This window comes from Barbus barbus, assembly GCF_936440315.1.
Source record: "Barbus barbus genome assembly, chromosome: 41".
NCBI lineage: Eukaryota > Metazoa > Chordata > Actinopteri > Cypriniformes > Cyprinidae > Barbus > Barbus barbus.
The window spans coordinates 25,835,345-25,907,433 of record NC_136719.1 but is presented as its reverse complement, the minus strand read 5'-3'; the positions used below and the strand labels follow the sequence as shown (position 1 = coordinate 25,907,433).

The window sequence follows — 72,089 nt, the reverse complement described above, 5'->3', positions numbered from 1 at the left end:
AAAACAATGTTTTTTACAATTAATGCTTCAATAATGTGCTTTATGAGAGAACATCTAAATAAACTGGTTTCATACAAGTCAAAAATGTCATTTGATCTGCATATCAACCAAACAGATTACATCAAATAACGATTGTGGGTTAGATATTGTAGAAATAGATAACTGAACTTATAATTGCAGGTTCCCACTTTATCCAGTCTATGTTTAAGTATGCCATCCTCTGGCCACCCCATTAATAATTTCCTGGAGTCATCACCGAGTGTGCGAATAGTGGGTTAAGCAAGTTTGTATGGTTCATTGTGTTGCATACTTATTGCACATGTAAGGAGAGAAATGATTTCCTCTTGAATCCAGAACATCAGGAACTCACACAAAACAGATGGCATGCTACAAAACAATAAAACTAATCTGGAAAAGAGATCTCCTAAGAGAGCAAACAACACCACAATCCTTGCTCATTTATGACCCCCTTCTTCAGTTCAGTAAGAATATCTATATACCACATTATCATGTGAACCTGTTGTTTTTCCCCTTCATGTTTGGTATCATTCTAAAGGTATCTGTGCGGTTGGTAAAATGGTCTCAAATTCACAGTAGTCACTTATATTATGAGAAAAATTGAAAACTCTTGAAGAATTGTGTTCTGCTGCTGAGGGATGTGTCTCACTCAGGGCCATGTGTGACCCCGGGTCATGAGAACCTGAAAAACCAAAAGGTCTTTTAGGTTTTTACAAATGATTTGAATATTTCTTTGTTTCTTGACTGGGCATATAAGCGAAGTGACAAAACACTACTTTGGGGAGAGTCTCTGGAGCTTTGCACTACAACTCTCGCTGCTGCGTGTCTCTCTCTGCTCTCAGGTATGCATTTCTTTTTATTTTCAAATGTGTAGTTGTATTAAACATGCTCAAAGAACATGTTTTAGTACACAAATGGTTGTTTGTGTCCTAAATGTGCACATAGTTTATTCTTTAAAACACATGATTGATATTTTTCTAAGATGGCACCGCATATTGCAGCTACAGTGCTTAGCTCTCCAGTGTTTGTACTGTTTTTGCTAGTATTTCCTGTTTTTTGTTTCTCAAACACGATCAGTTTTACCAGGGATGAACTGCTGAACATTCGGCAGAACACACCACAAAATCAGACATTTTGCTGAGCATTGTAGTTGGCGGAGCAGCAGCGCTGGTCAAACGCTTCAGGACGCACAGACGGGGAAGCGAGCTGACACGCTCGTGAAGCTCAGACAGCGCGGATTTTGAATGCCATTGCCTAGCATCCATCTGGCGAATCTCTACTCTTTACCCAACAAAACGGACAAACTTCTTCTGCTCTCCCGGACAAACAAGGATTTTTCAAACTCTGTTGCGCTGTGTTTCACGGAAACCTGGCTAAATGTCATCATTTCTGACAGCGCGTTACATCTACCGGGCTTTCAGCTGTTTAGAGCAGATCACGACGCAGAATCAATGGGGAAATCGCGCGGCAAAGGGACATGCTTTTACATCAATGAAAGGTGGTGTTAACTGTGTTAAAGAAGATATGCTGTCCCGACCTAGAAGCGCTCTTCATTATCTGTAAGCCGTTCTATTCGCCGCAGAAGTTTTGCTCGTTCATTCTTGCAGATGTTTACATTCCTCTCGCACGTGAGCCTGGCTTTACAGAAACTCACCAGCTTCCTGACAGACAGGCAGCAGCTAGTAAAGCTTGGAAAATTCTCATCCAGCACCAGTACGATCAGCACTGGAGCTCCTCAGGGCTGTGTCTTCTCCCCACTGCTCTTCTCCCTCTACACCAACGACTGCACATCTAAAGACCCCTCTGTCAAGCTCCTAAAGTTTGCATATGACACCACACTGATTCGGCCTCATCCAGGACGGTGACGAGTCTGCTTACAGACAGGAGGTTAAGGAGCTGGCTGTCTGGTGCAGTCTTAACAACCTGGAGCTTAACACGCTCAAAACAGTGGAGATGATCGTGGACTTCAGGAGAAACCCCCCTGCTCTCCCCCCACTCACCATCATGAACAGCACTGTGACTGCAGTGGAGTCATTCAGATTCCTGAACCACAATTTCTCAGGACCTGAAGTGGGATATTCACATTGACTCCATTGTTAAAAAGGTCCAACAGAGGTTGTACTTCCTTCACCAGCTGAGGACGTTCAACCTGCCACAGGAGCTGCTGAAACGGTTCTACTCTGCCATCATTGAGTCTGTCCTTTGCACATCAATAACTGTCTGGTTCAGCTCAGCTACTAAAATCTGACCTCAGAAGACTACGGAGAGTAGTCCGGACTGCTGAGCGAATCATTGGTACAACCCTCCCTACTCTCCAAGAACTGTACTTATCCAGAGTGAGCAAAAGGGCTGGCAAAATCACTCTGGACCCCTCACATCCAGCACACTCGCTCTTTGAACTGTTACCGTCTGGTCGACGCTATAGAGTACTGTGCACCAGAACGGCCAGGCACAGGAACAGTTTCTTCCCTCAGGAAATCCATCTCATGAACATTTGACAATAAACGTGGAACACACAACACTATTATACATTATTTATTTAACACCTATACTTATTTACATGTGAGTTTTGCATATATCATACCTGCATATAGATAATTGTCTATATATTGTAATTTTGCTTTTTTGTACAGTGTCTATTTTGTATATTTGTATATTATTCTTTTATTATCTGTGTCCTATTCTGTCACTGCCATTCTGTTGCACTGTGGAGCTTCTGTCACTATAACAAATTCCTTGTATGTGTAAACATACCTGGCAATAAAGCTCATTCTCATTCTCTTTGCTGTAAGTGTTCTTTATACTTTGGTAAAAGGTTGTAGATTCTATGCATTCTAGACCATGTGGCTTGTGTAAAATTAGAATAACTGTAACATTTGAATTATTCAGTAATTTCAAGTTACATGTGTGACTGTTGAGTTTGTTTGTCTCCTACGTGAAGAACTTGGCTGTTTCCCATATAGCTACATAATCCACGTACAGGAGCATAGAATTGCCATGTTGCTACAATGTGATTCACAATTGCATTGTCTTTTCTGAATTGGCTTCTAGATTTTTAATGATATAATTGGCATTAGACATTTTAACCTGACAAATAAAATGTTATATTTGATTTATCCTGAACTCGCCTGAAATCATTATGCTTCACAAGCTTACTTTAACTCTAAAGTTTAACTTAAGTTCTGAAGAAAGGTATCAAACTCATACAACACAATTATACAGTACATTTAATCGAATTACAACCCGAATTCCGGAAATGTTGGGAAGTTTTTTTTTTTTTTTTAATAAAATGAAAACTAAAAGAATTTCAAATCACATGAGCCAATATTTTATTCACATAATACATAATACAATGTTTCAACTGAGAAATGTTACAATTTTATGCACAAAATGAGCTCATTTCAAATTTGATGCCTGCTACAGGTCTCAAAATATTTAGGATGGGGGCATGTTTACCATGGTGTAGCTTCCCCTCTTCTTTTCAAAACAGTTTGAAGACGTCTGGGCATTGAGGTTATGAGTTTTGGTGTTGGAATTTGGTCACATTCTTGCCTGATATAGGTTTCCAGCTGCTGAAGAGTTCTTGGTCAACTTTGACGTATATTTTTTGTTTATTTAATGTGCCAAATGTTCTATTATTTTCTAATATTTTGAGATACTGATTTTTGACTTTCATGAGCTGTAAGCTCTAATCATCAAAATTAAAACAAAAAAACTTTTGAAATGTTTTACTTTTTGAAATAAGTTACAAGAAAAAATGAACTTTTTCATGATATTCTAATTTTTTTAGATGTACCTGTAAACATACACTGGATAAAGTGAGAACCTGCAGTTGCAATTTCAAGGCTCTATTTCTACTTTATCAAACCCACAATCTATTTCTACTCTAACTTCCGCTGACTTGTTTTTGACTTTGATGTTCTCCCATAAAGCACATTATTTAAGCATTAACTGCATTCATTTTCTGCAATTGTATTTTAATTAGCAGTTTTATATCAACTTTTTAATAATATAATTGTGTTTCTACTCTAATCTGTTGGTGAAATATTAACAATTAAAGTTGCCAATACCTTGTTTTCATGACAGATATCATTATAGGTTAAGTAAAAATATATATCATGCACATATTTATATAAATTCTCCTCTCTAGACCTATTTTTCTAGTTAAATCTTTAGTTAATTAACAAGTTAGGTAACACTTTATTGTGATAGTCCACTTTAGACATTCTACTAACAGTAAGTAACTTTGCAACTACATGTTAACTAGCAGTCATTAGAGTATTAGTAGACTGTCTGTTTCATATCTTCAATAACACTTTATTTTGATTTGTCCACAACATACAATATACTGACTATGAGAAACTTTGCAAGTAAATGTCAACTTATTCTACTACCTCTAAACCTAACCCAACAGTCTACTCTGAGAGTTAGTAGACATGTAGTTGCAAATTAATAAGAATTAGTTGACATGTAGTTACAAAGTTGCTTATAGTTAGTAGAATATCTAAAGTGAACTATCAAAATAAAGTGTAACCGCAAGTTTTCAGTGAATAGCTTTCCTGAGGTAAATATGATGCTTACGTGACATTGGTTACAAGCTGTTCTAGGCTGGTGTCTTTTTGATCGCTGATTGAGCGATTTACATGAGATATGGTTCATATTGTACTGTACAAGTTGTTCTGTATCTTCCAACGCCATCTGAAGTTCATTTTTATTTGCTGCTGTAGCTAGTCAAAAGGAAGAGATGATCGAGTCACGCCACAAAAAGAGCAGAAGTTTCATAATAAAATATACAGAATTTGACAGCTGAGGCTTTGCTTCATAACAAATAACAAACTTTATTGCAATTAATATTATTGGATGGTAGGTGTGCTACAAATGTGAAGTTATGTTCATACATCAACAAAAAACAGCATAGACAAAAATATTATTGTAAAATCCATATAAATTAAATCGAGAATCCTGAAAAATTGCCTGTCTAAAAAGGCTTCTAGTTGATTAAACTTTGGGAAGAATATTGCTTTACTTGTTGAGGCACAGAACTAATAACTACAACCCAAATTCCGGAAATGTTGGGACTTTTTTTTTTAAAATTTGAATAAAAAGTAACACTTTACAATAAGTGTCATTTGTTAACATTAGTTAATATATTAACTAACATGAACAAGCAATGAACAATGCATTTATTCACTATATATTAATCGTTGTTAATGTTAGTTAATAAAAATACAGTTTTTCATTGTTTATTCATGTTAGTTTACAGTGCATTAACTAATGTTAACAAACACAACTTGTGATTTAAATAATGCATTAGTAAATGCTGAAATTAACATTAACTAAGATTAATAAATGCTGTAGAAATATTGTTCATTCTTAATTCATGTTTACTCATGTTGTTAACTAATGAACCTTATTGCAAAGTGTTACTGAATAAAATGAAAACTAAAATAATTTCTAATCACATGAGCCAATATTTTATTCACAATGGAACATAGATAACATAATAAAATGTTTAAACTGAGAATATTACCACAAATGAGCTCACTTCAAATTTGATGCCTGCTACAGGTCTCAAAATAGTTGGGACGGGGGCATGTTTACCATGGTGTAACATCTCCTCTTCTTTTCAAAACAGTTTGAAGACGTCTGGGCATCGAGGTTATGAGTTTCTGGAGTTTTGGTGTTGGAATTTGGTCCCATTCTTGCCTGATATAGCTTTCCAGCTGCTGAAGAGTTTGTAGTCATCTTTGATGTATTTTTCGTTTAACAATGTGCCAAATGTTCTCTATAGACCTTTTTCTGAGTAACCGATGAGCGGAGCCATGACGGATTCTAACTTCCGTTTGGGTGCTCTCGTGTTCCGATCTCTATAGAAATCTGTTAAGACGGGGTAAAAAAAAGATAGACTGAATTTAAAGTACGGCGCGACATGATTTTTAACAGAATTTTCATAGTTTTCACATTATATTATCGGCTCGGAAATTATGTAAATGTGACTAGAAACCGGAAATGTAAAGCACCGTTCTAGTCAGGCGAGACTTCCGCATTCAGAAAAAGGTCTATAGGTGAAAGATCTGGATCTTCAAGTTGAGCTTTATTGTCATTCTGCTACATGTGTGGACATATAGTGGAATGCAATGTCGTGTCTCGCAGGACCACGGTGAGTTGGGTGTGTGGGGGGTCAGAGGGGGACAGGGAGATTGGAGGATTCATAGTGCTTTCAGCATTCATAGTTGGAGCATTCATAGTGCTTTCAGCATTCATAGTGCCTTCCAAAACATGCAAGCTGCCCATACCATATGCACTTATGCACCCCCATACCATCAGAGATGCTGGGTTTTGAACTGAACGCTGATAACATGCGGGAAGGTCTCCCTCCTCTTTAGACCGGAGGACACGGTGTCTGTGATTTCCAACAAGAATGTCAAATTTGGACTCGTCTGACCATAGAACATTTTTTCACTTTGAAACAGTCCATTTTAAATGAGCCTTGGCCCACAGGACACGACGGCGCTTCTGGACCATTTTTATATATGGCTTCCTTTTTGCATGATAGAGCTTTAGGATTGATTTTAAAGTACTTTTACTTGTTTATAAGTCACTCAATGGCCCAGGACCTAAATATATTGCTGATATGCTCACTGAATATAAACCGAACAGACCACTCAGATCATTAGGATCGAGTCAGTTAGAAATACCAAGGGTTCACACAAAACAAGGGGAGTCTGCTTTTAGCTATTATGCGGCCCGCAGTTGGAACCAGCTTCCAGAAGAGATCAGATGTGCTAAAACATTAGCCACATTTAAATCAAGACTCAAAACTCATCTGTTTAACTGTGCATTTGTTGAATGAGCACTGTGCTATATATCCGAACTGACTGCAATGAATTTTATGTATAATACTTTTCTTTAAATTCATTTTAAATCAATTTCTATATCATTTTAAATTTCCTTGTTTTTATTATTTTTATTTCCATGTTTTCATTGATTTTTAATGTCTATTTCACTTTCTTTTATGTAAAGCACTTTGAATTACCACTGTGTATGAAATGTGCTATAAACTTGCCTTACCTTGCCTTGCCTTGCCTTTAGTTGGCATCTGCAGATTGCACGGTGGATTGTGTTTACTGACAGTGGTTTCTGGAAGTATTCCTGGGCCCATTTAGTAATGTCAATGACAGAATCATGCCAATGAGTGATGCAGTGTCACCTGAGGGCCCATTCTAGACCATGTGGCTTGTGTAAAATTAGAATAACTGTAACATTTGAATTATTCAGTAATTTCAAGTTACATGTGTGACTGTTGAGTTTGTTTGTCTCCTACGTGAAGCACTTGGCTGTTTCCCATATAGCTACATAATCCACGTACAGGAGCATAGAATTGCCATGTTGCTACAATGTGATTCACAATTGCATTGTCTTTTCTGAATTGGCTTCTAGATTTTTAATTATATAATTGGCATTAGACATTTTAACCTGACAAGTAAAATGTTATATTTGATTTATCCTGAACTCGCCTGAAATCATTATGCTTCACAAGCTTACTTTAACTCTAAAGTTTAACTTAAGTTCTGAAGAAAGGTATCAAACTCGTACAACACAATTATACAGTACATTTAATCGAATTACAACCCGAATTCCGGAAATGTTGGGACATTTTTTTTTTTTTTTGAATAAAATGAAAACTAAAAGAATTTCAAATCACATGAGCCAATATTTTATTCACATAATACATAATACAATGTTTCAACTGAGAAATGTTACAATTTTATGCACAAAATGAGCTCATTTCAAATTTGATGCCTGCTACAGGTCTCAAAATATTTAGGATGGGGGCATGTTTACCATGGTGTAGCATCCCCTCTTCTTTTCAAAACAGTTTGAAGACGTCTGGGCATCGAGGTTATGAGTTTTTGGAGTTTTGGTGTTGGAATTTGGTCACATTCTTGCCTGATATAGGTTTCCAGCTGCTGAAGAGTTCTTGGTCAACTTTGATGTATATTTTTTGTTTATTTAATGTGCCAAATGTTCTATTATTTTCTAATATTTTGAGATACTGATTTTTGACTTTCATGAGCTGTAAGCTCTAATCATCAAAATTAAAACAAAAAAAACTTTTGAAATGTTTTACTTTTTGAAATAAGTTACAAGAAAAAATGACCTTTTTCATGATATTCTAATTTTTTTAGATGTACCTGTAAACATACACTGGATAAAGTGAGAACCTGCAGTTGCAATTTCAAGGCTCTATTTCTACTTTATCAAACCCACAATCTATTTCTACTCTAACTTCCGCTGACTTGTTTTTGACTTTGATGTTCTCCCATAAAGCACATTATTTAAGCATTAACTGCATTCATTTTCTGCAATTGTATTTTAATTAGCAGTTTTATATCAACTTTTTAATAATAGAATTGTGTTTCTACTCTAATCTGTTGGTGAAATATTAACAATTAAAGATGCCAATACCTTGTTTTCATGACAGATTCATTCAATCACGTTAAATAATGAAGACATCATTATAGGTTAAGTAAAAATATATATCATGCACATATCTATATAAATTCTCCTCTCTAGACCTATTTTTCTAGTTAAATCTTTAGTTAATTAACAAGTTAGGTAACACTTTATTGTGATAGTCCAATTTAGACATTCTACTAACAGTAAGTAACTTTGCAACTACATGTTAACTAGCAGTCATTAGAGTATTAGTAGACTGTCTGTTTCATATCTTCAATAACACTTTATTTTGATTTGTCCACAACATACAATATACTGACTATGAGAAACTTTGCAAGTAAATGTCAACTTATTCTACTACCTCTAAACCTAACCCAACAGTCTACTCTGAGAGTTAGTAGACATGTAGTTGCAAATTAATAAGAATTAGTTGACATGTAGTTACAAAGTTGCTTATAGTTAGTAGAATATCTAAAGTGAACTATCAAAATAAAGTATAACCGCAAGTTTTCAGTGAATAGCTTTCCTGAGGTAAATATGATGTTTACGTGACATTGGTTACAAGCTGTTCTAGGCTGGTGTCTTTTTGATCGCTGATTGAGCGATTTACATGAGATATGGTTCATATAGTACTGTACAAGTTGTTCTGTATCTTCCAACGCCATCTGAAGTTCATTTTTATTTGCTGCTGTAACTAGTCAAAAGGAAGAGATGATCGGTTTACTCATAAGTCACGCCACAAAAAGAGCGGAAGTTTCATAATAAAATATACAGAATTTGACAGCTGAGGCTTTGCTTCATAACAAATAACAAACTTTATTGCAATTAATATTATTGGATGGTAGGTGTGCTACAAATGTGAAGTTATGTTCATACATCAACAAAAAACAGCATAGACAAAAATATTATTGTAAAATCCATATAAATTAAATCGAGAATCCTGAAAAATTGCCTGTCTAAAAAGGCTTCTAGTTGATTAAACTTTGGGAAGAATATTGCTTTACTTGTTGAGGCACAGAACTAATAACTACAACCCGAATTCCGGAAATGTTGGGACTTTTTTTTAAATTTGAATAAAAAGTAACACTTTACAATAAGTGTCATTTGTTAACATTAGTTAATATATTAACTAACATGAACAAGCAATGAACAATGCATTTATTCACTATATATTAATCGTTGTTAATGTTAGTTAATAAAAATACAGTTGTTCATTGTTTATTCATGTTAGTTTACAGTGCATTAACTAATGTTAACAAACACAACTTGTGATTTAAATAATGCATTAGTAAATGCTGAAATTAACATTAACTAAGATTAATAAATGCTGTAGAAATATTGTTCATTCTTAATTCATGTTTACTCATGTTGTTAACTAATGAACCTTATTGCAAAGTGTTACGGAATAAAATGAAAACTAAAATAATTTCTAATCACATGAGCGAATATTTGATTCACAATGGAACATAGATAACATAATAAAATGTTTAAACTGAGAATATTACCACAAATGAGCTCACTTCAAATTTGATGCCTGCTACAGGTCTCAAAATAGTTGGGACGGGGGCATGTTTACCATGGTGTAACATCTCCTCTTCTTTTCAAAACAGTTTGAAGACGTCTGGGCATCAAGGTTATGAGTTTCTGGAGTTTTGGTGTTGGAATTTGGTCCCATTCTTGCCTGATATAGCTTTCCAGCTGCTGAAGAGTTTGTAGTCATCTTTGATGTATTTTTCGTTTAACAATGTGCCAAATGTTCTCTATAGACCTTTTTCTGAGTAACTGATGAGCGGAGCCATGACGGATTCTAACTTCCGTTTGGGTGCTCTCGTGATCTCTATAGAAATCTGTTAAGACGGGGTAAAAAAAAGATAGACTGAATTTAAAGTACGGCGCGACATGATTTTTAACAGAATTTTCATAGTTTTCACATTATATTATCGGCTCGGAAATTATGTAAATGTGACTAGAAACCGGAAATGTAAAGCACCGTTCTAGTCAGGCGAGACTTCCGCATTCAGAAAAAGGTCTATAGGTGAAAGATCTGGATCTTCAAGTTGAGCTTTATTGTCATTCTGCTACATGTGTGGACATATAGTGGAATGCAATGTCGTGTCTCGCAGGACCATGGTGAGTTGGGTGTGTGGGGGGGTCAGAGGGGGACAGGGAGATTGGAGCATTCATAGTGCTTTCAGCATTCATAGTTGGAGCATTCATAGTGCTTTCAGCATTCATAGTGCCTTCCAAAACATGCAAGCTGCCCATACCATATGCACTTATGCACCCCCATACCATCAGAGATGCTGGCTTTTGAACTGAACGCTGATAACATGCGGGAAGGTCTCCCTCCTCTTTAGACCGGAGGACACGGTGTCTGTGATTTCCAACAAGAATGTCAAATTTGGACTCGTCTGACCATAGAACATTTTTTCACTTTGAAACAGTCCATTTTAAATGAGCCTTGGCCCACAGGACACGACGGCGCTTCTGGACCATTTTTATATATGGCTTCCTTTTTGCATGATAGAGCTTTAGGATTGATTTTAAAGTACTTTTACTTGTTTATAAGTCACTCAATGGCCCAGGACCTAAATATATTGCTGATATGCTCACTGAATATAAACCGAACAGACCACTCAGATCATTAGGATCGAGTCAGTTAGAAATACCAAGGGTTCACACAAAACAAGGGGAGTCTGCTTTTAGCTATTATGCTGCCTGCAGTTGGAACCAGCTTCCAGAAGAGATCAGATGTGCTAAAACATTAGCCACATTTAAATCAAGACTCAAAACTCATCTGTTTAACTGTGCATTTGTTGAATGAGCACTGTGCTATATGTCCCAACTGACTGCAATGAATTTTATGCATAATAATTTTCTTTAAATTCATTTTAAATCAATTTCTATATCATTTTAAATTTCCTTGTTTTTATTATTTTTATTTCCATGTTTTCATTGATTTTTAATGTCTATTTCACTTTCTTTTATGTAAAGCACTTTGAATTACCACTGTGTATGAAATGTGTTATATACATAAACTTGCCTTACCTTGCCTTGCCTTTAGTTGGCATCTGCAGATTGCACGGTGGATTGTGTTTACTGACAGTGGTTTCTGGAAGTATTCCTGGGCCCATTTAGTAATGTCAATGACAGAATCATGCCAATGAGTGATGCAGTGTCGCCTGAGGGCCCGAAGACCACGGGCATCCAACAAAGGTCTTCGGCCTTGTCCCTTATACACAGAGATTTCTCCAGTTTCTCTGAATCTTTTGATGATGTTATACACTGTAGATGATGAGATTTGCTGACGTTGAGGAACGTTGTTTTTAAAGTATTGCACAATCTTTTTACGCAGTCTTTCATAGATTGGAGAGGCTCTGCTCATCTTTACTTCTGAGAGACTCTGCCTTTCTAAGACATCCCTTTCATAGCTAATCATGTTACAGACCTGATGTCAATTAACTTAATTAGTTGCTAGATATTCTCCCAGCTGAATCTTTTCAAAATTTCTTTCTTCCCTTTGTTGCCCCTGTGCCAACTATTTTGAGACCTGTAGCAGGCATCAAATTTGAAATTAGCTCATTTAGTGGATAAAAGGGTAAAATTTCTCTGTTTAAACATTTGATATGTTCTCTATGTTCTGTTGTGAATAAAATATTGGCTCATGTGATTTAAAAGTCTTTTGGTTTTCATTTTATTCAAATTTAAAAAACGTCCCAACATTTCGGGTTGTAATAATATGTCATTGTGGTTATGGATTTTGAATTACTTAGCTAGTCATGTGCCTCAACAAGTAAAGTCATAACATTATGATATCTTTGCAAATCACTAGCTAATGATTAATTAATGCAGACAACTGGAAGTTGAAATGCATCGACCCATTGTGGTAATTAACACATGAATTTACACTTTTAGTTAGTATAATATGTTCTTATGGAATTAATACACTATGACATAATTCACTAATAACAATTTATTGATTACTTAATCTATGAATCATATAGAATGTTCATTTGTTACTGATGCAGTAATTATTAATAAATGGTTTAGTTCTTCATGAGTTATACATTAAATTATGATTATCTGTGCATTAGTTAAGCATGGATTGATGCATATAAGTGCCACTGTATTGTAGAGTGTTACCAAAAATGCTTATGCCTATGTCACAATAAGAGGTAAATCCAGTCCTGCCGGCTATCGTCACGCGTGTAACGTGTCTCGAGTATTTTTTTTTTATGAAACCTAATTTGCATAAATACATAAACACTCAAACACTCTCCTTAAGGCGGATTATATAATACATGCCCTGTGGATCGGCTCTGCATCAGGTGAGTGTAAATACAGAGCTGATCAGGTACAATGAGTTTCTGCTAATTAGACTGATTTTTTTGTTTTGTTAAGTCATTGATTTTCTTGCTGCATATTATATTTGTCCTGATGTAATAATTTTCTGAGTTCATGTCATCTGACAGCTGAGGGTTTGCTGTTTCAGGTGTGATGGCAGACACGACCGTTCAGATGACCGGATTTACAGATCTGAACAACAGGACACCGGTGTCCACCAGAATGTCCTTCTCATCGGCCAGACGAGGAGCGACCGTGAGCTTCCACAACATCAACTACAGCGTGAAGATGAAGAGTGCCTTCATGTGCAAGAGGAAGGTCACACAGAAGAACATCCTCATCGAGCTCAAGTGAGTCTTCCACTCTTTTGATGATGGTGTGGTGTCAAATCTATTGCTGTTTGATCACATTACTTATGTGTCCCATGGTTTTTCAATAGTAAGGCATTTCATAAATACCATACACTGTAAAAAAAAAAAGAAAAGTTGAGCCAACTTAAAATTTTAAGGCAACCAGCTTCAGCAGATTTTTGAGTTTTCTCAACTTGTAGTTTTAAGTTTATGCAACAAAAAGTTGAGAATCTGCTGAAGCTGGTTGCCTTAAAATTTTAAGTTGGCTCAACTTTTTTTTTTTTTTTTACAGTGTACCACGGTATTTTTATAAGCACCTTGGAGTAGCACATAAATAGCATGGCTTATGAATTTCAGCACACTGAAAATGTTTAAAGTACTGCTGAATTCTAAAAATAATAATTCATGTATTTAAAAATTGTATTTTCATCTCTGTTGCAACAGTTTTGGAAGTGTTTAAAATGACTGTACCCATATGTATAAGTTATTGGTGTTTGATGAGGGGTTTTTGGCTCATGGTCTGCATTTAAAGTCACACCAGAGGTGTTCAGCTGGGTTTCTGCAGACCAGTCAAGTTCTTCCGCACTGACTCAATCAATAATTTTTTTTTGAACCTTTCCTTTTACACAGAGGCACTGTCATGTTAGAATAGAAAAGGGTGTTGTCCAAACTATTTAGAAGAAAATTAGAAGCACACAATTCCTGTTCATTAGAAGTGGGTGTCCCAATACTTCTGTCCATATAGTGTATTTTACAGTAACATTATGATATAGAATATGGTAATCAAAAAGTACCATGGTATATGCGATGCAAATTCTATTCATTTGACATCTGCATTTACATCTGCAAGATGTAATTTTTAGTCATCTGCAATAGGTCTGTAAGTTGTTTCATATCAGATGTCAAATGGACGTCTATAAAATGCCTTTAAGATGTTTATGATTTATGTAAAACTTAAATTTTAAAGATCTTTATCAGATGTTTGTTCCAGATGAAGCAGTCTTTAGCAGACGTCTTGCAGATGTACATGTAATATCTGGGGTGTTATGCAAAACATCACCTGAGCTCATGAATATTATGTCATGTTACATAAGTCTATTATGTAAATGCAGCATGTGAGTGCTATATATAATCAGATGCGAGTTGTTGTTGTTGTATTTCACTGTGGTCAAACTAAACAAAATACAATTTTCTTCCATAACAAAACTGCGTTTCAATTGAGGCTCGTCCAATCAGCATCCCATGTGTGTTTGGTTTTATCTCGTTTTATGTGATTATATGATAATGAAGAAAATGTGGTGATGATAATTATGAAGTAATTCTGTTATTTTCTCTAGTGGTGTCATGAAGCCAGGACTGAATGCCATATTAGGACCAACTGGGAGCGGGAAATCATCGTAAGAGCTGACTGTCTGTCTTTATCTGTCTGTCCATCAGTGTCTTGGTTTTTGTAGGATATAACCAGTAGGCGTGTGTCAAGATCTTGAGCCATAAAATCTTGCAATATAAAAATGTGATGAGATTTCTCATTGTAGTTGTAGGTTGTCCTCTTAGCTCTTGTCTCTGTTTGCACTTTGAATATTGAGAGAGAATTGATTATAGTTGCTGAGGCAGAAGCTCTTAATTCATGTACAGTTCTAAGGTCTGAAGAGACTCATGTGCAATCATAAAGGAGAGAAGCAGTCAGTTGAGTTTATGGGAAAGCCTTTTACGGTGCTGCTATTGTTGTCTTTTACTGCATATGATAATTAATACTCAGAAGTAGGAGCGCCTGCAGGATTTCATCTGACGCAGATTTTTTTTTTTCCGAATGAAGGCATCTCTAGACACGCAAAAAAAGATTTCAACCCAGAAAAGGACAAAAAACTGATCACAGTTTAATAAAAGCATTGTAAGCTACTAATTATTTAATGATATTATTTCCACGGTTATTCAAACAGCGAGTAAATTATACAGAAAGCTAGTAAAGAACATTTACAATCACATTATCACTGACTGTAGTCTAGCGTGAGTTTAAGCACTCTCACAAATAAATAAAAAACTCCCATTATAATCAATGAAGACACTGTCACTTGCATCATATTTCAGTAATAAGCGGTTGTATTCTGACATGAAAGTTGTGTGTTTTTTAAATCAAATGTAAATTCATGTCCCAGTCTCATTTTCTTGGTAAAATAAACAGTACTTACACTTTCAGAAACAGAAAATAATAAAAAATTATTATATTTTTTATTTTTGCATTAACAATGTAATCAATATTATTTATTAAAGGCAAGAAATTAATCTCATAAAGTTAGTGTTTTTAAACATTTTACATTTATTCCAAAATGATAACTCAAGGCAGTAACAATTTAAACACTATTTTTTTAATTATGTGCATCTATTCTTTTTAATAGTTAATTTTTTAACTATTTTTGAATTTTTTGGAACATCAATCATCAAAGCTCAGTAAGTATTGGTCACAGATGGAGATTTACTTTAAATTATATTTGAAGTATTAATTAGCATGCTCTATTATTATAATTATTATTTTCTTATCTCTTACTTTTAATTGCTGCTGGACAATAACCAATAATTTGTATTCTATTATAATTTTCCTATATATTTCCTATTTTTTATGATTGATTTATAGCTATACAAAGTACAAACACTTTTTTTGCTGTTCATCACAAAATAAAGCGATCTACAAATGTACAGGGCCTGCCAGGAAAAGTTATGCTTGTGACGTAAAAATATATTTGTGAATATGTTTTTTATTTGCAAATCTCATTTTATTTCACCAAAAAGAGACAACTGACACAAAATAATGTTTAAATCATGAATGACTGGCATCGCTGGTTCATTTGACAGAAATACAGGATAGATAATAGATAATAACTGCTGATATATTCGCTGGGAAAATGTTTCTCAGGTCACTCAGAGTTTTCATGGTACACACAGCCGTTTACCTGCAGGCACCACTGATTACAAGATGTCACATAATGCACCTGCAAACTATTTTTCCAGGCATGTATGTAGTCATTTCTTGAAAATACTTGTTCTTGTGATCCCAATCTCATGTCTCATCTAGTCTTGTGAATCAAGTGTCTTATCACACACCTAGTAACCAGTGTTAAGGAGCAACTTAACGTTTTAAAAACAGAGCAGCTTTTTCAGCAACAAAAAGTTACATTATAATGTGACAAAACTTTAAAAAAAATATATTCATATATATATATATATATGTGTGTGTGTGTGTGTGTGTGCGTATAGATATACACACACATATATATATATATATATATATATATATATATATATAAGGGGTGTAACGATTCGTCGATATAGATCGATACATCGATACGATGTCTGACGATACGATGCATCGATGCCACACGTAAAATATTGATATCTATAGTATAAAAAGTCACCTTTATTTTGGCACTGTCCACATTTTCATGTAATGTCCGTCTATGCATTACCGCCAACGCGTGCATTCTCGTTCAAACTCACGTATCAGGACTCCATTTAAGGACTACCCGAAGAAACAAGCGAGCATAAAAAACGCTCGGATTGTTGGCGGAACAGTCGAGCGGAGACTGAATTGAGCTCTCTTTCGCTTTTTTTGTGCATGGATGAATTAATACAGACAAAACTACATCAAAATGCGCGCTTTGGCTAATATCCTAGTAAGCACAGTCGGTTAGGCATAGCATATGTCTTAACGTAAACAGTTGAGAAAGAAAAGGCATGTGTATCAGTACAGGTACAGTGGTGTGAAAAAGTGTTGGCCCCCTTCCTGATTTTTTTTTTTATTGCATGTTTGTCACACTTTAATGTTTTAGATCATCAAACAAATTTAAATATTAATCAAAGATAACACAAGTAAACACAACATGCAGTTTTTAAATGAAGGGTTTTTTTTATGAAGGGAAAACAAAATCCAAATCCACATGGCCCTGTGTGAAAAAGTGTTCGCCTCCCCCCCCGTTAAAACATAGCTGTGGTTTATCACACCTGAGTTCAGTTTCTCTAGCTACACCCAGGACTGATTACTGCCACACCTGTTCGCAATCAAGACATCACTTAAATAGGACCTGCCTGACAAAGTGAAGTAGACCAAAAGATCCTCAAAAGCTACACATCATGTTGAGATCCAAAGAAATTCAGGAACAAATGAGAAAGAAAGTAATTGATATCTATCAGTCTGGAAAAGGTTATAAAGCCATTTCTAAAGCTTTGGGACTCCAGTGAACCACAGTGAGAGCCATTATCCACAAATGGAGAAAACATGGAACAGTGGTGAACCTTCCCAGGAGTGGCCGGCCGACCAAAATTACCCCAAGAGCGCAGCGACGACTCGTCCAAGAGGTCACAAAAGACCCCACAACAACATCTAAAGAACTGCAGGCCTCACTTGCCTCAGTTAAGGTCAGTGTTCATGACTCCAGCATAAGAAAGAGACGGGGCAAAAATGGCCTGATGGCAGAGATCCAAGACGAAAACCACTGCTGAGCAAAAAGAACATAAAGGCTCGTCTCAGTTTTGCCAGAAAACATCTTGATGATCCCCGAGACTTTTGGGAAAATACTCTGTGGACTGACGAGACAAAAGCTGAACTTTTTGGAAGGTGTGTGTCCCATTACATCTGGCGTAAAAGTAACACAGCATTTCAGAAAAAGAACATCATAGCAACAGTAAAATATGGTGGTGGTAGTGTGATGGTCTGGGGCTGTTTTGCTGCTTCAGGACCTGGAAGACTTGCTGTGATAAATGGCACCATGAATTCAGCTGTCTACCAAAAAATCCTGAAGGACAATGTCCGGCCATCTGTTGACCTCAAGCTGAAGCGAACTTGGGTTCTGCAGCAGGACAATGATCCAAAACACACCAGCAAATCCACCTCTGAATGGCTGAAGAAAAACAAAATGAAGACTTTGGAGTGGCCTAGTCAAAGTCCTGACCTGAATCCTATTGAGATGCTGTGGCATGACCTTAAAAAGGCGGTTCATGCTCAAACCCTCCAATGTGGCTGAATTACAACAATTCTGCCAAGATGAGTGGGCCAAAATTCCTCCACAGCGCTGTAACAGACTCATTGCAAGTTATCACAAACGCTTGATTGCAGTTGTTGCTGCTAAGGGTGGTCCAACCAGTTATTAGGTTTAGGGGGCAAGCACTTTTTCACACAGGACCATGTGGATTTGGATTGTATTTTCCCTTCATAATAAAAAACTTCATTCAAAAACTGCATGTTGTTTTTACTTGTGTTATCTTTGATTAATATTTAAATTTGTTTGATGATCTGTAACATTAAAGTGTGACAAACATGCAAAAAAAATCAAAATCAGGAAGGGGGCCAACACTTTTTCACACCACTGTATATCTAAAAAAAATTGAATATCGTGAAAAACTGCCTTTCTTTGTAACTTATTTAAAAAAGTGAAACTTTCATAAATATTTTAGATACATTACATGTAAAGTAAGAATTTGTTTTGTTTTAATTTTGATGATTAGAGCTTACAGCTCATGAAAGTCATAAATCAGTATCTCAAATTATTCGAATATTTCCTAAGATCAATCAAAAAAAGGATTTGCAACGCAGAAAAGTTCTAATTCTTTAAAGTATGTTAATTTATGCACTAAATACTTTGTCAGGGCTCCTTTAGCACAAACTCCAGCATCAGTAACCAGGTTTCCATCCAAGGATTTTTTTGCGAAAAAATATTTAGTGCTTTAAAATATTTACGATATAGCTGATGGAAATGCCAATTATCATTAAATTTCTCATGTGTCGACAAAATTTTTTTCCGTTTAACTTTAGCGCATAAATTCCTTATCGATACTTCAAATGTTGCAAAAATTAGTTTGGAAACACTTTTTGTCGAGAAAAGGGGCTTTAACACAAATAAATGTGGAGTCACATGACAGAATTAGCCTATAGGCAGCATTCATGTTCATAGTGTTGCTCACGTTAAAGCACCGGTTCCCTGTAGTTCAAAGTGCATTAAATCATATTCAAATTATTCAATTGTAGCTAAAATTATTTTATACATGGTAAGAAAAAGACGAGTTACCTCTCAAACGTACTTATCTTAATTTGGTGTTAGTAGGCTAGCCTACGTTTACATGATTATTATTATTATTTTTACAGTGCACTGTTCAGTTTAAATAGCCTGTAGTCCGTGCCTTTCAGCTTGACCACCATAACCCTGTGATATTATGCCAAGCATATTTTGTTATAGCATATAAATTTAAATTAATTCATTTTGGCTTGTTAGCTTCTTATATTTTTATTCTTGTTTTGTTCTGAGTTGTTTCTACCATTACATTTAAATTATTTGTTGTGGAGTGAGAGGAAATAAAATATTTTTTTCATGTTTCTTCAATATTTTTGGCTGACTGTATTTTATTATGACATGAACAGGCTGCGTTGTGGAGGCTATGTTTAACTGTGCGTGAGGCTCCGGCGCGATCGCTTGCGGGTTTTTTTTTTTGTTTGTTTTTTTTCCTTGCAAAAGTGAAAACAACTTGCTCTAACCTACTCCTTCATTTGTGGTCATATAAGAGTAAGACATTATTCAAAACTATTCAAAATATTTATTTTATTTGTGTACATTCACAATAAAAAAACAAAACGTACTTTGTGAAATTAAGGAAAACTGCCACTTTCTCAAGAGTGCATCACAAAAATGAACCGAAATTCTGCATATAGGCTGCTAATTGTTGCAGTTTTTTTTTTTTTTCTTTTGTTTTGTTAATTCATTCATTATTTAGAAAAATATATTTTGCATATGGGCCTGTTTCTTTTATATAATAGCTTATGTTTTTCTCCGTTCGCAGAAGCGCTGCAGGTGCGTGAATCCTCACCTTCATGTTGTTTATGCTGCTTTTTGCGTGTATAAAATGAATCCCTGGAAAACAAATTTAGGTATTTGTAATGGGTCAAGCCACCTATCAATTTAAATTTTATCTAATTGTAATTTAACATAATCTTGTCGGTTAACGGTTAATATGACGGTCGGTTAGGAGAAGTAAAATAACCGGAATGAACATTCATATTTCCTATAAACGTTAATCAGAAAAAATGATAATAATACAACTGCAACTGTTTATGATCATTGCTTGATTATCAACAGTGGCCTATCTATCTACAAAGTACACAAAAAAAAAAAAACTCATGACACTTAATAAAAATAATTTTATGTAGGCCTATACAATTTAATATAGGCTTTTTTTTGTTTGTTTCAAATGGATGAAGAACAGCTAGCCTAGCCTATAATTTACGCAATATGATAAATTATGTTTGGAAAAAGCTCAAGAGCAACATTTTTTTGCCATACACCAAAACTTATGCGACAATTAGTGCGTCATGACGTACACCATTTTATCGGTAAAAGGCCAGTTGGATGGAAACTAGACAAACTCTAGACAGCAAATTTTGCAAAGTTTTTTTTTAACACATATCTCTTTGTCGATAACAAAACAGCGCAAAATCTGGATGGAAACTTGATTAGTGAGGAATGGCATGGAAGCGATCAGTCTGTGGCTCTGCTGAGGCACTATTGAGCCTTCAGCTCGTCTGGATTGTTGGATCGACTGTTTCTCATCTTTCTCTTGAAAATATCCCATAGATTCCATATGGGGTTAAGGTCAGGCATGTTGGCTGGCCAATCAAGCACAGTAATATCATGATCAGCAAATCACTTGGAAGTGGTTTTGTCACTGTGGGCAGGTGCTAAAGTCCTGCTGGAAAAGGAAATCAGCATCTCCATAAAGCTTGTCAGCAGATGGAAGCATAAAGTGCTCCAAAATCTCATGGTAGACGGCTGCATTGACTTTGGACTTGATAAAACACAATGGACCAACACCAGCAGACACCACAGCACCCCAAATCATCACTGACTGTGGAAAGTTCAAACAGGACTTCAAACAGCTTGGATTCTGTGCCTCTCCAGACTTCTTCCAGACTCCAGACCTTGATTTCCAAATGAAATGCACAATTTTAATTTATCTGAAAAGAGGACTTTGGACCACTGAGCAACAGTCCAGTTCTTTTTCTATTTAGCCCAGGTAAGGCCGTGTTCACACTTGGCGTCTTTTTCGAAGCTGCCGGCGTCTGTTTTACATTATAATCCTATGGAGTAAACCGTGTTTTCAAAAAAGTCCTGAGCACTTTTTAAAACGCCACCGCCGGCGTCTTTTTCTGCAGCTCAGAGCGTTTTTTCAAGTTGAAAAAATTTCAACTTTTCTGAAAAAAACGCCCTACGTCAAGCGCCTTTTTGACAGCTGACCAATGACAAGCGAGTAGCGAGATCTGTCGTTTCCATAACAACAAGAAGAAAAATGGAGAAGGTGCCGGTAGATAGACTGCTCGTACTAGTTTCGGAGCACAAGGAGCTGTATGATATGAGCACAAAACTCTATCATAATATTGGTTCCTTCCCCGTATAATGTCGTGCACCCACAAACGTCGTTGTGAATCGACATTTTCTTTCCCGTTAACTTCAAAAGCCAATGCAAGAGCCAACTTTTTACTCTTTCTTGACATTTCTGCAGTGCACAGCGCTAGGCTACTGTTACAGCTGTTGCTATGACAACAAAAGACGCTCTCAGCTGCTATTTGTAACAGACGCTGCCAGCTTTGTTTTTCATTAAAAAAACGCTCTTGTCAACTTTTTCTAGTCAAAAAAGACGCCAAGTGTGAACACGGCCTAAGACGCTTCTGACGTTGTCTCTGGTTCAGAATTGGATTGGTAGCCCTTTTCCTGAAGACGTCTGAGCGTGGAGACTCTTGATGCACTGACCCCAGCTTCAGTCCATTCATTGTGAAGCTCTCTCAAGTGTTTGAATCAGCTTTGCTTGACAGTATTCTCAAGCTTGTGGTCATCCCTGTTGCTTGTGCACCGTTTCCTACCGAATTTCTTCCTTCCAGTCAACTTTGCATTTAATATGCTTTGATACAGCACTCTGTGAACAGCCACTCCTTTCAGTAATGACCCTCTGTGACTTACCCTCTTTGTGGGGGGTGTCGATTATTGTCTTCTGGACCGCTGCCAAGTCAGCAGTCTTCCCCATTATTGTGGTTTCAAAGAACAAGAGTGTAGCAATTTATAAGCTCAAAAGGGAATTGTATATAAATAATTACAATTAATTATGATTATTTATATCGGCTGACAGTAATAACTGTAGCAGAATTAAATTGCCATCATCTAATCTGTTCGTCCAGCAAACATTCTGTGTAAGTTCATATCAACTCTAAGAAAGGATATTTTCTTGGCCACAGAAAATACTTTCCTAAATATTAATACATTAGAGCATATAGTAAGGATCAAAAATTGTAAAGGGACATTAATATGCAAGGCAGAATCAGAAACTCAGGTAATATGTGCACACAACTTTTATTAACTAAACACTAACGCAAACTAATCTAACAAACAAACAAACATACAATCACTCATACATGGTGAAAGGGCAAATGAGAGTTGATGGATGAAACCATCAGGAAACCAGAGAATGAAGCTATGATTAACCAATTAACCACCTGAATAAAACCATCAGCACCATTTATAACGGTGTCTATAACTTATACTAAACCTCTGTTTCGTTTAGTTAAATGTTATACTTGCATTGCCTTAGTTATGACGAGTGTCCGGAATGCAGTCTCAGATAAAAGTCTTAATGGTGTCAAGGTTTTGGATTCCCAATCACGTTCTTCCGGGTTGAAGAGTGATGAATTCCAAAGATGTTCTGAGGTAGAAGTGTTCTTTCCAGGTAGAAAGTGAAAAAGAGCTAAGAAAGAGATCTGCTGAGGTTCGAAGAGCTTTGGTTGAATGGAAAGTCAAGGCTGCAAGGCTTAGCGCAAAACTTGAGGGTCCAGAAGAGTTCTAGCTCACATCCTAATTTTCTCCGAATCTAACAGAACCGCAGATTGCCGGGGCATCACCTGATGTGAGAGCTTTATCTGCTATAGAGGTCACACCTCTGGGGAGTCAAAGAGCCTATGGTGACTTGAACTTTTGGAGGGAAAGTTTACGACTCTTTGTCTCCGTGCATGGTAATTTGCATATGAACTGGATTGGAAGTTGATATACTAACTATTAAAGATTCTTAGAACACTTATATGTTGCATAGGTATCGACATATAATATATACTCTCAATTAGATCATCCGAAGACGAATTGATAGAGACCAAACATGATATACATAAGGTAATATTAACTAGTGTTCTATAATAAGCATGCATAAAATAGGATACAATACACAAGAACATATACAAGAAGAGTAATAATATACACAATGACCTGAAGATATGCGTGTTCATTCAAAGAAAGGTTTTTCTATGAATTAATTAGAGAAGAGTCCATGTGTCTTTCCTAAGGGGAAATGAAGTGAGTTGCTCTGCCCGCATTCCTTTGAGCAATAAAACAAGTGTTATCAGATGGGTTGCCATGGAACCAGAGGCCTGTTCTGCCTTTCTTAGGTGTTAATGTATTTCGGGGGAAGGGTCCACATACCCTCATAGTTGGCCTTTTGGTTTAGGTGAGGGGGCATACGAGATTATTTGTTAAATATAACAAATATTTGTGTGTCTGATTGGTCCAAATGTTACAAGAGATACCCTGAATTTATACTGTAGAGATGGTCGTTTAATGAAACTCAAATATAAATATTCTATTGAGATACTGGATTTTGACTTTCATGAGCTGTAATCATCAAAATTCAAACAAAAAAAACCCATTTTGCCATTTTGGGAAATGAGCATGATCAAACATATATTGTGGAATCTGGGTCGCGGCAGACAATAGATTCTTGCAAATATATGTTAAAATGTAATTTAATTCTGTGATCAAAGCTGATTTTTCAGCATCATTACTCCAAACTGCAATGTCACATGATCATTCAGAAATCAGAAAGAAACACTGCTGATTATTATCTTGAAAACAGAAACACTTCTGCTTCATATTTTTGTGGAAACCGAGATTATTTTTATTTTTTAGGATTCTTTGATGAATGGAAAGTTTAAAATAACAGCATTTATTTGAAATATAATTTTTTTGTAACTTTATATATGTCTTTACTGATACTTTTGATCAATTTAATGCAAAAATAAAGTATTAATTTCTTATATATATTTAATGTATATTTTTATATTTACTTATAAACAACAAATATTTGTTTTACTGAAGGTTTCTGGACATTCTGGCCGCTCGTAAGGATCCTGCTGGTCTCTCTGGAGAAGTTCTTATAGACGGAGCTCCACAAGCTCCAAACTTCAAATGTCTGTCTGGATACGTAGTGCAGGTATAAACCACACAAACACTCATTTACTACATTTCCTTTCTTGTGTTCATCAGTGAAGTAGCAGAATTTTCTCCTCATGTCTGGAGCACAAACACTGAACTTACACATTAGACATCCCATTTGACTCTAAAAACTGAATTCAGCAGTTAAAACAGGAAGCTGAACTTGTTATTCCGTAGAATTCATATCATGATTACGGGAATTGTGTAATTGCAGACTAAGATTAGAAGAGCTGGACCAAAACCATTCATCAGTTTCATTTGTTTTCTTTCCATAAATAGTTTAATACAGTCTGTCTGTCTAAACTACTACTTAATTTTTCTTTAGGAGTTTTAATTCCTCCAGTGATTGTGTAATCTAATCTCAAATCACACCAGCATGTCATGAGACACCTTGTGTTGACTAAACCTTTGTGTTTAGAAATGCTCTGTCATGGTTTAAACACATGAAAAATGCTGATAATCAGGCTTTGTGTTTCAAACTAGGGCTGTCATCATATCAGATTTTCACTACATGATTATCATGACGACAAGAATTCATGATAACGATCAGCAGTGGAAAGAGTACTGAAAAAAGAAAAATATATTCAAGTAAAACTACTGTTAATTTCTTATAAATGTAGAGTGGGTAAAGTAAAAGTACTTGTCCAAAAAACTGCTTGAGTGAAAGTAAAAAAATAGTTTATTTAAAAGTACTATTGAGCTGCAGATTCTACACTCTTATAATAAACACTGTAGAATGCAATTTTAAAATGTAGAAAACATTCTTCATACTGTAATTCACATTCTGTTTCCCGTTTGTCAAAAAGAATGAAAAATATCTACATCCTCCAACAGTTTTAATTTTGACCACCAACTTTTAATCTACATTACTTATGATAAAATGTATCTATTTTTAAAATAGCTGGAAAAAACACAGAAAGTTACAGAGATGAAAAGGTGAAAAGGGCATTTTTAGTACACTACAATAGAATAGAGTTTCAGTTATTGCATATTTGTGGTCTAAATTACCTTCAATGACCTTATCTAAATTAATTTAGCTGTTATATCATTACCCTTTGATGTGATATGTGATTATGCATGTATGTCACTATTCAAATTATATAATTACAATATTTCATCAAACACTGGACAGAGATGCAGCATAACGCCATGGGTCAAGGGAATAGCCATCATTTCAGAACCAACGGGGAAAGAAATGTCATATATAATTATTATTTTTATTTTGTTTTTTATTTTTATTTATTCTAATTGATGTGTTATTCTAAAAAAATAATATGCTGCTGGAAAATAACCAAGAATTAGTATTTCGTCAAATACGAATAACTCCCCAAAATGAGCACCGAAAATTTGGTTCAGGAAGAAACTTAGTCTTTTGACTGGGAAGGCACACACAAATTCCGACGGGAGCAGCTCATGGCGCCGGGTGAACGGACCCTACCCGCCGATGGACGAGGAACAGTGTGATTTGGGGTGCTTGATCAGGAGGACTCATACCGCTTCTTGATGGGAGCAACTTGCGGTGTCAGATCGGTGAGCCCGACCGATAAAGGAGGAGCAGTGTATTTGGGCTGTCAGACTGGGGGCCCAAGCTGCCTCCAACGGGAGCAGCTCTCAGTGCTGGGAAGATGGGCCCCACTAGCCGATGGACAAGGAGCAGTGTAATTTGGGAGGCCCAACTAGGAGAGCTCACTCCGCTTCTTGACGGGAGCAGCTTGCAGCGTCGGACGGGTGAGCCCTACCTGTCGATGATGGAGTGGACGAGGCCGGAAAGGTCCACGTAGCTTTGACAGGAGCAACTCACGCCATCGGATGGGTGGACCTTACCGGCCAATGGACGGGTTAAACTAAATTTGAAGTGCCAGCCGCAAGAGCTTTGCAGCGTCTGATGGGAATTCAATACTCACGGCATCGGACGGGGGAAGCTTCGCAAGCAGACGGACAGAAAAGCCAAGGTTTTCTCGACCGGGAGGCTCTTGCAGCATCCGACGGGAGTTCAGTACTCACGGCAATGGATGAGTAAGCGTCGCTGGTAGATGGGCGGAAAGCAAGATCTGCGCGATAGGGAGGCTGTCACAGCATCGGACGGGTAAGCCTCTCCGCTAGACAGATGGGAAAGCCAAGGTTTTCCCGACTGGGAGGCTCTCGCAACATCCGACGGGAGTTCAATATTCACGGCATCAGATGGGTAAGCCTCACCGGTAGCCATACTGAAAGTTCAAGATTTGCTTGACCGGAAGGCTATTGCAGCATTTGACGGGAGTTCAATACTCATGGCACGGGCGGGTAAGCATCACCGCTAGTTGAAAGAAAAATATATTCAAAAGGCTCTTGCCGCGTTCGACGGGAGTTCAATACTCACGGCACGGACGGGTAAGCATTAGGGGTAGGAATCACCAGAGGGCCCATGATACAATATTATCATGATATTTGTATCACAATACAATATTATTGCGATTTTAAATATGTTGCGATATTCTGCGATGTACTGCAATTTATTACCTTTTTCCAACTTCAAATTATGTACCCAAAAGAAAACTTTGGCAACGTCTGTTTTAACTAAAAATAAGTATTTCTCAGTTTGTTTATCTCACTTCAATTTTATTGCTGCAGTGAAAAATTTGATTGTCAAGCAGACAAACTGACCAACACTTTCATGAAAACCTGTCATAAATGTTGTATGCACCTGGCAAACTCAATTATTTGTACAACAGTCTAATCTAGTCCACCCTAATTAAATGTAAACAGGTATGCACTATTACAGGTATTTTGAACAATGAAACTTGAACTTGTACAAAAAAGTTGTACAAGTACAAAATTGGGGCTTTTGAAAGTAAATTACTGTTAAATTTAAAGTAAATAAAACATAGTCTTACATCCGATTTAAACGCGGAACAGCTTTCCTGATAACTTTCCACGATGCTGCGCCGCCATCTTTATTTTACTAACTTGCTGCATGCTGAAGGTGACCCAGTCGACCTCACCAGAAAAAAACTCAACACCACCATCTAGTGGACTGTAAAGAAATTGATTTTATTATTCTACCAAATATTATAATAAAAGATCGATACTTGGCATCCATGCATCGATACAGTATTGCCGCAGAAAATATTGCTATACTTCTGATAACACATCAGAAAATCTTGGTCTTGCTTCGCATCCGAAAGTTGAGCATACGAAAAAATTGAATTTCAAGAGGAATCGAGGTGTTTTATGCTTGAAAACAGGGAGTTATGCGGAGCTGACAGATCGATTAGAAGGCGTTTCTTACCCAAGAATTTTCCTAGTAGCCACTCCAATTGGCTAATGCGAAAAGAGAAGGCGGGGCATCGAAAGGGCTGATCATAAACCCTTGTTTAGTTCACACCGCCTATGGGGAAAAGCTGAACAGATTATTTCTGTGAAATGACTGAACGTAATGAAAAACTTTTGATGTCCACATTAAAGGATTTACAATTGCTGTAGCATTTCTGTCGTAAAGAAATAGCCAAATATTAAGGTTTAAGTGAACATTTTAATTTAGCCAAAATGAGGATTAAATCCCACAGTGACTGTCGTGCCCTTTGTAGGCTTTTGATATATATTGTTTATAATACATTAAAGTTTTGTTCAACAGAACCATATTGTTACTTGCTTTTGGTACTTTATTTGAACCAATTATTATGGCCTCATTGCCATTATATACACTCACCGACCACTTTATTAGGTACACCTGTTCAATTGCTTGGTAACACAAATTACTTATCAGCCAATCACATGGGAGCAACTCAATGCATTTAGGCATCTAGATGTGGTGAAGACGACTTGCTGAAATTCAAACCGAGCATCAGAATGGGGAAGATAGGGGATTTAAGTCACTGAACGTGGAATGGTTGTTGGTGCCAGACGGGCTGGTCTGAGTATTTCAAAAACTGCTGATCTACTGGGATTTTCACGCACAACCATGTCTAGGGTTTACAGAGAAAATATCCAGTGAGCAGCAGTTGTGCGGATGAAAATTCCTTGCTGATGTCAGAGGTCAGAGGAGAATGGGCAGACAGGTTAGGGATGATAGAGAGGCAACAGTAACTCAAATAACCACTCATTACAACCAAGGTATGCGGAATACCATCTCTGAACGCACAACACGTCGAACCCTGAAGCAGATGGGCTACAGCAGCAGAAGACCACACCGGATGCCGCTCCTGTCAGCTAAGAACAGGAAACAGAGGCAACAATTTGCACAGGCTCACCAAAATTGGACAATGGAAGATTGGACAAACGTTGCCTGGTCTGATGGGTTTCGAGTTCTGCTGCGACATTCAGATGGTAGGGTCAGAATTTGGTGTAAAGAACATGAAAGCATGCATCCATCCTGCCTTGTCTCAACGGTTCAGAGTGGTGGTGGTGGAGTAATGGTGTGGGGGATATTTTTTTCTTGGCACACTTTGGGCCGCTTAGTACCAGTTGAGCATCGTTTAAACGCCACAGCCTACTTGAGTATTGTTGCTGACCATGTCCATCCCTTTATGACTACAGTGTACCCATCTTCTGATGGCTACTTCCAGCAGGATAATGCACCATGTCACAAAGCTCAAATCATCTCAGACTGGTTTCTTGAACATGACAATGAGTTCACTTTACTCAAATGGCCTCCACAGTCACCAGATCTCAATCCAATAGAGCACATTTGGGATATAGTGGAACGGGAGATTCGCATCATGGATGTGCAGCCAACAAATCTGCAGCAACTGCGTGATGCTATCATGTCAATATGGACCAAAATCTCAGGAATGTTTCCAACACCTTGCTGAATCTATGCCATGAAGAATAAAGGCAGTTCTGAAGGCAAAAGGGGGTCCAACCCGGTACTAGCAATGTGTACCTAATAAAGTGGCCAGTGAGTGTAAGTGAAGAGGAAAAAGGGGTTATTAGTTGTGGGAGGAAAAAGGCTGAGATGTGTTGGCCTGTGTTGCAAGCGGAGGCAGCCTCACGCTTGCTTCACCAACTATAGCTGTAGGCCACGGGATGGGAGTCTTGAAGAACCTGTGTAGCCTGCACTGCTAGCGGAGGCAGCCTCACGCTAGCGTTTGCTATAGGAGCTGGAGGCCACTGAAAAGAAAAATGGTTATTAGTGGCATGGGGGAGCGGAAGAGATGTGTGGGCCTGTGTTGCAAACGGAGGCAGCCTCACGATCACTAGATCTCACAGAGCTGTTTAGTGGTCTCGTGATAGCGACTGGTCAGTGTAGTAAATCCATTCGCTTTAGCTCACTGCGCTCTCTTTTCTTTTGAGATGAGCTGATAAAAGTATTAGTAAAAGTATTACAGTTTACGTGTTGAATTTAAGATTTTTTTAAGAAAGACGCTGCATAACGTGACGTCATATCACGGCCATTGCAGCATGAGAAACAATTTCACATGCTCAAAGTCTAGTGTGACTGTGGCTTTAGCTGTAGGCCATGGGAAAGGGGAGTGGTTTGTGACATTTGACGGGAAATGCTGAAATGCCTGAGTGCCCTGCAGTGTTGCCAATTTAACAATTTTGTTGCCAGATTTTGCAACTTCTCGGATTACCTTAGCAACTTGTTTTCCAAAGCACAAACAACAAATTTAACTATTTAAAAATGTATTTATCAACTTTTAGCATGTTTTAATCACACAAAGAAGAAAGTATTGAAAAGCTAGCCAAGCGGCACATCAGCTAGAGACTTGGAGAGAGATGCACATACGCACATCGCATGTAAATTAGGTTGCTAGTTGCATAATAATTTTTTCTTTATGATATACCTTAGTTGTTATGGTTTGTGCCTATATTTAATAATCATTTGGGTGAATAGTTTAACTTATTTTCTTGATCTTTTTCATCCGTTTATCTGAGTTAAAATACAGGTAAAAATGCTAGCGAAAATATATTCAGAAAATCTGAGTAATTTTGCTGTGTATTTTATGCAGTTTTTTTGCATCATGGATACAAAATGACATTAACATCCTTTCATGTCCTTTTTATTCTTCTCTCCCTGCTCCTATCCATGCTAGGCTGCGTGGATGGACAGGGAGTGTTTGCCAAGAACAGAACCATTCCCCCAACCTAAAATGTATGCTAATCGTAAGTTATATTAACGATAGAGGTCCTGACAGAATTACACTTAATAGAAAAAACAGTGTCAAAATAGGACAGTTTGTGAAAATAACCTAATGGTGCAGGATAATTATGTGTCATATTATGTGTCATTATTATACGTGTTCTAATCATTTTTAAATATCACCAATGGCAGCTATTTCAAAGGCATGTTTTTTTGCAGGATGACGTGGTCATGGGGACACTGACTGTTCGTGACAATCTGCGTTTCTCAGCGGCTTTAAGGCTCCCGAAGTCGATCAGTCAGGAAGAAAAAAATGAGAAGATTGAGAGACTCATTCAGGATCTGGGATTGAGCAAAGTGGCCGATTCACGGGTAACAAACCAAACACAGCTTCATCTGACTTTCTACATGTGCAGTCAACACAGTTTTAACATTCTCAGAAATCAGTAAAGAGTGTACAGTATCAGGGTTGGGTAAGTTATTTTCAAAAAGTAATTAATTACAGTTACTAATTACATCATCAATATTGTATTTAAATTACTAATTACTCTGTCTGAAAAGTAACTTAGTTACTCAATAAGTAACTTAATTATTGTATATAATAAATTTTAAATGCACAGAATACATCTTAAAATCCCTATAAACCTTAATAGAAATTAAACTCTTTATTCTTTCAATTTTGAGTCAAACATAGAATAGTTTAGCCTTTTAGCTTTAAAACAACTGTAATACTTAAACATTTTTATAAAAAAAGTGAATGAATGAATGAATGAATGAACGAATGAACGAATGATGCATTTATATAGCGCTTTATTGTGTATTGCTGTACACACAAAGCGCTTTACAATCAAAATGTAACCTTCTTTGGTTAACAAATAGAAATACTCTGCAAAATATCTGAATAACAAAAAAGCTTAAAATTTAAACAATACATTTCAGTTTGGCAAGATGTTCAGGAAAAGCCCAACTAGTAAAATCCATACAGGTTTATGTAAAAATAACACATTAACTAATGAGTGCGTTACACTGGCTTCCGCCTTCTAGCCATGCTCTTCCGTTAAAAAGAGGTGCAATAGTCCAGACTTCCAAATATAAACTTTAATCCGGTTGATAGAAGTACAAATTTGACAAGTGTTTATGCATTTGTGTGTGTGTGTGTGTGTGTGTTTCCTATAAAGAATGCAGAAAACACAAAGTTACAACACCATTTAACATCACTGAATTGAATTATGTACATCTTTACATATATGTGGCATTTCTGATCAATATACATGGTGTAACACAGCTGTGGAAACGATGACGCAGTTACGATAAACCTGCGCTGCTCAAAATGGCGTCTTTAATTTGTGTCTTATATAAACACCACGATTCCCACTTATTGACTCACAAATTAAGTACCGTAGAATTGCAGAAATAAAGTAGCCTAGATGTAAACGACATACTAGAAATTACATCACCATTACCTTCGTTAGTTTACAGAATATCACTATAAACGATATTGCGAAACTGAAGCTGCTGAGTCATTCACATAGTATTAGGAATGTCACGATAACACTTTGAAGCTAAATAATCATAATGATTCAAGCATTAACACATACAGTATAAATTACTTACTTGTCAATAACGCACACAACAGGCACAAATTATAACGATCACAAAGAACAAACTTCACTCCTCTCAAACGCACTTAATCTGAGGCCCCGTCCACACGAAGACAGGTTTCTCTGTATATGCATAAATGTTTTACCGTATAGGCGTTTCGTCCACACGAAACCGGCGTTTTCGAAGAGTGAAACCGATCATTTTTGAAACCGGGTCCCAGGGTGGATAAATTTGAAAACGCCGTTTTCATGTTTTCGTGTGGACGGCGAATCCGTATATTTTCTGAAACGATGACGTCATTAGCCCACGTCTCACCCCTAATCAAACATCGCTACGTCACATAACAGCGACAACAACAACAACAATAACTACGTGCCTGTGTTTGTGCTGCAGAACCTACTGAGCTCATTAGTTTTATTAAAGCAAAATCTTCTGCTTTGTGTGTTAGTTTATATTCAGAGCGCAAGGTTTACGCACATGGTCCAAGTCTTCTTCTCTGTTTTTTTGTGTATCTCTGTGGCAGAATTACAGCGCCACATATTGGTCTGGCATGTGTACTACATCGTTTTCAGTCGGTTTCAGTGATTCCGTGTGGACGCAGATATTTCCTGAGACGACTCCGTGTTTATGGCATTTGAGGCAAAAAAAAAGATTGGATACGGAGAAACCCGTCTTCGTGTGGACGTAGCCTGAGTCAGTATGACCCTGACAAATTAAAGTGGTTATAGAACACACCCCATCAGTTATTTTCAGTACCATACTGCCATCTATTGGCGCATTTGTGTAACTTAGAGAACTTTGTACAGCCGCCCCACAAATATACTTGTTATATTTGTAATTAAGCAAAGTGCTCTATTTAGTCCTTATGAACTGTCATCATCATCAGTCAGTTCAGGTAGCATAACCAATTTGGCTACAGGGCGGGTATATGTACGGTCTTTGATGTTTACCTCTGCAGTGCGAACATTACCATCATCACTTGTAATGACTCTTGTGACACGGCCAATTGGCCATAAGGCTCTGGGTAGTTGAGGGTCAACAACCATAACCACTTGTCCAGTTGTAAGGTTTGGAGAAGAGTTCTGCCATTTATGATGAAGTTGCAGACTGGGTAAATACTTCCGAATGAACTGACTCCAGAAGTGATCAGCTATCACCTGGCTGTGTCGGTAGCGCTTACGTCCCAGTAGATCACTTGGTCCATACACAGCTTGTGGTAGGGAGGCATCCCGCCGCCCCATGAGCAGCAAGTTGGGTGTGATTGGATCAGGATCTGAGATGTCTGACGACACATATCCCAGAGGTTTGGAGTTCATTATGCCTTCAACTTCAATCAATACAGTCCTCAGTACCTCCTCAGGAAGGATCAGGTCCTTTAGGACTACTTGTAAGGAGGCCTTGATAGATTTGATCTCTCTTTCCCATGCTCCTCCAAAATGTGGAGCATGAGGCGGGTTGAATTTGAAGTCAATATTCTGTTTTGCTAGCTGTTCTTGAAGCTCAGGCTTGAGGGACGCAAAGGCATCCTGTAATTCCCTTTCTCCTCCACGGAAGTTTGTGCCTTGATCACAGAGGATTTCATAAGGCTTGCCTCTTCTTGCTACAAATCTTCTGAGCGCCAGCAAAAAGGAATCTGTGTCCATATTACAGAGGAGGTCTAAATGCACGCACCTTGTCGTTAGGCATTTGAACACAATGCCCCAACGTTTCTCGTGTCTTCTTCCAATTTTAATGTGGTAGGGACCGAAGCAGTCAACTCCTGTAGACCAGAAGGGGGGTTTAAACAGACGTAAGCGTGCAGAGGGCAGATCAGCCATTCTAGGCACAGCAGGATTCTGGCGCCATTTGACACACTCTATACACTTCCGCTGATGCTTCTTGACAGCTTGTCTACCCCTTAGGATCCAGTAAGTCCTCCTCAGTTCAGAGAAAACTCTATCAGGTCCAGCATGGAGAAGCCGATGGTCAAAGTATTTGATTAGTAACTTTGTAACAGGATGACTGGGCTCAAGCACTATTGGGTGGATTTCATCCTCTTCTAGTACTTCTGCTTTGCGAAGTCGACCACCAACACGGATCACACCCAAAGATTGGTCATAAAATGGAGAGAGAGTTCTTAGGCGACTACTGGTTAGCACTGGTTTCTGCATTTGCAAGGCTTTGAATTCTTCAGGGAAGCTGTCAGTCTGTGCCTTACGTAGGAGTGCAATTTCAGTCTGAATGCGTACTTCAGCAGACATGGATGGTGCAGCCGCCCCATGAGTGGTTTCGTATGCAGCATTGACTAGCTTTTCCCATGTATCACAATCTGCTAGGTCAAGCACTAGATTATCAATGACTGAGATGGTGCCGCAGAAGGTAGTTTTGCGCAACTCCTCCTGTTTTACAAAGGTTAATGGTGGGCATGTAGGCCACTGATTTGGAGGTTGAAGCAAGAAAGGGGGGCCATCTCTCCATCTGCATGGAACAGACAATTCCAACAACTTTCTTCCCCTCGTTATGTCATCTGCAGGATTGTTGTTGGAATCAACATATCTCCAGTTCTCTACTCCTACAAGATTCTGGTCCCTACAAACACTTTATACTGGCAGGACTCAGTACTATTGTACAGTCTGACCATAGTGTTGTTTGTCTGAGATTGAGGCTAAGTTCTGTCTGTAGTAACTGAGCTAGTTGGGCACCAGTCAATGCTGCGCAAAGCTCTAAGCGAGGCATTGAGAGCTGCTTCTTTGGTGCAACCTGGGACCTGGCCATGACAAAGGACATGTGGGTGTGACCCTGCTCATCCTCCACCCGAAGGTAGGCCACAGACCCATAGGCTTCCTCTGACGCATCACAAAATATGTGGAGATCGAGAGCTGCTGAGCGGGTGTCGGCACATATAGGAAAGTAGCATCGCGGGAGAGCTATTTTCTGTAGATTGGGCAGTTCATCTTCCCATGTTTGCCATAAAGAGAGTAGCTTGCCTTCAATAGGATTATCCCATCCTCTATCCCTTTTCCAGAGAGCCTGAATGAGGACTTTGGCCCGGGTGGTGAATGGAATAATAAACCCTAGAGGATCGTATTGGCTGGCAAGTGTTCTGTACACATTTCTCATAGTGGGTGCTTTGTCAAACATGGCTCGTTGCTTGTACCCAATGGTATCAGCGACAAAGCGCCACTTTAGCCCAAGAGTAGATTCTTGAGGGTCTACTTTGTTTTCCATCAGCCAAAGTTCACAATCCTGTGATCTTACTTCAGTTGGAAGATGAGATATAACATCTGGAATGTTGCTTGCCCATTGTCGTATTTCAAAGCCTCCAGCGGCAAGGAAATCATGGAGCTTATCAATGAATTCTTTGGCCTGTTTCGATTGATTGAATGATTGATTGAAGACAATTGTCCACGTAGAAAGCACGCAGTACAGACTCCATTATATCTTCATTACTGGCTATATGGTCTCTGACATATCGTTGAAGAGCGTAGACCGCGCAGCATGGGCTACACGTCGTTCCAAACGGCAACACCTGCCATTCATAAATGTCTGGACTGCGCTCTCTCTCCATATTCCTCCACAGGAAACGAAGCAAGTGCCGATCTTCAGGGAGAAGCCTCACCTGATGAAACATGGCTTTGATGTCCCCACTGATCGCTACTGCATGCTCTCTAAACCGTAAGAGTACCCCGAGTAGGGATGGACCAAGAGTAGGTCCTGGCAACAGATTGTCATTCAGACAGGCTTGCTGATAACGGTATGAACAGTTAAAAACCACTCTAGCCTTTTCGTTGTGATATACCATATGATGTGGTATATACCAAGACTCAGGGGATTTGCTCGCTTCAGCAACTGTGATTTTCACCGCATAACCAGCATTCTCCAATTTGTTTATTTCAGCATTGTACGCTGCAGCTTGCTCCGGACTTTGACTCAGTCTGCGCTCTGTAGATCTGAGGAGAGCCATTACAGCAGTGGGAGGAGCCTGGAGGTGAGCAGCCTTCTTTTGACGGAGAAGAGGAGTTGCATAACGGTTTACTCCGTCAACTAAGACGCACACAGTTTTCTCTTCAAGCATTTCCATAGCTATTTGGTCTTGTTTGGAACGGGTCGCATCTCTGGCACTCTGGAATGGCAAGGTATCTAGCTGCCAAAGTTTTTCAACGTGCTGATGTAGGGCTTGAGCGGGAGAAAGAAACATTGTGTGCAAACAGGAGCTTTCACCTTGTGGGTGGTGCAGGAAAGTTGTGGGACCTTGAACTGTCCATCCTAACAGAGTATGAGTCGCAATTGGAGTTCCTAGGGGGCCCAAACGAATAGGACTGATCGGCGTTATCAAATGTGGATGATCAGATCCGATGAGCAACATAGGCTGTACATCAGTGAACGCTTTTAATGGGATTCCCTTCAGATGACCATACTTCCGTTTTAAGGTGTCTGCTGGGCATGACTGTTGAGCCAGGTTCAATTCACTAGCAGAAAAGGCATGTACAATCTGGAACTTAACCTTTGGGTTTAAGAGAGCAGACACTTCCAAAGATACAGCAGTCCCTTGAAGCTGGACAATATCCTGTCTGATTGTTCTCAGAGTTAACACTTCATCTGTACCTTTCAGGCCAAGATGCTTCACTGCTGCTTCCAGTATGACTGTCCGTTCTGAGCCATCATCCAATACAGCGAATGTATTAAGTGTTATTTTTCCATTACGAAGTTGGATGGGGACTACCTTTAACATGACCCTCCCTGAATGGCTCACCTTATCCATGTAGATTGTACGAGGGTTTGTACTGAGTGTGAGAACACTGGGAGTTTTGGTAGTTGCAGTCTCGTGTAGAATATCAAGATGCTGTCCACCACAGCTGGAGCAAGGTTTTTTCAGAGTACACTTGTCAGGCTTGTGTCCACGACCACACCGCCAACATCTTTCTTTCTCACTTATCCAGTTAGCCCGTTCAGACTGACTCAGTTTGGCAAATTCTGCACAAGCATTGAGGTAATGGTCCTGGTTATTACAGTAGGGGCAGAATGGCTTAAATCTCTCTCTTCTTTTGGTGGTAACTGGGACTGAAGCAGAGGGAGAATTGATACTGGATTGTGTTTCAGCTTTGGTTTCATATTTATTGCCAAGGAGAATGATAGTAGTTTTGAACTTCTGACGTCTTGGTTGTCTTAGCTCTCTGCATGAGGGCTCTCTGTGAACTGTCTCTGAAACTCGGTGGGAAATCTGTATTGCTTGAGACTTTTTCTCAAGCCACTGAGCAAAGTCAGGTAAAGTGTAAGTGCGAGTAGTGCCACTCATGAGAATTCCTTGGGTAAGACAATGTTCAATAAAAGAATCTCTGTAACTGACAGGTAACTTAGTGAGTAAAGTGTCTACATGAGAACCGCATTGTAGTTCAAATCTAGCAGGACCATCCAATGTGCTCAACATACCCACCAAAGTGTTCACTGCAGCAGCAAAGTCTTCAAAACCTTGAGCATCACCATTTTTCACGGTCGGTGCATTAAGGATTTCCTTGAGCTCACTTTGGACCAGCTGCCTGGGTTGTCCATAACGTTGCTGTAGGGCTTGCATTGAATGGGTGTATGGCATTGGGCTATTAACAAACCGCTTTGCAACTTGATAGGCAGTAGGTAATTTCAAATGGTCAAGAAGAACTTGGTACTTATAATCCTCGGTCAAATGGGGATGAGGACCAAGTAGGCTATCAAGTCCCTTCTTGAGTATGAGAAAGTTACTCTCTTTACCTGAAGAGAAGGGTAACAGTTTGGGCTTTGGTATGCCATAGGAAGCAGTGATAGCCATTTCCATCAGACCTGGCATTGTAGGCTGGTTTGGGTAGTTACTCAGGGCAGATGTTGGCATTGGAGCTTGATAGCCAAGGGCTTGGGATGGAGCATACTGTGGCATGAAGGAAGACGATTGAGGTTGCAGAACTTGTGAGAATGATCTCTGAGGCGGTGGAGAATAGTATGTGGTTTGAATACCTGGTTGAGTCTGACAGAATTGCACTACTGCTGGTTGCTGTACGGGAGGAGTGTGTAGCGCATATGGAACTGTCTGTGGACACAATAACGACGGCGTTGCATGTAATTGTGTTTGCGGTTGAAGCTTAACCTGAGGAGGCATCTGTGGCATTGAGCATGACCTGGGTATCTGCCTTGACTGGCACAGATGCTGGGCGAGTAAATTGCATTGGTAGTAAGGCAGAGGAATTCCTTGGATTCTGCTGATTGTCTACGTGTTGAGCTAACTGTGGAGCAGACTGAATCATTTCAGAAGGCTTATCAGGCTTTGGACGATGTAGGACTGAAATGGGGGAATGAGTCAGTTCACTCTCTAAGTGACATTCAGGATTGAAAGGTAAGGGAGAGGGATTTTCATGATGCTGAGGAAAGCTCTTTTCATATGAAACCCGTCTCACACTGTCCATTTCTACCTGTAAATCTCTCATTTCACCAACTAGTCTCTTAAACCGCGTCTCTAAATGTTGGCATCCTGACTCATTGTCTCTGCTGACACTGATAGCTGGTGTCGAGGTCGTACGCATCACTTGATGGTGGGGGAAGATCTCTGTTCTTGCTTGGTTAAATTCCATCAACTCTGGAGGGATGTTCTGATGTGGTGGATAGCTGTACACGACGTCCTCCAGATAGGTTGGTGGCCTCCAGATGCGGGCTGGCCGAGGACTTGGTGGCCGATCATCATAATAGTCTCTGGACGTTGCCATGGCGTAGTTAGCGCATCCGGCTCGAAGGACCACTTTGTGACTGATACTGCGTGCGTTACACTGGCTTCCGCCTTCTAGCCATGCTCTTCCGTTAAAAAGAGGTGCAATAGTCCAGACTTCCAAATATAAACTTTAATCCGGTTGATAGAAGTACAAATTTGACAAGTATTTATGCATTTGTGTGTGTGTGTGTTTCCTATAAAGAATGCAGAAAACACAAAGTTACAACACCATTTAACATCACTGAATTGAATTATGTACATCTTTACATATATGTGGCATTTCTGATCAATATACATGGTGTAACACAGCTGTGGAAACGATGACGCAGTTACGATAAACCTGCGCTGCTCAAAATGGCGTCTTTAATTTGTGTCTTATATAAACACCACAATTCCCACTTATTGACTCACAAATTAAGTACCGTATAATTGCAGAAATAACGTAGCCTAGATGTAAACGACATACTAGAAATTACATCACCATTACCTTCGATTAGTTTACAGAATATCACTATAAACGATATTGCGAAACTGAAGCTGCTGAGTCATTCACATAGTATTAGGAATGTCACGATAACACTTTGAAGCTAAATAATCATAATGATTCAAGCATTAACACATACAGTATAAATTACTTACTTGTCAATAACGCACACAACAGGCACAAATTATAACGATCACAAAGAACAAACTTCACTCCTCTCAAACGCACTTAATCTGAGTCAGTATGACCCTGACAAATTAAAGTGGTTATAGACCACACCCCATCAGTTATTTTCAGTACCATACTGCCATCTATTGGCGCATTTGTGTAACTTAGAGAACTTTGTACAGTAAGAATAAATTACAAAAATGATCTTCTCTGCTGAATAAAGCCATGTCAGATCGCGCTATTCTTATGAGGTAAATTCCTCATAGCAGGTCCTCTTTCTAAAATGAAGAAAATTAGATGAATCTTGAAATTTTTTTTTTTTTTTTTTTCTCTAGGTGAGGGCGTTTGCGCGCAGGTGACTGCATATAATGAGCTCAGATATGGGAAAGACTGTACTTCAGTTTCATATGGATTACATAATCAGATAATATTCGTTTTCGATTTGAATTTGTTCATTTAAAAGTAGACACTTCAGGCTTTCAGTTACAGGAAAGATTGTACCTCGCTTTAGTTTCATTGGGATTACATGATCAGAAATATTAGTTTTTGATTTGATCTCGTTCATTTAAAAGTAGACACTTCAAACTTTTTAGATTCTATTGATTCTAGTCTTATATGTATCTGAGTATTTAAAGTTTCTCTGTGAATCAGGAAAATCTGAAAGTGAACAAGCCGGCGCGTGGAGGGTTAAAGCTGCTGCATTCAATTTTGTCTTTAGACAGTAAATTTAGATTTCAAATTCAATATTGATTTTAGAACTGTTGAAATTATTTACTGTATGTAACGCAAGTACTTTATAAGTAACTGTAATTAAATTATGTAAAAATTAATAGTAATCCCTTACTTTACTTTTTCAGTGGATAAGTAATTTAATTACTTTGTAACGCGTTACACCCAACACTGTACAGCATATAGTCTCTTCTTTGATTTAGATGTATCTGCCGTCTAAATACTTGAGTGTTTTTTTTTCTCCTCAAATGTATAGATAGATAGATAGATAGATAGATAGATAAAACTTACAAACTAAATAAGTAAATTGATGGCTGTTCTGATTGGCTGGTTTACAGGTGGGCACGCAGCTGATTCGTGGTGTTTCGGGTGGAGAGAGGAAGAGGACGTGCATCGGCATGGAGCTGATCTTTGATCCGCCAGTGCTTTTCCTGGACGAACCAACCACCGGCCTGGACGCCAGTACGGCCAACTCCGTCCTCATGCTGCTCAAGAGGTGCATTTATACAAAACTGGTCATATTCCACACCTACACCACAAGAAAGACAGGTTCATTTGAAATTACTTATAAGTGTATGTGATAGTTTAAAAATATATAAATTATTAATATAAAAGTATTTTTTAAATAAATAAATAGATACCCGCGATAGCCAATGAGAGCGAGCAAGTGGCACCTGGCAGCCACAAACATGCCGTGAAAGCAGAGAACATCACCCATATTCTTTTGTATACTTTGTTTTTCACTGTGAAACGCCAGGAGAGCCAGCAGACAACTTCAATTGTCCTCTATTTGTTTTTCTTCTCTAGTCACGTTTGATCTCGCGAGTCTCCGTGAGATCACGTGTCACTGTGAAATCGTTCCTACAATCTTCAAGTGTGTGGTCTCGCGGTCTGGTCGAATCATCTAGTGTGCGCGTTTAGAGAATTATAAGGCTAAAAATCGGTTGAACTGTCTTCATGTCTGTGCTCTCCCATGGTTTTAAAATCGGTTAAGATTTGAAAATCGTCTAGTGTGCAGCCAACTTTAGGGCAGAACCCCCTATACCAGGCAGGGTTATCTCCTGAAGTGGAATCTGTTCACTTGAGTGGTGTTCTTCTTGCAGAGAAGACCCCCAGAGATTCCCAATCAGTGTTGTGATTTCTTTTCTGCAAGAGAGTCTGAAGCAAAGATTGTCCCCTTCACTTGAAAGTGTATGTTGCTGCTATTGCAGCACATCACAATGCTGTGGATGACAGGTCTATGGGAAACCACGACCTGATCATTAGGTTCTTGAGAGATGTAAAGAGGTAGACTGCGCCTTGTCCCCTCTTAGGGTCTCTCAGTGGACCTTTCTCGACTGCAGAGAGCTCCCTTGAGCAACTATTGTCAGTCAAATTTAATATCGTGTCTCTGAAGACAAAGACAGAAGCACTACAGACCCCACACACTTCCATCCAGAGGGTTGGGAAACTTGTTGGCATTTTTGGCCAGTGAAACCTGACTTGAATTCTGATTGACTCTCACATTGTCCTGAGACCAAGGTGGTGAATATGCAAGCGCTGCCCTTAAAGAAGACAGACCCATCCTTGGCATAGCTGTGTCCCATCGAATGTGAATGACTGAAGGAGGGAATGGAGATGTTACATTCCTCATGCCACAACCTTGAACTACACAGCTGAATGACTGGGACACAGTCTTGGCTCCGTGTCGCAAACCGGAATAAGTGGATGCACACTGCCGTTTTACATATTCGTGTGTACGGGGAGTCACTAGGCAATTCACTCACAAATATTCATTGGCCTGTTTTTTACTACTCCTATGTGATTGGGGCTCCCAAGTAAGACCCCTAACGTCAGTGTTGACATAACGTCTCTGTTCCCTCCTTCAAGGAGGTGTTCATATATATATTTTATATAAATGTATTTGCATAAATAACTAATTACTTTATATAAATTATTTATGAATTAGCATATTTTTAATTTGATATTTTAAAGTAATTAAAAAAAAATTGGGGGGGTGAAATCTGTCAATGTGGTTTGTTCAGAATGGCGAACAGCGGTCGCACCATCATCCTGTCCATCCATCAGCCGCGGTACTCCATCTTCCGGCTTTTCGACTGCCTCACACTGCTGGTGGGAGGAAGGATGGTGTATCACGGCCAAGCTCATGATGCCCTGGACTACTTCAGTCAGATCGGTATGAAAACACACACACACACACGAACAGACCCTCACGTCCTGATACTGAAGTGTGTGTGTGTGTGTGTGTGTGTGTGTCAGGATACATCTGTGAACCTCATAACAACCCTGCTGATTTCTTCCTGGATGTCATCAATGGAGAATCCACCGCCGTCGCTCTCAACAAGTTATACGACAATGAGGGTACAATAGTTTCCCTTCCGCAGTATAAAGGCCATTTTGCAGCTTATTTTAGTCAAGAACTAATACTGTATGTGTGTTTGTTTCATGTTTATGTAATTATGTGTATGTGCCTTTATTTTTATATCAGTTTTAGTTTTACTAATTGTTGTTTTGTCAGAACCACTAAATGGACGTCAAAATGATAGATACTTAGCATAAAGTTTGGTTTGGCGGTATGGTACTGTTCTGGGCAAAAACTCCCTGCCCATGCATGCAGCCTGTCATGAATGAACAGGGAGAGCAGCAATAATATTAATCCCCCAAGGGTTAACAGAACGGAACAAAGCAGATATAATTAATGTACTTAATGATATTTAAGTGTTATTCAAGAAAAAAGTCTGATTCAGCAAGGAATATCAGAAAGCCAAGTCCTGACTGTGAGAAAGGAGGAGTTGGGGATGGAGGAGTCAGTTACTTCAACTTAGTTGCCAAGGCAGTATTTGTATTTTTCGTTTAAGTTTCTTCCGTTAATACTTCTAAATTAGTTATTGTTTTTCAGATTTAAAAATAATGTTTAAAAGTTTTAGTTGTCATTTAAGTTAACAATAACATAACATTATTTCAGCTTTAATATGAATTATTAATATTTTGAGGGGTTTTTTTATACAAGATTTAGAATTTATTTTATTTAGCCATAATGGGAATCTATTATAGTTGTTCATGTAATATTTAGAACTTATTTCTGCTTTAAAACAATTGTTTAATAGTTGTAGTTTTTGTTTTATATCATCACTGACTAAGACTAATATTTAGAATGAATTTTAAATAGCTTTAGTTTGTTTTTCATGTAATATTTAGAATTTATTTAAGCTTTAATATGAATGTTTAATTTTTTTTTGAGACTTGTGTGTTTGTGTGAATAATTATAAATGTGTTTGCATGGGTTAGAACTCGACCAGGAGCAGCTGATTTCGTCTCTGAAGGGCATTGAGGACCGTTTGGTGGAGGAATACAAAAACAGCATTAGCTACCAACAGACCAAAAGCGAGCTGGAGCGAATCGCTCGGGGCCAGAACTTCAGCACACAACCCAAATTCAGAACCATCACCTACAGCACGTCCTTCTGGCACCAGTTCCACTGGGTCCTCAAAAGAACATTCAAGGATCTCATGCTGAACCCACAGACCTCGTTCGCTCAGGTCAGCGCAACCGTCTACTTCAGGCATTCACAACTGTTTCTTTTAGCCTTTGAGCTGAAATAATAGTTTTTATGATCATATTTGAATAATTTAACTGCACATAACAGTACTGTTATCTTAGAATCACCGAGATATGATTATTAGGGGCCAAGAGCCAAAGGTGTAATTGACGGTGCTCCTCCTCCTCTTCTTCTTCTTCTCTTTCTTCTGCTCTGGAAGTCTGTGGCGGCCCATAGAACTGCTTGCGGGGAAGTTATGAAATATGGCACACAGATAGTGGACATTCTCAAAATTAACTATAGCTAGTTTTGAGTCTGTAACTCAACCCCTCTAGCGCCAACAACAGTTCAAATTTGCACACAGTTGATGCTAATAACTTTTGAACCGTAAATTTTAGGAGCAATTTTTTCCCTCTGATTCCTTGGCCCATATAGAGTGAAATAGATACCAAGATAGTGTTGTCAAGAGTACCGAATTCAGTCCGTACTGCAATTTTAAAAACGACCATTTCCCGCTAATGTTTGAGCGCTGTTGAGTGGATCCTTAAATACCGCTGATTGGCCATAGTGTTCACGCGCTCAACTGATATGACTGTGATTGGCTACAATGATCATTGCTTCACGCTTTTCACTGAGGGCTCACACAGAAGTGAAGTGAAGTGAAGTGAAGTGACATACTGCCAACTATGGTGACCCATACTCGGAATTCGTGCTCTGCATTTAACCCATCTAACGTGCACACACACAGCAGTGAACACACACACACCGTGAACACACACCCGGAGCAGTGGGCAGCCATTTATGCTGCGGCGCCCGGGGAGCAGTTGGGGGTTCGGTGCCTTGCTCAAGGGCACCTCAGTCGTGGTATTGAGGGTGGAGAGAGCGCTGGACATTCACCCCCCCCACCTACAATCCCTGCCGGCCCGAGACTCGAACCTGCAACCTTTGGATTACAAGTCCGACTTTCTAACCATTAGGCCACGACTTCCCTTAGCACACAAGAGCATTTGAAAACTAGCGGATTCCTAAAATATCTGCACATAGATGGATCCGCACTGATAAACGCTTCTATGACAGCAATACATCAGAATTGTAATTGTTTGCGATTTTTAATCACAAACCTACTTTTTCGAACTCATCTTAGATGGTTTGTCTGATTGGCTCAGATCATCTTCAGACTATGCTGGCAAAAAGGTATAAAATTCAAGATTAGTCAAACTGTTCTCAAATAACACGTGTACGAATTTGACGAAGAGCACACCAAAACAGACAAGAGGCTATATATCTGCAATGCTTTAGTGTATTCAAACCAAACTTGGTGTGTGTTATAAGAACCATGGCCACACCACATCAATTTGACAACAGTTCCACGTATAACTATTAACTATTACAGTTTTTCTTGATTGATAAAACACTATAACCAGGCTTTTGAACACCATTTTTAAAAAAGCACACCCATTTACCTTAACTATAAACACAATTGCCCTGCTTTGACACATGAGTTAGATTTGGTGAACTGTTACTGCATAACCCTACACACAAAAATCCCTACATTTCTCAGTGCTTAGACCATGTGGTCATTTAGAAAGCATTAGCATTCAATATTGTTCACTCAAGTCAACACAGTGTGAGCTCAATTAGCACACAATTACCCAAGTGGAAACACTAGGGGCGTCATTTATAAAGCGTGAATACGCTCAGATTTGATCTTAGAGTGTGCGTACGCTTAAATTCACGACAGCTCTCATATTTGTAAAAAACGGCCTTTGATGTGGAAAAGTGCTTAGCGTCACGTCAGGGTCTGGCAGATGTATGCATTTTTTTTCTTTTCGGAGTACTGCAGGTTTTTGGAAATGTAAGCTGTTCTTGCAGCTCACTGTTCTAAATTAAATAATTTGGATGATGACTGCAATCTTTTACATGTTAATTACATTAAGAAGGAGTCGTCTGCAAGGCAGAGAGCTGAAACCATTAATTTGCGAACAAGTTCAAGATCTTTTGCGATTCATCAATTTCACATCTGAAAGAGACGTGTGTTTTTCTGCATGTGAATCACACATATGCATATTTGAGAAATGATCGTAAGATCAAATTTAGGATGGTTTCTGCGCAACATTTTATAAATGAGGCCCCTAGGATTCAAACTTTATCACACACCAATCAGAACCTTCAATGGATAGATAAAAGGGCCAAAGTCAGCTCATTCAGGTTTGAAACAATGGATCCAGAGAGACATCAAGGAATAGGTCGAGGACACCAGAAAGGAGAAGGAGAAATTAATAGAGAAAGAAATGAAGGAAGAGTAGGAGGTGGAGAGGGAGTACGCAGGAGGAGGAGGAAGAGGAAGCGGTTTTCGAACATATTTTTGCCTGCATACTCGCCCTTTCTAAATCTGAGGAGTGGCGGTGGAAAGTATATGATCGCAAACCTTACATCCATGTTCTCTTCCTTCAGGCCATGGAAGAAGCCTGCCTGGATATTTATATACATGCACGCACACACACACATACACACACATATATATATATTTGGGCTGTCAATCGATTACATTTTTTAATCGGGATTAATCGCGTGACTGTCATGAGTTAACCCGTGATTAATCGCAATTTAGGGTGCTTTCTCACCTGCCTCATTTAGTTCGGTTGAATCGCACTAGAGTTCGTTTTCCCTCTTGGTGTGGTTCGTTTGGGCAGGTGAGAAAACAGCAATCGCACTCGGGTGCGCACCAAAAGCGGACCAAACAAGCGTACCGAGACCGGCTGAAGAGGTGGTCTCGGTACGCTTTCAAAAGAACCCTGGAGTGGTTTGTTTGTGGTGAGAAAACGATCCGACCTTAAACAGACCCAACTGCAAAAAGAACTGCGCATTTTTGGACTAAACCAGCTGCGCTGTGCATTATAGGATGAGGAAGTGTTTGTTGACAGTTTGCAGTTTATCATGGCAGGTCGCGGACAAACTTGAGGTTGTGAGGAGGTGCGGAGCCTCAAAATAGCAGTGTGCTGTCTGCTGCATTTTACTCCTGTCTTTGTTTACTTCCGGGAGCACCGTTGGAATTTTCCCGCACGCTCTTTCTGACCAATCGAAAAGCAGTTTAGGGAATGCGTTCAAAGACACATCTAGCCAACAAGTGAAGCGGATGTTGTCACGTGACTGTATTTTGGTTCGTTTCAGCTGGTTTGGACCAGAGCAAACAGTGTGGTGTGAAAAGGAACCAAAACGGCTAAAAATAGCTACAATGTATAATTTTTTGCCTTTGGTCCGGACCAAATGAACCGAACTACAGATGTGAAAGCACGCTTAATCGCACATTTTTATTTGTTCTAAATGTACCTTAAATTAATACTTTTCAAGTTTTCAATACTCTAATCAACATGGACATGGACAAATGTGGATGCTTTTGTCCTGCCATCATCTCTGCCATCATCTGCCAACTCTGTCATTTCTGCCATCATCGAGTCTGTCCTGTGTTCATCTATAACTGTTTGGTTTGGCTCAGCTACCAAAACAGACATCAGAAGACTACAACGGACAGTCAGGACTGCTGAGAGGATTATCGGTGCCCCTCTACCCAACCTCCAAGACCTTTATATCTCCAGAGTGAGGAAAAGGGCTAAGAAAGTCACTCTGGACCCCTCACACCCAGCTCACTCTATCTTTGTACTGTTGCCCTCTGGCCGGTGCTACAGATCACTGAGCACCAAAACAGCAAGACACAAGAACAGTTTTTTACCCCCAGGCCATATCCCACCTGAACAACACATAACACACCCCGGTACTGTACATCTGTAAATAACTCCTCAAACCCTCATCCGTACATAGGAGATTCATACATTCACAGTTCTGTCTATGGGCATTTTTTCTTTTCTTTTCTGTATATATTTTTTTTATTACTGTTGTTATTAATAATTTATTGTTTATTCTCTTCATCATTAGTGTTTATTACCTTAATTATATGTTGTCTGCACTATGTTTGTACTTCTGTACTAGAAGCTCCTAACACCAAGACAAATTTCTTGTGTCTGTAAACACACTTGGCAATAAAGCTCTTTCTGATTCTGATTTATGCAAATGTATGTTTATTATTATTGAAACTATAGTAAACATAGAGCATGAAGACTAGACATGTTTCAAAGGTCATAGATGTTTTTCAAATAACTTGTTCATGTCTATTAGGCACATAAAAAATTTACTTACACAACCCTGTTTACATTTTTGCACAACAGGGCAGCTCACTTCTTCTGAAAATGCAAAATGTACGTTTATTATATATTATTAGATTTGTTTGCCTCTCTGTGCCCACATACTGTATTTTGATGCAGCTAAATTCTCAATGAAACTGTTTTCATTGATATATTTTACTGTTTCTGTTGTCAGACAACGGAATTAATATGTAATAGTGATTGAAACGCGACCCATGGAGTAGGCTACATAACCAGCTCTCACTTCCAAGATGTTAATCTGTACAACAATCCCGATAATCGAGCTGTCGTCTGATGAAATCAAATGCAAATAAGATAAAGACAATAGCTGTGCTGTGATTTCGGCTATACTTGCATGTAAATTTAGAGAAGCAACATAATATCTGTGTTTAACTGAAAGCGCTGCTCCTCTCCGCCGCTCGCTGAACAGAGCAGACGCTCAGAGAGAGAGAGATATGTGTGCGCGCTGGGACAGCAAGACCTCGTGCTCGTGTGGCAATACCAGCGAATCTCAGAAACTAAATAAGGTTTGGGCAAACCCTAAAGATTTGTTGCTAGGCGCTTTTTTGAAAAGGGGGAAAAAGTCTCTAAAGGGGTCTGCAAAGTCGCTAGGCCACGGGTCAAACAAAAAATGCAAGCTGCTTTAAATTCAAGTTCAAGTTTATTTGTATAGCGCTTTTTACGATATAAATCGCTGCAAAGCAGCTCTACAGGAAATTAAGTTTCCACAATATATTTATATATTGCAGAACCTTAATATATTTAACTTATGGCAAAATTTGGTAATTCTGTATGTTTTCTGAGCGTTGTCATCCTCCGAGGAGTTGGTATTATCTTTTCTCAGGTGTTCAGTCATCTCAGATCATTTAAGGGTTGGATCCAGACTGAAGCTTCTGTAATTCCTAGTTACCACGGGATGTTAATCAACAGAGAAACAAATAGAGACATAATTAGCGTAGCTGCTGTTCCATCTAAGCAAAAATTATTTGTTCAACCCAAGCTAAAGAATAATAATAATGTACATTTGATCAGATATAACTGCAGTACAAGATTATAAGATGAATTATGTGAATGCTTGGCTAAAGAGATGTCTTTAATCTAGATTTAAACAGAGAGAGTGTATCTGAACACCAAATGTTATCAGGAAGGCTATTCCAGAGTTTGGGAACCAAATGTGAAAAAGCTCTACCTCCTTTAGTGGACTTTGCTATCCTAGGTACTACCAAAAGTCCAGAGTTTTGCGACCTTAGGGAGCGGGTTGGATTGTAGCGTGGTAGAAGACAAGTTAGGTACGCAGGAGCTAAACCATTTAGGGCATTATAGGCAAGTAATAATATTTTGTAAATGATACGGAACTTAATAGGTAGCCAGTGCAGAGACTGTAAAATATAATATTTATATTTCATATTTACCGACAAATATCGGTAATATGATCATATTTTCTTGACCTGGTAAGAACTCTAGCCGCTGCATTTTGGACTATCTGTAGCTTGTTTATTGAAGATGCGGGACAACCAGCTAGCAGTGCATTACAATAGTCCAGTCTAGAGGTCATGAATGCATGAACTAGCTTTTCTGCATCAGAAACAGGTAGCATGTTTCGAAGCTTGGCAATGTTTCTAAGATGGATGCTGTTTTTGTAACATGGGAAATATGATTTTCAAAGGACAAGTTGCTGTCTAATATAACACCCAGATTTTTTTACTTTAGAGGACGTAACAGTGCATCCGTCTAGTTGCAAATTGTAATTCAAGAGATTTTGTGTACTGTTTTTTTGGTCCAATAAGTAATATCTCTGTCTTATCTGAATTTAATACGAGGAAATTATTGGTCATCCAATATGGCAACATGTATATTGAAAAAAGCAGAGGACCTAGGACAGATCCTTGTGGTACACCATACTTTACTGGTGATAATTGAACAAAGTGGTAGCGATCGGATCGGTAGGATCTAAACCATCTTAAAGCCTGCCCTTGAATACCAGTATAGTTTTGTAATTGATCTATGTGTATGTCATGGTCTATAGTGTCGAACACAACACTAAGATCAAGTAATACTAGCAATGAGATGCAGCCTTGGTCTGAAGTAAGAAGCAAGTCATTTGTAATTTTAACAAGTGCAGTTTCTGTACTATGTTGAGGCCTGAAATCTGACTGAAATTCTTCATAGAGATAATTTTTTTTGCAAGGAGCACAATTGAGCATATATATAGATTTACAGTACATACAACCTGAATTACGGAAATGTTGGGACGTTTTTTTTTATTTTAATAAAATGAAAACTGAAAGTATTTTTAGTTTAATGATGCGCCAAATGTTATCTATAGGTGAAAGATCTGGACTGCAGGCAGGTCAATTCAGCACCTGGACTCTTCTACTACAAAGCCATGCTGTTGTGATAGCTGCAGTATGTTGTTTTGCGTTGTCCTGCTGAAATACACAAGGCCTTCCCTGAAATAGACGTCGTCTGGAGGGGAGCATATGTTGCTCTAAAAACTTTATACACCTTTCAGCATTCATAGTGCCTTCCAAAACATGCAAGCTGTCCATATTGTATGCACTTATGCACCTCCATACCATCAAAGATGCTGGCTTTTGAACTGAACACTGATAACACGCTGGACGGTCTCCCTCCTCTTTAGCCTGGAGGACACGGCGTCCGTGATTTCCAACAAGAATGTCAAATTTGGACTCGTCTGACCATAGAACACTTGATGTGCATGATATAGCTTCAGTTGGCATGTGCAGATAGCATGGCGGATTGTGTTTACCGACAGTGGTTTTTGCAAGTATTCCTGGGTCCATTTAGTAATGTCAATGATAGATGAGTGATGCAGTGTCGTCTGAGGGCCCGAAAAACACGGGCATCCAAGAAAGGTCTTCTGCCTTGTCCCTTACGCAGAGAGCTTTTTCCAGTTTCTCTGAATTTTTTTATGATGTTTTGTAGATGATGACATTTTGCAAAGTCTTTGCAATTTGACATTGAGGAACGTTTTTAAAGTATTCCGCAATCTTTTTACGCACTCTTTCAGAGATTGGAGAGCCTCTGCTCATCTTTATTTCTGAGAGACTCTGCCTCTCTAAGACAGCTAATCATGTTACAGACCTGATGTCAATTAACTTAATTAGTTGCTAGATGTTCTCCCAGCTGAATCTTTTCAAAATGTCTTGCTTTTCAAAAAAGTTGGCACGGGGGCGACAAAGGGCTGATTTTTGTTGCCACCATGTCAACTTTTTTGAGACATGTAGCAGGCATCAAATTTGAAATGAGCTCATTTAGTGAATAAAAGTGTCATATTTCTCAGTTTAAACATTTGTTATGTTCTCTATGTTGTATTGTGAATAAAATATTGGCTCATGTGATTTGAAAGCCTTTAAGTTTTCATTTTATTTTGAATTTAAAAATCTTCCCAACATTTTCGGAATTTGGATTGTAATAAAGTGTTAAAATAAAGTTAAAGTTTTACATTTATGCTGATATTTCTGTATTAATCTGAGTCTTTTTTTCTCCAGATCGGGTTGATGATTTTCCTGGCTCTGGTTGTTGGAGCCATATATTTTGGAGTGAAGGAAAATATGAGTGGCATTCAGAACAGGTATGAAAACACATTCATCCAGCTGAGTCAGTATTTTTGTGAGTAATAATTTCTGCTTGAATAAGAATTGATTCAGTGTTCAGATCTGATGAACAGAAGCTGTGTCTCTTTAGCCTTAGTGTTTTCAAATATAATTTCCTGAATAAAACTTTGGTGTAACGTGTAATATATTTAGTAAAACTCCCTTTGGCTGTCCACTAAAATTAGTGTGTGTGTGCGTGTGTGTGTGCATGTGCATGTGTTTCAGGATGGGCGCGCTCTATTTCATCACCGCAAATCAGTGCTTCACTACTATGTCCTCAGCTGAACTCTTCATCACAGAGAGGAAACTGTTTGTGTGAGTAAATACACACACACAAAAGAGTTCGAGAACTGGTTCTTCCTTTTAAAAATACTGAATGATTTTCATGATGTTTGTTGTAATGGTTCTTAAACATCTACTTCTGGACTGAATGTATATAGAAGCATGACTATATTTTAGTTTAGGACTATTCCAAGGGCCTGGTTTACCTGGCGAGGTAAAGGGGACATCGAACAATATTTTTTACATAGTAGTAGTAGTAGCAGCAGTATGGGTAGTAATATGTATCAGTGTTATTTTGCAATGCTTAATTATATTCAGTTTGAAATTCTAAAATCATAGAACATTTTACCTTTGGGGTTTTAAGAGAAGTTGGAGATTATCCTAACTTTTTTTTTCTAAAGTAAGAGTTATGAGTTAAAAAACAAAAAACATGATGCTAAAAACAATGTTAAGATTGTCTTGTGAGTGATTAGTGATGTTTTATGTGCAGTTAACATTGTGATTGTAATTTGATTCATTAAATGATTGATTGATTGATTGATTGATTGATGTTGTTATGGTGGGTGTGTCCTCAGGCATGAGTACATCAGTGGATACTACAGAGTGTCGGTGTACTTCCTGTCCAAGATCCTGTCTGACATCTTAACTCTGCGCACCATCCCGTCCATCATCTTCAGCTGCGTGGTTTATTGGATGATTGGTCAGACACACATTTCCGTCATTCATGTTTGTCTGATGTGGAACGTGCATTCTGATGTGTTTGTATTTCCTGTGCAGGTCTGAAGGCATCAGCCGAGGCGTTCTTCATCTTCCTGTTTTCCATTATTCTGGTGTCGTACACTGCCACGTCCATGACTCTGGCCATCTCCGCTGATCAGATGGTGGTGGGCATCGCTAACCTCGTCATTAACATGACATTTGTGTTTATGATGGTAAAGAAAACACACACACACGCATTTGTTTTTGTGAAAAGTGGGGACATCCCATAGGCGTAATCGTTTTTATACTGTACAAGCTGTATGTGCTGTTACCTACCCTAGACATAAACTTAGCCCTCACAGAAGACTGTGCGTTTCTACTTTTCTCCAAAAAAACTCATTCTGTATGATTTATAAGCATTTTGAAAAGTGGGGACATGGGGAAATGTCCTCATAAGTCACCTTCACCTTGTAATACCTATGTCATACCTGTGTCATTATACAAATGTATGTCCTCATTTTTCACAAAAACGCGCGGACACACACACACACACACACACACACTTATTGTCAGTATTTGCAATAATGAATGCAATGATTGTTACAGTACATAGAGAGCAGTTGTAAAATGTATCTGTCCAAGCAACCCAGTGTAGAATGGAGTGAAGTTAATTAAAAACAAAAGGATGAGGGAACTGAAATTTTACAAGGTATTATCAAGTTAATGTCATTTTGAAATTTAGCTTTAATTATTAAAACAAGAAAATTATTATTATTATTATATTTATTATAGTTATTATAGTTATATTTCATATATAAATCAAACATAAAAATATGCAATGTTAATTTGTTTCCCTTTAATCAGTCACGTTTGACGTTATATCGATACTGATGTTAGAATCGCCTCTGAGCATTACAAGAAACAGCCAATGAGTATTAGTGAGTGGAATTTGCATGCCAAGTCACTCCCTATATATATGGATATATAAGTTGGTGGCATGGCACACTCATTCAGTTTTTTTTTTTCTTCATAGCTGATCGCTTCATTAGCCAGAGTATCTCTTTTCACAGTATGGAGTTGGACTCTCACGAGCAAGCATGGTCAATCGCTGCTGAACTGCCTGAATTTGTTCAGGAGGAAAACAGCAGTTCCTCTGAAACAATTTCAGACACTCCTGGGGCATATGGCTTCTGCAGCCGGAGTTACGCCACTTGGATTATTACGTATGAGACAGCAAGTCCTGAGATGGGCATGGTGCTGTGGCATGCTCTGGGTGTGTTTTATCCTGATTTGCTGATGCCTTTCCAGCCCCTGGTTAGGACTGGCAGGTGTGCACTTGGAGCAAGTGTGGAGGCACTTTGCTGTCACAATAAATTCCTGCAGGATGGGCTGGGGCACCGTAAGCAATAGGCATGCCGTCTTGGGCTCCTGGATGGGACTTTGACAGCAGTGGCAAATTAATTGCCTTGAGTTGCTGGCAGTACTGCTTGCTCTTCACTGGTTCTCCCGGTACTCGTCTGCACGGACAACACTGCGACAGTTGGGCACATCAACAATTAAGGGGGAAGTATGCTTTTGTCGCATGTTGCAACTTCCCTGCCATCTCCTCATCATGGCTCAAATCAGTGCATACTGTTCATGTTCTGGGGGAGCTCAGTTGTGCAGCTGATCTGCTTTAACAACAACTGTCCCTTCTGGGAGAATGGAAACTCCATCCCCAGGTGGTCCAGCTGATTGGAGTCGATTCAGGGAAGTCCAGGTGGACCTGTTCGCTTGCCAGGAATGCTCCCACTGCTAGCTGTTCACTCCCTGACTGAGGCCCCCCTTGGCATGGATGCACTGGCACTAAGTTGGCCCTAGGGTTTGTGCAAGCATGCAAGATCAGGGAGGACAAGGTGCAGGTCCTGCTGGTTGGAACCTGGGCCTAGTTTTCTGATCTCATGCTCCTCACGACAGCCCCTCTGTGGAGGATTCCCCTGAGGAACAACCTTCTTTCTCAGGGACAGGGCGCCATCTGCACCCATGTCCTGATCTATGGAATCTGCATATCTGGCTTCTGGATGGGATGCAGCAGACCTCACTGGCCTTTCACAGGCTGTGATAAGGGGTTTTCGCACTGGAGGAAATTTTTCCAACAATGGTTTTTAGAACTACTGGCGGAAGTTCCTGCTTTTTGGTGTGTTTACACTGCAGGAACTAGGAGTGTATTGAGTTCTAGGAACTCGGTTTTGGGGAACTAAATTGGCTTAAACTTCAAATTAACTTCAAAGTAGGGTCTAAAACAGTTCTATAGGAACTACCAGTGATGAAAGTGTAGGCTGATTGGCCAAATGCATATGAAACATTGGCCACCTGGCATTTTTATAAAGCCATGTGAAAATATTTACTCCACGAATATGGAAAACAGCAATAACAGCATTTACCTGTTGATATGCAACACTACAAGTTATTGTCTTGCTCTTTAAATAGGATAAATTGTATGTTCACATTCTATCTTGGTTATCATAAGATCCACGACACACAACAAAAACAGTTCCGATCACAGTGTCCTCCATTCACAGGTAAATGGCATGAAAAAAGCCATGACTGTTGGCTGCTTCAGAGTTCCTGCTGCAGGTGCGAACGTCCTAGGGGGGATTGGTTCTCTAGGAAACACTACGCTGACTAGTTCCTTGAACTATGTGCTGTGAAAGCCCCTATAAACACTATAAGTCAGGCTAGTGCCTCCTCTACTAGGCAGGCCTATGCTCTGAAGTGGAGTCTGTTTGTTGATTGGTGTGCTTCTTGTTGAGAGGACCCCAAAGATGCCTGGTCAGTGCTGTGCTTTCATTCCTGCAAGAAAAGTTGGAGCAGTTGGCATGTTTTACATTCCTACATGGATGTGTCTCTGCACCCCAGTGATTGCTCAATCAAGTATTGTGAGAATGTTGGGACACCTTTTTAGGCCTCCTAGTAAGCCCCTTGTACTTTGTATTCCCTGCAGGAGGGAGCAGAAATGTTATTTCCCCTCATGCAAGGGTGCAGAACAAGGGTTACATAATGGAAGCGATATGTGTTCATTAAAAAAGGTGAAAATGGAGTACTCCAACATATGTGAATGAAAATTAACTTTGTATGTATATGTATGTATATATACATATCCATACAAAGTTAATTTTCAATCACATATGTTGGAGTAGTCCATTTTCACCTCTTTGTAATGAATTTAAAAAACTTCCCAACATTTCTGGAATTCGGGTTATATATATATATGTTCCAGAAATGTTGGGAATTTTAATAAAATGAAAACAGACTTTCAAATCTCATCCCATGAGCCAATATTATATTCACAATAGAACATAGAGAACATAAATCTTTAAATGGATAATTTTTACACTTTTATCCACTAAATGAGCTCATTTATATTTTGATGCCTGCTAGGGTTCTCAAAAAAGTTGGCACGGGGGCAACAAAGGCCTTAAAAAGCAAGACATTTTGAAAAGATTCAGCTGGGAGAACATCTAGCAACTAATTAAGTTAATTGATATCAGGTCTGTAACATGATCAGCTATAAAAGGTTTGTCTTAGAGAGGCAGAGTCTCTCAGAATAAAGATAGGCAGAGGCTCTCCAATCTGTGAAAGAGTGCGTAAAAACATTGTGGAATACTTTAAAAACAACATTCCTCAAAATCAAATTTCAAAGGCTTTGCAAATCTCATCATCTACAGTACATAACATCCTCAAAAGATTCAGAGAAACTGGAGAAATCTCTCTGCGTAAGGGACAAGGCCGAAGACATTTGTTGGATGCCTGTGTTTTTTGGGCCCTCAGATGACACTGCATCACTCATCGGCATGATTCTGTCATTGACATTACTAAATGGGCCCAGAAATACTTCCAGAAACCACTGTCGGCAAACACAATCCGCCATGCCATCTGAAGATGCCAACTAAAGCTCTATCATGCAAAAAGGAAGCCATATGTGAACATGGTCCAGAAGCGCCGCCGTGTCCTGTGGGCCAAGGTTCATTTAAAATGGACTGTTTCAAAGTGGAAAAGTGTTCTATGGTCTGACGAGTCCAAATTTGACATTCTTGATGGAAATCACGGATGCCATGTCCTCTGGGTTAAAGAGGAGGGAGACCTGCCAGAGTGTTATCAGCGTTCAGTTCAAAACTGAAGCCAGCATCTCTGATTGTATGGGGGTGCATAAGTGCATACGGTATGTGCAGCTTGCATGTTTTGGAAGGCACTATGAATGCTGAAAGGTATATAAAGGTTTTAGAGCAACATATGCTCCCCTCCAGATGACATGTATTTCAGCAAGACAATGCAAAACCACATACTGGAGCTATTACAAAAGACAACCACAAACTCTTCAGAAGCTGGAAACATATATCAGGCAAGATGGGGACCAAATTCCAACACCAAAACTCCAGAAACTCATAACCTCGAGGCCCAGATGTCTTCAAACTGTTTAGAAAAGAAGAGGAGATGCTACACCATGGTAAACATGCCCCCGTCCCAACTCTTTTGAGACAGACACTATTACATCGTATATAAAATTTTGTGAAGATTCTGTATCAGAAACTAAAACTGTGAAAATATTTCCTATTAACAAGCCTTGGGTATCTATACAGCTGAAAATGTGTATTAATGAAAGGAAGGTTGCTTTTCGCTCTGGAAATACAGAATTACTGTGTGTAAAAAGGAGACAGTTGAGGGGGGAAATCCTCAAAACAAAATTTGATTTGAAACCGAAAATTGAGGGTAATTTTTTAACAGGCAATGTCAGACAGGCTTGGGAGGGACTAAATACACTTATGGGCAGGTCAAATAAAAAAGAAAATAGTTCGGTCAGAAATTGTCAAACTTTTATTAATGATTTGAATAACTTTTATTGTAGATTCGATACAGTGGAAGGTAAGACACAATGTGATGAGATATGTAAAAATCTTAGTGTAGAGGAATCTATACTTCTTAAGGAGACAGATGTTATTGCAAGTCTTAGAAAACTAAAGTCGAATAAGACTACTGGTCCGGATGGTCTTAAAGCCCCTCTTCTTAAAGACTGTGCTCCTCATTTAAAGGGAGTTTTTACAAGGCTATTTCAATTTCTCTTGAATAAAAGTGCAGTGCCAAAACTATGTAAATACTCAGTGATTCAACCTGTGGCAAAAAAGCCAGGTGCAAGTATGCCAAATGATTACCGGCCTATTGCAATAACCTCTATATTATGGAAAACTATGGAGCGAGTCTTAGCTAGTTATCTCACTTCATGTGTGGCCTCTAAGCAAGATCCACTTCAGTTTGCATATAAGAGTAATAGAGGCACAGACAATGCTGTACTGACTCTTCTTAATACAGTTACTAAACATCTTACAAATCCTAAAGGATATGCTTGGATTCTATTTGTAGATTTTAGTTCAGTTTTTAATTCAATGAAGACACAACTTCTTTTAAAAAGGCTAGTGGATCTTAATATTAATCAAGGGCTCGTCCTTTGGATTAGAAATGTTCTATCTTGTCGTCCACAAAGAGTCTGTGTTAGAGGGGGTGATGTCTGATGTGCTCACTGTGAGCAATGGTTGCCCACAAGGTTGTGTTCTCTCCCCTGTGCTGTTTTCTATTTTTACTAATGAATTTACAATTAATGAGGAAAACTTTAGACTATTTAAATACGCTGATGATATGGCCCTGGTTGGCCTGTTGGACAAAACAAACCATACATATGATCTGGCCTACCTAACCCTCATTAAGGCTCTTGAAACTTGGTGTTGCTCTAGCCAATTAGAAATGAATGTTGCCAAGACTAAATAATTAATTATGTGTACAAAGCTAGATGTGACATGTGCCGATTTCACTTGAGAGTCAACAAGTTGAAATTGTGGAACATTTGAAGTATCTTGGATCAATTTTGGATTCTCAGTTGAGTTTTGCTGATAATTCAGAGTACATTTTTAAAAGATGCTCTCAGCGACTCTTTCTTCTCAGACAGCTTAGTGGTCTTGGTGTTAGTAAGTACATCTTGGAACTTGTGTATAAATCCATTGTTGAAAGTGTTTTAACCTTTCATCTTTCTGTCTGTTACGAGCATCTAAATTGCAGACTCAAGAATAAACTTTCCAGAATTGTATCCTCTGCAAATAAAATAATTGGCAGGCCTCAGAATCAATTAACACAACTTTATGTAGAAAGGACAAAGAAGGCGGTGAGAGTTATTCTTGCAGATGGCTCTCATCCTCTTTTCAGCCAGTTTGAGCTCTTGAAGTTAGGCAGACAGTATAGAGTTCCTCTAGCAAATAAAAATGTATTTAAGAGGTCTTTTATCCCCAACGCAATTACAGTCATTGATTCAGCAACTTTGTAATTAAGCAGTGTGCGAGGCTTGTACTGTATCTTTTTATGTTCTGTGTACGTGACTAGTTAGTGTTTTTATTTTACTCTGTATTTTGTTATCTTGTGTTGGTAAGCCAAAGACAGTTTTCCACTTAGGTGGACAATAAAGTTATACTACTACTACTACCTGTAGCAGGCATCAAAGTTGAAATGAGCTAATTTTGTGCATAAAATTTTTTAATTTCTCAGATTAAACATTTATCTATGTTCTATTGTGAATAAAATATTGGCTCACGTGATTTGAAATTCTTTTAGTTTTCATTTTTATTAAAATTTCAAAAATGTCCCAACATTTCCAGAATTTGGGTTGTATATGTATTTATTTATGTATATCTACCGGTGTGTATATGTATTTTTGTGTAGTTATATACAGTATATCTATATAGATAATTGTGTAATTATGTGAGCATAACAAAGGACAGTTGTATTATGTAGTGTTTTAAATGTGTGTCATTCAATGTCTTTGAATAGTTTGAGTTTATAATCATGGTGACATAAAAAGTGTTAGCTGTAGTGATAACTGTAATATGTAGTGTTTCTCCATGTGTTCAGATCTTCTCAGGGCTGCTGGTGAATCTCCCCAGTGTTGCTGACTGGTTGAACTGGTTGAAGTATCTCAGTATTATTCATTATGGTCTCGTTGTGAGTATAAAAATTATCCATGTTCTGCTGGAGTGTTTGATTTGCATGAAAGGTACTTATAATTTATACGTGTGTGTGTACAATATATATATATATATATATATTATATACACACAACTAGTAATGTTATGTTGTATTGTAATGATGTAGAAAGATTTGTATGTACATAGAAGTAGTACATGAATGTGGGTGGCAGTTGTAGTTATTTTAATACATTAAGTAAAAGCAGAGAATTACTTGTGTAGGTGTTGTATATTTTGTGTTCGTAAAAATGAATTTGTGGTTTGTTTTCATGAACGATAATTTAATTAGATAATTAAATAGATAATTACTTGTGGCTAATGTTGATGAATGTGTGTGCAGGCTGTGGAAATCAATGAATTCACTGGCCTCACCCTGTGTGACACGAGGAACACAAGTTGCATAGAAACACAAGTGTGAGTATGAAGCTGCCCCAGGTGAAAAAGAAATTGTGCTTTTTCAGACACTATATTTGAATTACACTATACTAAGAGCATATTAAATGTATTATTTTGAAACAACTAAGTATATTAAGTGTTTTCCAAGATATGTTTATGTTCGATTTTAATCTATTAACAATATTTAATATATTGAAATTGTGTTAAATTGGAACCACTAAGTATATTTAGTGCAATTTAAGTGTATTTCTTCAAATACATTTAAAATGTTCTTTTAATATTTCATGAACTAGTTATAGAGTATATCTGAAGCATAGTTTTAATGTGCTTCAAGTACATTTAAATTGTATTTCAGCTCATTAGAAATGCATTAGCATTACACTAGTATATTGTAAAACTGTTTTTTTCAGTATATACACACACACACATGTACACACTTTGATGTCTAGAAAACATTAATGTATTATATATTGTTGTGTGTATTACAAATATTCATAAACTACATAAAAAATTACAGCAGCATGAAAAGCAAAACAAAACATACTATTAAATGTATTAAAAATGCACTTGAAATACAAGTATGTTTATTATATATTTGTATTACTACAAAGCAAAGTACATTTTAATACATTATACAAAAAACATAATGACTGAAATGCTATGGCAAAGCTATCTTATCCATTTGTAGAAGATTTCAGTTATACCTGTATTACTAAAACGTACAGAATTTTACATCCATTCATAAAAATTACAATGCAATTTTCTGAAGGAAAAACAAAATAAATTCAAATTTACTGAAAAAAAAGGGAAGTGAATAGCTGTGTGTGTGTGCAAAGACCAAAGATGATAAAGTTCAAGCAACAGAATAGGGAGGGATTTTGGAGGTGGACGAGGAGATGGCATAGGGACTATGAGAGGCAAAAGTGCAGGGATGATGGCAGGATGTGGCAAAGGGATGGTGATGGGAGGATGACGATGATGCCCTGGCGGCTTAGATGGTGTTTGGCACATGGCACAGACCCACAGCACCCCAGTGCTGACAGAATACGGCTGAGTCGAGGAAGTGAGGAGCCAAGATGTAGATGGTGTGGCTGCCAACATCTGGAGGCCAACCGATGGAGACAGAGCTGGTGGATCTGAAGGCGCAGACGGAGGGCCGATGGAGCTAAATATCGATGCTGGTTCCGGAGACCTGGGCACACACTGCGGAGTGTACCCGACGGGAAAAAGAAACCCACTGCAGCCAAAGAGGTGGAGGGTTGTAGTGTAGCGGCCTGCAAGTCTGTGGCAGGAGTAGAGTGACAACTGACCAAGGGGGAGCCAGTGAGACGAGGCCGCCACTTTGAGTACGACTGGAATTTTCTGCAACTAAGGGCTTGCAATTCAGACATTTTAGTATTTGAAGACCGCTTTATCACAGGATTTGTGAAAGGGAAAAAGAATTGATATAAAATGAGCCAATAACAGGTTTGCATCCACTTTTGATAATATCCTCATCAAGCTTTTTTGATGGCGGCACCTACCATCAATTACTCAATAAGTACCTTGGTCCATGTTTTTACACCCCAACATTACACAGGAATTACCAGTTCTTCAAATTTATTAAGCACTGTTGTGGAGAGCAATTTAGTCCTAACAGTCCTACACAAACAATTCAAAAACAGCCCTCTTTTTCTTAGGTAAGGATAGGACTTACCAAGCATACCCTATATACCAAGTACAGTATGTATCTTGTTTGTTACGAGATAATACCACATTTTTCCGTAGGTGCTACACATTTACCATGTACATATCATTAGTAGTCAAGTCAAGTCACCTTTATTTATATAGCGCTTTTAACAATGTAAATTGTGTCAAAGCAACTGCACAATATCAAAAAAGGAAAATAGTGTGTCAATAATGTAAAATGAAAAGATTAAAAAAAGATTTTCAATAAAAGGCATTTCATTACTGAATTTAGTGATGTCATCATCCAGCTCAGTTCAGTTTAAATAGTGTCTTTGCAATCAGGTCGACGATATCGCTGGAAATGAAGCGTCCCCAACTAAGCAAGCCAGAGGCGACAGCGGCAAGGAACCAAAACTCCATCGGTGACAGAATGGAGAAAAAACCTTGGGAGAAACCAGGCTCAGTCGGGGGTCCAGTTCTCCTCTGGCCAAACGAACCAGCAGTTAAATTCCAACTGCAGCAAAGTCAGATTGTAAGGGCTCAACTGGTTCCAGTGGTCTTTCCTGATGGCTGTCTAAGTGGCGGGGTCCTCACTGGGGATCTGTCTCTGGCGCTCATCTCGGTGTCCTGGTCTCCGCTGATGTTCAGGGCTGTAGAGGTCGTCTCTGGGTGCTGATCCACCATCTGATCTGGATACGGACTGGATCTGGTGACTGCGGTGACCATCTGGGCTGGATACGGACCGGATCGGGTGGCTACGGTGACTGGGGATATGTCCCCGGGGCTCATCCAGGTGTCCGGTCTCCGCCGATGATAAGGGCCACATACATCATCTCCCAGCGCCGATCCACTATCTGATCCGGACACGGACTGAGAAACAATAGAAACAGACAAATATTAGCGTAGATGCCATTCTTCTTATGATGTAACGAGTACATCATGTGTTATGGGCAGTGTTCCCGGTTCCGGTTGATCTAATTAATGCAGCCTAACAATCCTTTAACGGAATTGAATAATAGGAATTGAATAATAAAAGTGTATTAGTGTGTTATGTGTAAGCCAGGTTAAAGAAATGTGTCTTTAATCTAGATTTAAACAGACAGAGTGTGTCTGCCTCCCGAACAGTGTTAGGTAGATTGTTCCAGAGTATAATGTGATAAGAGCTCGCTCAAGTACTGAGGAGCTAAGCCATTCAGGGCTTTATAAGTAATTAACAAGATTTTAAAATCTATACGATGTTTGATGGGGAGCCAATGCGGTGTTGACAGAACCGGGCTAATATTGTCGTACTTCCTGGTTCTAGTAAGGACTCTAGCTGCTGCATTTTGGACCAACTGTAATTTGTTGATCAAGCATGCAGAACAACCACCCAATAAAGCATTACAATAGTCTAACCTTGAGGTCATAAACGCATGAAGTAGTATTTCTGCATTTGACGTTGAGAGCATAGGTCGCAATTTAGATATGTTTTTGAGATGGAAAAACGCAGTTTTACAGATGCTAGAAACATGGCTTTCAAATGAAAGATTGCTATCAAAGAGCACACCTAGGTTCCTAACTGATGAAGAAGAATTGACAGAGCAGCCGTCAAGTGGTAGATAGTGTTCTAGGTTATTACATGTGGGGTTTTTAGGTCTGATAATTAGCACCTCTGTTTTTTCAGAATTTAGCAGTAAGAAGTTACTCGTCATCCAGTTTTTTATATCAACTATGCATTCAGTTAGTTTCTCAATTTGGTGTGTTTCACTGGGCCGCGAAGAAATATAGAGCTGAGTATCATCAGCATAACAGTGAAAACTAACACCATGTCTCCTGATAATATCTCCCAAGGGTAACATGTAAAGTAATGGCCCTAGTACTGAGCCTTGAGGTACTCCGTACTGCACTTGTGATCGATATGATACCTCTTCATAGTATGTACAGTAATGCGTCTTATTAGTTACCATATATGGATACTGTAAGGACCCCTGCCTGTTTGTACCCACTTATCCGTAAGTACTACATATTTACCATGTATATACATTAGTAAGTACAGTAAATTATCTAATTACTTACCATGTACAGGCACTACCTGTAAGTGACCGTTCTTACCCACACTTGTCTGTATACTAATTACCATGCATGTACGACTGTTAAGTACATGCCATGTTTCTTATTTGTTACCAAATAAGCACTTAAAATAAGCATGTTGGGAGTACAAATGTATTATAAATATACTAGAATGTCAAGTATATTTTTAATACAATTAATACTACATATTTTCCACCTGGGGCATATTTGTTACTTGAAATGCATACTGTTGAAATAGAAAATGGCCATGCAAGAAACACGACATGCGTTACTTGAAAAGAGCAATGTGAATGTAAACAAAAAGAGCATTTGAGAGTTTCATTTGTATGTATGCTTTACTTGTATGTATGTTTGCAAGTATTTATGTAAAAACCAAAAAGAGAAATGCACAGAAAAGTGTGAGAACCAAGTGAAATGAACAAGAAAGTAGATAAGGTAGGAATGGAACCAAACAGAAAATCTGTGGAAAAACTCGTAAAAAGCGTCAATGCAACTGAAATAAGTGATGCAATGAAACACAGCTGAGCAGCTAATCAAGGCATTCATGATGAGTGGGAAACAATAGCTGCACAGGAAGGCCAGGTGTGTGTTTGAGAAGGTTTGTGTGAAGTGCATCAGTTTCCATGGCTGTAGTGAAATAAAGATGTGTCAAGAAAGCAAATGTGTCTAAGACATCCAAGCATCAAAGGATTCCACGTGCATTGTTGTGGGAGAAGAACATAGCTGTAGAGCATTTTCTGAAGTTCAGCATGAAAAGTGAAGCATCAAAGAGAAACAAGATGGTGTTAGGGAAGAAGCAAGACTGGAAGGAACATTTCACCATGCTACACTACGGCTGCATCCGAAAGCTCTACAATGCAGCCTTCCGAGGCAGCAAAGCACATCCAAATCCAAATTCTGCTTTACTTCCTGTCTCTGGAGGTACCTACTTCTCATCAAATTTTGAAGGCAGCATAGATGTATCCTTTGCTGCCTTTGATATCCCACAATCCTGTGCGTTCCGTGACGGTTGAGCTAACAAATAAAGATGGCATCTGGTGGTCAGTTTGTGTAAATGTATTTTTCTGACTAACGTTTTGCAATTTTGATGTTATTTCTAGCGATAAATCAGTATTATAGTAATTAAATATTTGTTTAGTTCTCACCAAAACTCCTATTGCCTCAGAAGTCTGTCCGAAAACAGTTTCATGAGGTGCCTTCATTCAAAAACGCTGCCTGCAAACTCATTGCCTCAAGCCAGCGAAGCACCAAGTCAGCTGCCTAGGTTTTCGGATACAGCCTACTTCTCATTGCAAGCCAACAAAATGCTTTTCTTTCCTTCCACAATTACTCAGTATACACACAAACATAACTACTTTTGATTATGTTCTCATCTTTTCTCATTGCAGCTGCACCACAGGTGAGGACTTTCTGAGCGAACAGGGCATCGATTACTCAACCTGGGGTTTGTGGCGGAATCATTTGGCTTTGGGAATCATGACCCTCATCTTGCTCATCATCGCTTACCTCAAGCTGCGCTTCATCAAGAAATTCACCTAAACACAAGCTCATGCTCTTCCAAATCTCAAAGTCTTATCATATAACAAAGAATATAACATTAACATTTCCCATATATTCATAGCACATATTTAGCCATAATACCAAGAACAAATTCTTCTATTATTAGTAAGGGGGTGGTGATGGCGCAGTGGATAAGACACATGCCTTTGGTGTGAGAGACCCGGGTTCGAATCCACTGTGAGACACCAATGTGTCCCTGAGCAAGACACTTAACCCCTAGTTGCTCCAGAGGCGTGCGACCTCTGACATATATAGCAATTGTAAGTCGCTTTGGATAAAAGCGTCAGCTAAATGAATAAATGTAAATGTAGTATTACTCTTTTCTTCATACTATGTCTCATCTTATGTTGAATTAAATGACGAGACTCTACAATAACCATGATAAATACAATTATAGACACACAAACCATGTATATTCTTACCTCTATAAACACTCAGCTACATTACTTACACTAGCCTTAAACCTTACTCATCTACTTATTTAACTTCTATAACGTAAACAGGTAGTTTGGTCACCTGGTTTCATTCCAACATGTTGCTAGCATAAACTACTTACTGTACAATGCATTTCTCTCAAGTCTGGAGCTCAACAATAAAACACGACTACATCAAACTTTTCAAAATCAAACAAAATGTGATTTTATCTACACATGCAACAATATAACACTCCCGTAATACATTGATAACAGTAAGACCAGCTTCAAATACATTTCAATAGAAAAACAGCTGGATGTTACAAGGTGATGTGTGAATTCAGTCGGAAAGAACTGTTTTCAAACAGGTCTCTTCCTTTAAACAACTATTGCTTTGCCTACTAGTACAGCAACTACTTATAATACAAAATATCTACATCTTCTTTCCTAAATGCCTTTATCAGCATATAAGCATATAATCTACTCTGCTGTTTCTCTTTTGTATATTTCATCGCATATGTATATTTTTGTGCCACTCATCGCAATCACACTCCATGTGAACATCCAGATCAGTCTGTGTCCTCATCAGAGCCGTGTGTCCTGCAGCACAAACACACCAACATGACATTAAAACATAAAAGCTATTACAACACAGCATAATATATAAAGAAATCAGTCAAAAAATACACTAATAAATTAATAGGCAGACAGACTTTTTACTTTACAAACACCTAATAACTAAATTTTTCCACAACATTAACATGTTTAATTATCAGACTACAAAAACAAACAATGTATAGAGATTCTGAAAGTAAATGGCTAATTTTCCCCCTCCTATCCCCACATCAACACAAATCTACTTCAGTTTTCAGCTACAAACTACATTCACACACTGATCATTCAAGAAAAACACTTCTTGCATATAACTAATGGGTTACACTATTTCGAGTCCACTTTAGCTATTCTACTAACTATAAGTAACTTTGTAACTACATGTCTACTAACTCTCAGTAGGGTAGGTTTAGGGTTAGTAGAATAAGTTGGCAAATACTTGCAAAGTTTCTCATAGTCAGTATGTTGTATGTTGTGGACCCATCAAAATAAAGTGTTATTGAAGATATTAAGCAGACAGTCTACTAATACATGTAATGAATCTAAAATTTATGAAAGTTTCACTTTTTGAAATAAGTTACAAGAAAAAATGAACTTTTTCACCATATTCTAATTTTCTGAGATGCATAATATTTAATTCCTAAGAACATTGTGAAAATGTATTTTTCTGGCTCTTGAGTCAGTATTTTCTTATTTATGGAGTGATAAAAAGAGAAATCCAAATTCCCTTCTGTAAAAACCTTTAACTCTAATAAGCCAACAAAATCAAATAAGAATTTTGAACCTGGCTTTAACCGATGTTCAGATTTATCTTCTGGAAGTTTATGCAATTTAGTGTATATTTAATTACATAATGCCTCATTTGCACATTTATTTAAACATAACATTTCAGAAAACTTGTAATACAAAAACAGTTTGCACTTCTTAAAGTAATCAATCAGCTGGAGAAGTAGATGATATTTATTAGTTTTTTTAGTCTTGCCTTATGATCACAATGCTATTAGTCAGAAATACACTTGTTCGGTTGAAGCAAATGTTTAATTTTGTCACATTAAAACACAAGCTCTTTAACTCTTTCCATCCTGTTAATTTTCTTTTCATTGTCAATATTATTTGTATAGGGCTTTTTTACTTTGCAAGTCTTCTATAGAACGGTTTATAGAAATACTTCCTTAAATGACAACACACTTTCTCATTAATTAAAAAGTAAAAGATTATGGGTTTTTCACAACAGAAATGACTCTTAGAGGGATTTGTAAACAGTGGAGACTCATGAGAAATGCTCACATGCACCAGTCACGCTCCAGTCTCTGCATTCATAGAGGTGCACGTCATTGTCCAGGTCGATCGTGATTCTACCGCTGTGGGCCTTGTTGTCAAACGTGATCTGCTTGTGGAAATAAAATAAAACCTGTGTTTTCTGTGTAACTTTTCCAGCTAAGAATCCTTCCCTTTGCATCCCACTCATAGGTTTAAAAATATAAGAGGAAATGGAAACGAATGTCATAGATAACCCATAATACACTGAAAGGTCATGTGACATACCATAATGTCGAAGATGTAACAGTCCGGAAGCTCGTGATACTCAACCATCTCCAGGTTAATGGCTTTCAGAGTGAAATTTACAGTCATCGTCAATAGCCTGAAGAACACAAACACACAAACTGATTCAACAAAAAACAGACAAAAAAAGGTCTCTCTACAATGTTACGTGCTTGGTTATTATGTGTCATACAACATCTATAATATGTGACCCTGGAGCACAAAACCAGCCTTAAGTCGCTGGGGTATATTTGTAGCAATAACCAAAAATACATTGTATGGGTCAAAATGATTGATTTTTCTTTTATGCCAAAAATCATTAGGATATTAAGTAAAGATCATGTTCCATGAAGATATTTTGTAAATGTCCTACTGCAAATATATCAAAACTTAATTTTTGATTAGTAATATGCATTGCTAAGAACTTCATTTGAACAACTTTAAAGGCAATTTTCTCAATATTTTGATTTTTTTGCTCCCTCAGATTCCAGATTTTTCAAATGTTGTATCTCGGCCAAATATTGTCCTATCCTAACAATATCCATACATCAATGCAAAGATTATTTATTCAGCTTTCAGATGATGTATAAATCTCAATTTTGAAAAAAAATCACCCTTGTGACTGGTTTTGTGCTCCAGGGTCACATGTATAGGACGACACACCTCTCAAAGTGCAGAGTAAAGTTCAGCGGGTTTGTTGTAACAGTTGAGAAGGGAAGTACTGGGTAAATCCGCAAACACTCTGAAAGAAACCAACACAAGATCAGATGTGCAGCTATATATGCAGCACCACTGCAAAGCCAAGGTTTCCTGAGCATGTACTCATCATGACACACGTACGTCACCTTCATCCACCTGAGCATCAATGTAGAACTGCTGGCAGATGGTGAGCGGAGTATAAACATCACCTTCCTTCTCATATTGATGGTTGCCCACCGTTATTCTTGGCAACATCAGAAACTGTGAGGCAAAATAGGACCTTTTTTGAACTGTTTTTGTTTTTTGGAGAAAGTTCAGTTTAAAGATACATATATACATATTCTTTAGCCTTGACATCAAATATCTACATATTAGTGCTGTCAAATGATTAATCGCATCCAAAATAAAAGTTTTTGTTTACATAATATATGCGTGTATATTTATTTTATATATATATATATATATATACACACACACACACATACAGCATATATTTTGAAATTATTTACATGTATATACAGTGGTGTGAAAAAGTGTTGGCCCCCTTCCTGATTTTTTATTTTATTGCATGTTTGTCACACTTTAATGTTTCAGATCATCAAACCAATTTAAATATTAATCAAAGATAACACAAGTAAACACAACATGCAGTTTTTGAATGAAGGATTTTTTTATGAAGGGAGACAAAATCCAAACCCACATGGCCATATGGAGGGCACTGTATGTACACATACATACAGTGCCCTCCATAAGTATTGGTACAGTAAAGACAAAATTGGCTGTGGAGTCAAGACATTTGCAAATATATGACATGACAAATATGCTGAACTTCTTAGCTGGTAAAACATCTATGTGTTGAATTCCCCAATTATAAAATGTGACATTCTGTAGTTTTGTCTCATATTCAATTTTAATCATATTTGTAAATGTCTTGACTCCACAGCCAACAGAGCAATTTTGTCTTTACTGTTGCAATACTTATGGAGGACACTGTATATTGTAAATAAAATCTTATTTTGGATGCGATTCAACGCAATTAATCATTTGACAGCACTACTAAATACAGTCATGGCCAAAAATATCGGCACCCTTGTTAAATATGATCAAAAAAGGCTGTGAAAATTAATCTGCATTGTTAATCCTTTTGATATTTCATTAAAAAGAAATCACAAAAATCTAACCTTTCATTGAATAATGAGAATTTAAAATCAGGGGAAATATCATTATGAAATAAATGTTTTTCTCTTAAGCCACTTCACTAATTTGTGAAGCTCAATTATCTTTTGCTGCACATCAGAAATATATTCTTTGGTTTTTCTCATTGTGATGGATGATTAAGGCAATTTGAGCTTTGTTTTCCCTTCTATTTATATTTCTGTGAAACAGGAAGCCATGGCTGGATAATTTCATGTTCATAATCACCCTGGAGTGCTCAAAATTGTGAATATGAATGGGAATACACTTCAGAGATATTTTACTCATAATAATTTCTAGGGGTGCCAATAATTGTGTCCAACGTGTATTTGAGAAAAATATTTATTTCATAATGATATTTCCCCCCATTTTAAATTCTTATTATCCAATGAAAGGTTAGATTTTTGTGAATTTTAAAAAATAAAAGATCAAAAGAATTAACAATGCAGATTAATTTTCACAGCCTTCTTTGGTCATATTTACCAAGGGTGCCAATATTTTTGGCCATGACTGTATATGCATATAAGCATCTACACACAATATAAATGGCATGATATATACCCTATAGCATGCTATATAAAATACACTTGTGCAATTTATAATGGTCTTTTGTGCACCTTTGAATATATTTATAAATATGTTTGCATCTTTTGTGCACTTTAAATTTATATAAAATGTTTTTGCATTTTTACATGTAAATGTTTATATAGATTTTTGCATCTTTTAACTTGTAAATATAAATTAATATACATTTTACATCTTCAGTGCATGATTTAATAAAAACATTTAGGTATGACATGCACAATATAAAAATATATTTTTCAAAGTTGTAAATAAAACAAAGATCATTGGAACAATTTTTTTCAAGAAAATTCTATTTCAGTCTTTTTACTTCAGTGTGTTATGTGCCATTTCTTTGTAATTATTTGTGAAATTTACTAGCAAAAATAGTTTCAAAGTAAATCCTACACCATTTTTTTTTATCTTTTTTGCAGTTTAAAATATAATTTTGCATTTTCTATGCATTTATAAACATATGTATTTTTAAAATACATGTTTGCATCGTTTGTGTACTGTAAAACTGTACTGTAAATTATGAATTACATCTGTGCATTTTAATCAAATCTTTGTGCACTTTTAGATATAATTGGCTATATATGGAATGCAATTTAAAATAAAGCTTCTGCAAAATGCATTTGAATTATACTTTGTGGAAGCTCTACCCGGTACGAGGAAGCCATGAGTTTCAGAAGAAAGATCTCAGATCCTCAGGTCACTCACACGTCATCTGAACACTCACCTGCTTCACGGTGTAGGCGATGTGCGTGTAAACGTCATGCTGCGTGTAAACGGCGTAAGTGTCGGTGCTACGGTCAGTGAAGCTCTTCAGGAACAGATGCCTGAACGCCATCAGATTCTCCTCCTTAAACTGAACCACCATCTGATTACTGACACCAGCTACACACACAAACACAAAGAGAGAGCTTTCACCAGTTTATTCTGTTTAGACCAACATTTCTGGCTGTAATTCCTCCCCCTGTCGTGATACCTATATGGTGACCACAGCGATTTTGATGATCTGTAGTATCAGTTTCCAGGGTTTTCTTCCACGAGCTTTGCACTTGTCGCAGGGGTTCATGAAGAAATACTTGAGCTTCCTCCTGAACTTCTCCTGCTCCAGGTGAGCGTGGGATTCGGACCAGTGGACGGCTCTGTTGCCGTTGGGATCGTTTATGCATAAATAGGCCTCACTGGATTCGTCCATGTCTGAAAAACCAACCATCTACATTAAAACCCATCATTCACATTTATTAGTTTTAAAAGATATATTCATATCTGAGGAAACTATGATAAAATACAAAGTTGTTTGTATGCTTCATTTAATATTGGAGTGAGGATGGATCATGGTTATTATATTTAAAAGCTAAAACTTGCAGTACTAAAATAAATAAAATTAACAGAAATCTATATAGACATTAAAAAACAAATAAAAAAAATGACAAAAACTCACAACATAATTACAGTGGAAACAGAAAATATAAAAATAAAATAGATTTTTTTGCCCTAAAGTGTATTCATCTATTGTTTAGTTTTAAATATATTTAAAATCATGACTTTTGTGTCTTAAGTTAAGTATTGTTGAATTGATATCTTGTGCAGCTTTTGTATTTAATTTATTATTATAGTTCATATTTTTTGGCCATTAAACAACCATAATTGTCCAGAATGAGAATTTATTTCAATGAACTTATTCCACTCAAGTATTTTGGCATAAATTCATAACACAATCTTCATTTTATATATGGTTAGAAAAAAGTTCAGTAATACAAAAGCCTTTGAAAATCAA

General features: G+C 38.0%; 1 protein-coding gene across 1 annotated transcript; it reads left to right on the top strand.

Moving 5' to 3' along the window:
- Positions 1-12,975: 12,975 nt before the first annotated feature.
- Positions 12,976-65,892, top strand: LOC306860953 (broad substrate specificity ATP-binding cassette transporter ABCG2-like; the record flags this gene model as incomplete). The annotated part of the gene is made up of 15 exons (XM_079402978.1): positions 12,976-13,172; positions 14,510-14,569; positions 24,341-24,455; positions 30,738-30,890; positions 40,549-40,706; positions 42,235-42,386; positions 42,470-42,571; positions 43,499-43,749; positions 51,460-51,542; positions 51,790-51,879; positions 52,422-52,546; positions 52,624-52,778; positions 59,476-59,565; positions 59,929-60,002; positions 65,111-65,892. The coding sequence occupies 15 exons, from the start codon at positions 12,976-12,978 to the stop codon at positions 65,259-65,261; spliced, it is 1,956 nt and encodes a 651-aa protein (XP_079259104.1). The 3' UTR covers positions 65,262-65,892.
- Positions 65,893-72,089: the final 6,197 nt, after the last annotated feature.